The sequence below is a fragment of the Euphorbia lathyris genome, chromosome 2 (genome assembly GCF_963576675.1).
Source record: "Euphorbia lathyris chromosome 2, ddEupLath1.1, whole genome shotgun sequence".
NCBI lineage: Eukaryota > Viridiplantae > Streptophyta > Magnoliopsida > Malpighiales > Euphorbiaceae > Euphorbia > Euphorbia lathyris.
In genome coordinates, this window is record NC_088911.1 from 26,839,908 (window position 1) to 26,911,996 (window position 72,089).

At 36.8% G+C, this 72,089-nt stretch overlaps 2 protein-coding genes across 2 annotated transcripts; one reads left to right on the forward strand and one right to left on the reverse strand.

Annotated features, from left to right (window-relative positions):
• Positions 1 to 22,452: 22,452 nt before the first annotated feature.
• On the reverse strand, positions 22,453 to 23,477 carry LOC136220568 (uncharacterized). Its single transcript, XM_066008384.1, has 3 exons — positions 23,233 to 23,477; positions 22,987 to 23,051; positions 22,453 to 22,904 (listed from the first exon to the last, which is right to left on the reverse strand). Exons 1-3 carry the CDS (start codon positions 23,389 to 23,391, stop codon positions 22,646 to 22,648), a joined length of 483 nt encoding a protein of 160 aa, XP_065864456.1. The 5' UTR covers positions 23,392 to 23,477; the 3' UTR covers positions 22,453 to 22,645.
• Positions 23,478 to 44,688: 21,211 nt separating this feature from the next.
• On the forward strand, positions 44,689 to 46,248 carry LOC136216772 (CENP-B homolog protein 2-like). Its single transcript, XM_066003332.1, has one exon. The coding sequence runs from the start codon at positions 44,689 to 44,691 to the stop codon at positions 46,246 to 46,248; it is 1,560 nt and encodes a 519-aa protein (XP_065859404.1).
• Positions 46,249 to 72,089: the final 25,841 nt, after the last annotated feature.

Here is a 72,089-nt window from a genome sequence, read left to right on the forward strand (position 1 = left end):
TACCAGAAATTTAAATTAAATAATATCCATTGGTTTTCAAACCATCTGACTTGTGCATGTGAATAACGTGAACTTATCATGTGTTTATCTGTTGGTATTCAAACAAAATAATGATAAGATTCTTTATAGGTCTAATACATTAGTAGCTCCCTGAACTTTTTCACAATAGTAGATTGACTTCCTAAACTTTAGGGGTGTCTCACCAGCTCCCTGAACTTGCTTATTTTGTATCACCAGCTCCCTAAACTCGTCTATAAAAATTGATTAGTTCACTGAACTTTATAAGTGTCTCACCAGCTCCCTAACCTTGCTTATTCTGTAACAACTAAATACAAAAACCATAATACTAACTCGGGTTAAGGTACGAAAATACCTCTAACGTTTTGGGTCAGAAGTAACTTTACGCCTAACGTATAAAATAGTGCAATTTTACCCCTAACGTTGGAAACCAAGAGCAATTTTACCCCTAACATTGATAAATTGGGTTAATTTGAGAAATAATTCATCAAACTATCTTCTTGGTCATGAATCTTGTCATCTACACTTTACACATGAGTCATTTTATCAGTAACAAATCATAAACATATGTTGGGATGTGAAAAAAAAATATATACTGTCTTTTGTACGAATTGCACCAAAAAATTCACCAAATTTATAAATTTTCTCTTGGCTACTAACGTTAAGGGTAAAATTGCACAATTTTAGACGTTAGGGGTAAATTACTCGATATTTTTGCACCTTGACCCGAGTTAGTATTATTGTTTTTGTATTTAGTTGTTACATAATAAGTAAGTTTATGGAGCTAGTGAGACACTTGCAAAGTTTGGGGAGCCAATCAATTTTTATGGACAAGTTTAGGGAGCTGGTGATACGAAATAAGCAAGTTCAGAGAACTGGTAAGATGCTTATAAATTTCAGAGAGCCAATCTACTATTGTGGACAAGTTTAGGGAGCTGCTGATGTATTAGGCCTTCTTTTTATTATCTTGTGAAACATATACACCGTGCACATACAATATTTATTATTATTATTATTATTTTTTAACTCAATTAATATTTTAATATTTTCTAATAGCATGAACAATAATCAATTTCATCGGCTATTCTAGCTCTCTACTGGATTGTAACCCTTAGTGGCTTATAATAATCTTTTCAATTCTCATTCTAGACATTCTATTATTTTCACATAAACAAAATTGTTCAACTTCAGCATCAAAAAAAAAAACTTCAGCACCGATTATACAGTAGACGCATATAACGACTTCATCTAGAAAAAAAATCAAGATGCCACCAGTATTGCTTGGACATTCATTTGGAGGGCTAATTATTCAGCACTACCAACAATTATAACTTAATTGCATTTGAATAATTTTATGTGTGTTCAAGTGATTGTAAACCAACATACTGTTTTTTATGTTTCAATTTTATGAAGAAAAAGAAAAACACTCTTCAAAGAGGCATGTTAAGAGATGGATTATATAAATATGTCGGTCTGAAGTCCTCCATCTTGTTCTCTTCGCAACCTTAGGAATCATGACAATGAAAGTCACTTGTGTTTATTTAAAGTTTTTTTTTATTAGAACCTATTTTTTCATCCTTTGCCTATAGAGCTTGAGCGTCTAGGATGAATCATTCTTTGATGTTCATGTTCTTTACCTTTTCACTGCTTTCTTTGATCTGAAAATTTATTGCAGAATTTATACATAATTATGAAGAAACTGTATTATCTTTAATAGATACTCTGAAACTTCTTCCTTCTTGATCATGCTGAAAAACCCTTGTCGCCCTTTGGATATGAACTAAAATTCATTTGAACTATAAACAGGTGACATGTAGCTTGGCAGCTAAAGCTTTTCAAACTGACCTCTCTCTTTGTAAGGAAACGTTCTTCACATCACCAATGGAGGATGATCTAGTGATAACAGCCCATTAATTGATTGGCTTTGTCATGACCCTAAAGTTTGGAGTCTAGTGATTGAGGCAGTTAGTTATTTGATTGCCTTTGGGGAGGGTGATAGCTGAGTCTGAGTCTGTTATATTTGTGTTGACGGTCATTCTGCTCTTTGATTAGTTACTTTGGACATCGGCCTTAGGCTTAGGAGTAACTCTGCTGCCTTTCTCTCTTTGTTATTTCTATCTGGCTCATTTGCATTAAAATGTGGCTTCCCCTTTCTCCTCCATTCATATTTTTGTTATCTGAGTTTTTTTCATCATCTTGTAACCATGCTTGCAAGCGCCTGAGCATTTGATGCTGTTCAAATTGATAAATGTTAATGCATCTATTAAGTTTGCCTATCATTTTATTGACTATGTCTTGCCCTAAAAAATTGTGGTATCCGCATAGAATTTTCCAATTTCAAGGTTTTAAAGCTAGGAGCTTGTTCATAATGAACAAATATCTGATGTATATTACTAGACTGTAATTTAGTATCTAAGGTCATTCTTCTCCTATTATTTTATATCCAATTTTATTGGAGTGCATGCTAAAATGTTGTTTTGGTTTCTTTCAGGTACCAGGAGCAAATGAGAGAGAGTTCGAGGATGCCTTTGTTTGATCTCCATGTTTTGGATGCAACTAATGACTTCATAGTGGTAATATATACACCTGAACTTGTCCCAATTCATAATAACATTCCTTTTTCATGTGTTGATTTTAAATTTCCTTGATATAGAGTTTAAAATCTTATTAAAGTTAAAAATTGTCCAAAATTATTCTAAATGGAATCTTAGGAGGTATAAAGAAAATGATCAATGTCTCATATGTCTCGTTAAAAGGAAACTAGTCTACTAGATATTCTTAGGTTCTTCATTCATATTTTTGTTTTAGCTTCCAGATATGTAGAAAGGTGCTGCCTAGAAAATTTATCCAGGGAAAAACTCATTATAACTTACTAACAATGTTGTTGAATAATGATAATGCAGATGGAAAACCAGGCGTTAATGCTTCTATGGTTGAAGGAGAGACTGAAGCACCATAGAGGCTTCAAAAATTCGCAGCAGAATGTCGAGCACAACCACCATTAGAACTGTTGGATCAAATAAATAAACTTTCAAAGGTAGAGAGGAAGAGTATAATTGCTCGAAGAAAATTCTCTTGTCTTACTACTTGTATTAATTATAAGTTCATTATTTCAACACCCCCCTTAAACTTATAATTTTTTATCCCTTCGTAACACCAAGAACAACTCTTAATCTGCTGAAATCTTCCAACTTCAAAGCTTTAGTAAAAATATCAGCAAATTGATCTTTGGATGGTACATGCTTGAGTTGAATTTCTTTCCTTCCAATGCATTCTCTAATGAACTGATACTTGGTGTCAATGTGTTTGCTTCTATCGTGAAAGATCAGATTTTTAGCCAACGCAATAGCTGACTTATTATCAACAAAAACATCAGTTGCTCCTTCTAGAGCAAACTTCAAACTTTTTAACATCCGTCTCAACCATATTGCATGACAAAACAAGAAACTGCTGCAACATACTCTGCTTCACATGTAGAAAGTGTAACAATTGCTTGTTTCTTAGAACTCCAAGCAAAAACAGCAATTCCCATAAAAAAAACACAAAACCAGTTGTGCTCTTTCTATCATCAACATCTCCTCCCCAATCACTATCACTGAATCCATACAATCTGAAATTGTTTTGGGAAGAGTAAAATAAACCATAATCCAATGTACCTTTAATGTATTGAAGTATTCGTTTTGCTGCCTCCATATGAGTCAAAGTTGGAACCTCCATGTAACGACTAATGAGTCCAACTCCATATAAGATATCTGGCATTGTACATGTCAAAAATCTCAGCCTTCCAACCAACCTTCTAAATAAAGTTGGATTCACTTTTTATTCAGCATCATGCTTTGACAACTTATTTCGACAATCCACAATCCACTGGTGTAGAAGCTGAATTGCATTTATCCATCTTGAATTCTTTTAAAATAGCTTCTACATACGACTTTTGATATAAAAAGACACCTTCATCACTTTGTTTAACTTCAATTCCCAAATAATATGACATCAGCTCAAAATCAGTCAACTTAAAATTGTTTGTCATCAACTTCTTAAATTCTTCAATCATCTTTTGATCACATCCTGTGAAAATTAAATCATCAACATACAAGCATACATACATTATTTTTCCATCCCTACTCTCCTTAATATACAAAGCATGCTCATATGGACATCTTGTGAAGCCATTCTTCTGGAAATAGTCATCAATGCAAGAATACCAAGCCCTTGGAGCTTGCTTAAGGCCATACAAAGCCTTTTTTAACTTCAACACCTTATCTTCTTGCCCTTTCACAGTATAACCCAATGGTTGATTGACATAAACTTCTTCTTCAAGAGTTCCATTTAAGAATGCTGACTTGACATCCATTTGGTGAATTTTCCATCCTTGTTGAGCTGCCAAAGAAATAACTAATCGAATTGTCTCAATTCAAGCCACCGGAGCAAAAACTTCTTCATAATCAATTCCGGCCTTTTGAGAAAAATCTTTTGCAATAAGGCAAGCTTTATACTTCTACACTTTTCCTTTGGCATTTTTCTTTATTTTGAAAATCCACTTCACTGTTACAACTTTTTTTCCCTTTGGCAATGTTGTCAATTCCCAAGTGTCATTCTTCTTTATGGAATTTATTTCTTCATCCATTGCTTGTCTCCATTTCTTTTCCTGAAACAGCTTCTTCAAATTGTATAGGTTCTCTATCAGCAAATAAACATAATAAAGTAGCGTTATCTACTTCTTCAGTTTCTGCATAAATCTCACTCAAGCTTCTCATTCGAGGCTGTCTTTCTGATGAACTTTCTGGGGATGAGTCTGTCACATTTGTCTGAGATGTGGAAGGTGAATTTGGTGGTGTGATAATTACATCTTCATTTTGACCTGCAAAATCATCATCATATACAGGAAGAAAATCATAATAATTTTCTTCTTGTGCAATCTCCCGATTCCAAGAACTTTCTTCTTGAAATTCTGCATCTCTGCTTATCAGAACTTTTCCATTCCGAGGATTATAAAATTTATAACCTTTGGAATTTTTTGCATAGCCAATAAACACCATCTTCTCACTCTTATCATCTAATTTGCTTCTCAATTCGTCAGCAACATGAACATAACCAAGACAACCAATACCTTTACATGAGAAATATTTGGTTTCTTTCCACACCATGCTTCATTAAGAGTCTTTCGCAAAAGCTTCTTTGAAGGACTTCTATTATTTAAATAGACAGCACATGTTACAGCTTCTGCCTAAAATTCTTTTGGCATACCTTTGCACTTCATCACGCTTCGAGTCATGTTAAGAATGGTCCTATTTTTCCGTTCCACTACACCATTTTGTTGAGGAGATCTTGGAGCAGCAAGAAATCGGCGAACACCATTATAATCACAGAACTGATTGAATTTCTCAGATGTGAATTCTCCTCCTCGATCAGTTCACAATGATTGAATCTTCAAGCCGCTTTCATTCTCAACTAGTGCTTTGAATTTTTTAAACACTTCAAATGCTTCAGATTTTGCCTTCAAAAAATAAACCCACGTTTTGCGAGTATAATCATCAATAAATAATAAGAAATACCGGCTTCCTCCATGTGAACTCGGATTAGTTGGACCACAAATATCTGCATGCACCAATTCAAGTGGCTTTGATGTGCTCCTTCGGAAAACTCCTTCTGGATTGCTTCCCATACATACACCCTTCACAAATCTGATTAGGATGATTTATAGAAGGTAATCCATGCATCATTTGTTGCTTGCACATTTGCTCCAATCCACCAAAATTCAAGTGACCCATCCTGAGATGCCAGAACCATGCAGAATCTGATGAAGCTTTTAAACACATAGGACGATCACTGCTGATTTTTAATTTGAACATCTTGTTTGCAGACATAGGAACTTTTGCAATCATTTTTTTCTTTCCATCTTTCATAACCAGCTCATTCTTGTTCATCTCCACCTCATAACCTTTCTCCAAAAGTTGTCAAATACTCAAAATATTGGCTTTCAAAGCTGGAACATAATAAACATGAGAAATAAATTGATGATCTCCATTCTTCAGTTTGATAAGAATGTCACCACTGCCCACAACTGGAACTTTTTTTTTGCCACCGAAAGAAATACTTCATTTCTTAGATTCATCAAGCTTATAAAAAAGCTCTTTATTTCCCGTCATATGATTGCTTGCTCCTGAGTCTAGATACCAAGACTCCTTGCTCATTGCTTCATCTTCGCTACATGTCAATAACAAAGTTGATTCTTCATCGTCCGTCTCGACAAAATTGTCATGTTCATCTTTAAAAGGTTCAGATTTACACTCAGCAGCATAATGCCCAAATTCTTGACAATTGTAACATTTCACACGAGATTTATTACGACCATGCCAATTATTTCCACGGCCTTGAAAATTGTTGCATCTACCACGTCCTCTTGCATTCCATTGCTGATTATTTGTGGCTTCATTATTGTGGAAATTTATGTCACCTCTACCTCTTCCATTATATCCACGATTCCAGCCACGACCATGACATGTACCTCTTGATCTTCCTCTTCCTCTTCCATATCCACCTTCAAATTGCTTCTTTTCTTTTTTATCATTCAAATCTAGTTTCGCCTGCAACACCTGAGCAACGGGTTCTTCTCTATTTTTTAATCTCTCCTCATGGGCTTCTAACGAACCCAAGAGTTGATCTACAGATATAGTCTCCAGATCCTTTCATTATTCAATGGCAGTCACCATGTAATCAAATTTCTGAGTCAAAGAGCGAAGGATTTTTTCTATCACAAGAACATTCTCCATTTTTTCTCCATATCTCTTCAACTTAAGTTTCCCATACTCACTTCTGAAGGTTTGCAAACGCACCTTGACTACTTTATCTTTCCCCTTAAAGGAATTTTCGAGAATCTCCCATGCCTCCTTTGTTGTTGTTGCAGTTGAAATTTTCACGAACATATTCTCATCCAGACACATATGGATTAGAGAGAGAGCTTGTTGGTCCTTCTTCTTTAAATTCCTCAAATTTGCTCTTTGAGGACCTGACAATTCCGCCTCATTCTCTTGAACATATCCCGCTTCTACCATTTCCCACACATCTTGAGAACCCAACAAAGCCTTCATTCTAATTCACCAATTATCATAATTTTCCTTTGATAATTGTGGATATTTGTATGGAATCATTCTGTTCATCATTGTAGAGAATTTTTGCTGGCTCTGATACCAATTTGTTGGATCAAATAAATAAACTTTCAAAGGTACAGATGAATAGTATAATTGCTGGAAGAAAATTCTCTTGCCTTACTACTTGTATTGATAGGTATTTATAGATTACAGACATGACTCTTAGTAAACAACATTAACTCTCTATAAATACGGATATAGATACAAAAATGACTCTTGGACAATACACTGAACCAAATTAAAGACTATTAATTATAAATTCATTATTTCAACAAGAACTTCTACAAAAAAAAAAAAAAAAATCAACAGGCCGGAAAACCCTGCAAGAAATTTTCTATTGCGAATTCAAATGGCATTTTATCATTTGAATTTCATAAATGTGTCAGGAGAGCTACCACCATCTTTGCGACTTGAAGATCATTTGTAGGTTCAATGTTTGCAGTTAATTTCAGGAATAGTTCTGTTAAGCAAAAATACTTCGGTTAATCAGATCAATAGGTTACTTTTTTGGTGTTTGCAGTTAATTTCAGGAATATACAACAGGTTATTAATTAAAAATAATGTGAATTTGTGAATGTTGAACTTATAAATCAAAGATTTTGTATATATATATCTGGTTTTTACTATATATTTGTGAATATACAGCAGATTTTTACAGTATATTTGTGAATAAACAACTGCTTTATTAATTTATACAAATACAGCAGGTTTACCGAATATTTTTTTAATATACTTTGATTTTGTGGAAAAGATATTGGTGTCACGCCAATGACAACAACATTATGGTGGGTTGTTTGTAACAACCCATGCTAATAACCAACATCAATGACTCTGAAAATAAAGGTATTGGACTAACAACAGATTCCAATGACCCTTTTATCATCAAGTAAAACCGAGGCTAAAGTCTCCCATTATTAGCGTCGGTTTCTCCACGGATGCTAAGCATTAGTGTCGCCCATTATTGACGTTGGCTGAGAAATCCTAGTTAATAACAAAAAACGACAGTGGCTAAAGGAATTTTCTGTACTAGTGTAAATTCTAATAACCATCAGAATTGCATAAATTGACATGAGCTTGGCTATTCTTAATGTTGGAGAGAGATATTATTGCAAAAATTCATCTAAGAGCTTCAAATGGTTATAAATTCATTATCACTGTAGTAGACTACTTATCAAAACGGGTAGAAGCAGTGTTTTGCCAATATCGACACTACTCATAATTTCAGACGAGTGATCGCCATACATACCACTAGTCAATAAATAGTAGAATTTATGTCGACATATATTTGTGTCGGTCCTTGCTTTAAGTGACGCAAATGTTGAAAATTAGTTTTTGGGTCCGCCTTTTTTATAGCGCTGCCACAAATACTCTTATCATTTGCATGGCTCCTCAATTGTTAACACACAAACTTTTTTTTGTCTTCTCTCTCGATTGAATCTAGCTTTTCACTCACCGTCACCGTTTGCCCTTCCCCATAACCGAAACTAGAACTGTAACATTGAAGTTGTATGACTACGAGAGAGAGAGAAACAAAGAAACTTCAATATTTGATGTCTAGGGTTTTGTCCCATTGGACTTCTCTCCAAGTATTTTTTTTTTCCCCTTTTCTTTAGTTTGATCTGGGGTTTTTTCCCTTCTAATTTGGAGAATGTGACCTTTCATCAAAACAGCAGCACTGCCTCATCCCGGAGGTTTCTTTGTTGAGCTTTGTAGGAAGTAGCACTGTGTCCATTGGAGCTTTGAGGACTCTTTGAAGAGTTTCTCAAAACATTGAGTAAGGTATTTCTGTTCTAGTTTATGCATACTGAGATATATATGTCTATCTCAAATATTTATTAAAATGGGAACTTGAACTGTCAATTTTATTGGCTTCTTTTTTGTACAAACTGGAAACTATGAACTTGCTAACCATAATTGTAGCTTGCTTTTTACTTATAACTGAAGTCATTCTTACCAATACTAGAAGTGCAGCTTGACATTTAAGCATGATTGACCTTCAGCTCAATAAATTATACATCTCTTCCATAATAGATGTCTTTTAAGATTAAGGTACAAAGAATTAAAAAATGAAATTAATTTTAACTAAAAAATTTGTTAAGCTTGTATTAATTGCATCCACTGCTTAATTTTTAGGGTAATTAATTTATTAGTATTGGATCAAATAAATAAACTTTCAAAGGTAACAGATGAATAGTATAATTGATGGAAGAAAATTCTCTTCTAATTCTCTTGCCTTACTACTTTGTATTGATAGGTATTTATAGATTACAAACATAACTCTTAGTAAACCACATTAACTCTCTATAAATACAGATACAGACACAGGTACAGAAATGACTCTTAGATAATACACTGAATCAAATTAAAGACTATTAATTATAAGTTCATTATTTCAACACACCCCATTAAACTTATAATTTATCCCTTAGTAACACTAAGAACAGCTCTCAATCTGCTGAAATCTTCCAACTTCAAAGCTTTAGTAAAAATATCAGCAACTTGATCTTTGGATGGTACGTGCTTGAGTTGAATTTCTTTCCTTCCAATGCATTCTCTAATAAAGTGATACTTGGTTTCAATGTGTTTGCTTCTATCATGAAAGATCGGATTTTTAGCCAACGCAATAGCTGACTTATTATCAACAAAAATATCAGTTGCTCCATCTAGAGCAAACTTCAAACTTTTTAACATTTGTCTCAACCATATTGCATGACAAACACAAGAAGCTGCTGCAACATACTCTGCTTCACATGTTGAAAGTGTAACAATTGCTTGTTTCTTAGAACTCCAAGCAAAAACAGCAGTTCCCATAAAAAACACAAAACCAGTTGTGCTTTTTCTATCATCAACATCTCCTCCCCAATCACTATCACTGAATCCATACAATCTGAAATTGTTCTGGGAAGAGTAAAATAGACCATAATCCAGTGTACCTTTGATGTATCGAAGTATTCGTTTTGCTGCCTCCATATGAGTTAAAGTTGGAACCTCCATGTAACGACTAATGAGTCCAACTCCATATAAGATATCTGGCCTTGTACATGTCAAAAATCTCAGCCTTCCAACCAACCTTCTAAACAAAGTTGGATTCACCTTTTCTTCATCATTATGCTTTGACAACTTATTTCGACAATTCACTAGCGTAGAAGCTGAATTGCATTTATCCATCTTGAATTCTTTTAAAATAGGTTCTGCATATGACTTCTGAGATAAAAAGACACCTTCATCACTTTGCTTAACTTCAATGCCCAAATAATATGACATCAGCCCCAAATCCGTCATCTCATAATTATTTGTCATCAACTTCTTAAATTCTTCAATCATCTTTTGATCACATCCTGTGAAAATTAAATCATCAACATACAAGCATACATACATTATTTTTCCATCCTCATTCTCCTTGATATACAAAGCATGCTCATATGGACATCTTGTGAAGCCATTCTTCTGGAAATAGTCATCGATGCAAGAATACCAAGCCCTTGGAGCTTGCTTAAGGCCATACAAAGCCTTTTTTAACTTCAACACCTTATCTTCTTGCCCTTTCACAGTATAACCCAATGGTTGATTGACATAAACTTCTTCTTCAAGAGTTCCATTTAAGAATGCTGATTTGACATCCATTTGGTGAATTTTCCATCCTTGTTGAGCTGCCAAAGAAATAACTAATCGAATTGTCTCGATTCGAGCCACCGGAGCAAAAACTTCTTCATAATCAATTCCGGCCTTTTGAGAAAAATCTTTTGCAACAAGGCGAGCTTTATACTTCTCCACTTTTCCTTTGGCATTTTTCTTTATTTTGAAAATCCACTTCACTGCTACAGCTTTTTTTCCCTTTGGCAGTGTTACCAATTCCCAAGTGTCATTCTTCTTTATGGAATTTATTTCTTCATCCATTGCTTGTCTCCATTTCTTTTCCTGAACAGCTTCTTCAAATTGTACAGGTTCTGTATCAGCAAACAAACATAATAAAGTAGCGTTATCTACTTCTTCAGTTTCTGCATAAATCTCACTCAAGCTTCTCATTCGAGGCTGCCTCTCTGATGAACTTTCTGGGGATGAGTCTGTCACATTTGTCTGAGATGTAGAAGGTGAGTTTGGTGGTGTGATAATTACATCTTCATTTTGACCTGCAAAATCATCATCATATACAGGAAGAAAATCATAATTTTCATCTTCTGGAATCTTCCAATTCCAAGAGCGTTCTTCTTGAAATTCTGCATCTCTGCTTATCACAACTTTTCTATTCCGAGGATTATAAAATTGATAACCTTTGGAATTTTTTGCATAGCCAATAAACACCATCTTCTCACTTTTATCATCCAAATTGCTTCTCAATTCGTCAGCAACATGAACATAACCAAGACAACCAAATACTTTTACATGAGAAATATTTGGTTTCTTTCCACACCATGCTTCATTGGGGGTCTTTTGCAAAAGCTTATTTGAAGGACTTCTATTATTTAAATAGACTGCACATGTTACTGCTTCTGCCCAAAATTCTTTTGGCATACCTTTGCACTTCATCATGCTTCGGGTCATGTTAAGAATGGTTCTATTTTTCCGTTCCACGACACCATTTTGTTGAGGAGATCTTGGAACAGTAAGCAATCAACGAACTCCATTATAATCACAAAACTGATTGAATTTCTCAAATGTGAATTCTCCTCCTCGATCAGTTCGCAATGCTTGAATCTTCAAACCGCTTTTATTCTCAACTAGTGCTTTAAATTTTTTAAACACTTCAAATGCTTTAGATTTTGCCTTCAAAAAATAAACCCATGTTTTCCGAGTATAATCATCAATAAATAATAAGAAATACCGGCTTCCTCCATGTGAACTCGGATTAATGGGACCACAAATATCTGCATGCACCAATTCAAGTGGTTTTGATGTGCTTGACAAATACTCCTTTGGAAAACTCCTTCTGAATTGCTTCTCGTACATACACCCTTCACAAATCTGATTGGGATGATTTATGGAAGGTAATCCATACACCATTTGTTGCTTGCACATTTGCTCCAGTCCACCAAAATTCAAGTGACCCATTCTGAGATGCCACAGCCATGCAGAATCTGATGAGGCTTTCAAACATATAGGACGATCACTGTTGATTTTTAATTTGAACATCTTGTTTGCAGACATAGGAACTTTTGCAATCATTTTTTTCTTTCCATCTTTCATAACCAGCCCATTCCTGTTCATCTCCACTTCATAACCTTTCTCCAATAGTTGTCCAATACTCAAAATATTGGATTTCAAAGCTGGAACATAATAAACATGAGAAATAAATTGATGATCTCCATTCTTCAGTTTGATAAGAATGTCACCACTTCCCACAACTGGAACTTTTGTTTTGTCACCGAAAGAAATACTTCCTTTCTTAGATTCATCAAGCTTATAAAAAAGTTCTTTATTTCCCGTCATATGATTGTTTGCTCCCGAGTCTAGATACCAAGACTCCTTGCTCCTTGCTTCATCTTCGCTACATGTCAGTAACAAAGTTCATTCTTCATCTTCCTCCTCGGCAAAATTGGCATGTTCGTCTTTAAAAGGTTCAGATTTACACTCAGCGGCATAATGCCCAAATTCTTGACAATTGTAACATTGCACACGAGATTTATCATGACCATGCCAATTATTTCCACGGCCTTGGAAATTGTTGCCTCTACCACGTCCTCTTGCATTCCATTGCTGATTATTTGTGGGTTCATTATTGTGGAAATTTCTGCCACCTCTACCTCTTCCATTATATCCACGATTCCAGCCACGGCCACGGCCTCTACCTCTTGATCTTCCTCTTCCTCTTCCATATCCACCTTCAAATTGCTTCTTTTCTTCTTTATCATTCAAATCTAGTTTCACCTGCAACGCCTGAGCGACAGGTTCTTCTCTATTTTTTAATCTCTCCTCATGGGCTTGTAACGAACCCAAGAGTTGATCTACAGACATAGTCTCCAGATCTTTTGATTCTTCAATGGCAGTCACCACGTAATCAAATTTCTGAGTCAAAGAACGAAGGATTTTTTCTATCACAAGAACATCCTCCATTTCTTCTCCATATCTCTTCAACTGATTGACAATTACCAAAGTTCTATTAAAGAACTCATCAATTTTCTCTGACTCTTTCATCTTGAGTTTCTCATACTCACTTCTCAAGGTTTGCAAACGCACCTTGACTACTTTATCTTTCCCCTTAAAGGAATTTTCGAGAATCTCCCATGCCTCCTTGGCTGTTGTTGCAGTCGAAATTTTCACGAACATATTCTCATCCAGACACATGTGGATTAGAGAGAGTGCTTGTTGGTCTTTCTTCCTTTTCGCTTTTTGAGCATTCGTCAATTCCTCCTCATTCTCTGGCTTCTCATATCCAGTTTCTACCATTTTCCATACATCTTGGGAACCCAACAAAGCCTTCATTCTAATGCATCAATTATCATAATTTTCCTTTGATAATTGTGGATATTTGTATGGTATCATTCCATTCAACATTGTAGAGAATTTTTGCTGGCTCTGATACCAATTTGTTGGATCAAATAAATAAACTTTCAAAGGTAACAAAGGAAGAGTATAATTGATAGAAGAAAATTCTCTTCTAATTCTCTTGCCTTACTATTTTGTATTGATAGGTATTTATAGATTACAAACATGACTCTTAGTAAACCACATTAACTCTCTATAAATACAGATACAGATACAGATACAGGTACAGAAATGACTCTTGGATAATACACTGAATCAAATTAAAGACTAATAAATTAATTATCCTAATTTTTATAGTAATTTTTAAAGGTCCTGTTTGGTAAATAGCGTTTTTTGATAAAAAGAGCAGTTTTGACCAACTTTAGAGGTTTGATCACTGAAACCGCTATTAATGTGCATAGATTAAATCAAATCATCATGTATTACGGAAAAAGCATCTCTAAAAGACATCTATTGTGGAATGGGAGCAGTAAATAATATTGGATAGATTATGGAGGGTAGGCATCATATGTTAACTGTAACGTAAAAGGTTGTTCAAAAGCATGTCATTCTTTTACTTTTCTCATATAAGAGGTGTTGATTACATGTAAAAGTATGCAAACAATACTGTTTTACTATGAATTAAAGATTTTCAATATATATTCCCCGTCCGTAATTTTAAGAATACATATAATGCATGTTTCGGGAAAACATATGAATATTGATGCGGTAAAACACACATAAAATCTTGTCTGCTATGTAGGGCTACTTTCAACACTGTCGTACACAGCAAGTTCCAACTGAAGTTTTCTGCATTAGTAAACAATAACATTTAATCTGAATTGTATATCTTAATTCTATTGTGTAATCCGCGTTTGAATGTTTAGTTTTCACGGTGAGAGAAGATAATGTTACTGTGCAATAAATTTGTATCATATTCAGATAGGGAGAAGCTAACATGTGAATGATGAATGATATGAATGAATTTGCTAGAGTGGCAGATATATGGTCTGTTGGAGGCAGGCCTTTGGATCTTGCGGCTTGTAAAGAAGGTACGAAGGGGATAGATTTGTAGAGCTCAAGTAGCAAGTGCAGTAATTTTTTTTTTTGAAGATTGTATGACATAACACTAGATCAAAAACCCCTTCAAATGATTGTTTTTAACCATCATTCAAAGTTGTCACAAAACTCATTGTCCCATAAGCAGGGGCGTCTTAAACTTTTTTAGGGCCCCTGTGCTAAATTTTTTTATCAAACCGTTAATATATAATAAAATTTCGTATTAAGAAAATATAAAAGAAAAGAATGAATGGTAAGGTAGTGAATTTTGAATGGTTGAATATCTAAATGTGTAAATAAATCTTATTTTATTATATATATATATTTTAATTTAAGCTAATATCTATATTTCACTAAGCACGTCTTAAATTTTGGGGCACTTATAATTTTGAGGCCCTGTGCGGAAGGGCTCCTTGCACACCCTCATCTACCCCTCTGCCCATAAGGATGCTTTAGATGTCACACCAGAGCAACCAAACTGCTACTTATCATCTGACCACAAATTATATGATAGATCATCTAAGAATAATTGCCATCGAAATTATGTTCTAATTTCACCATATTTAAATATTTTGTCAAAATATTAAGCTAAAATGAAGTTGTTACGTTAATGTTACGATAGTTTTGGTTTTTCTAAATGTCTTGTATTAAATTATGTCAAACTATTGGCGTTCAAATCACAATATATCTAAATATATTCGTCAAGTTAAAGATTACATGATATTATATTTTTAAATAATCTGTCAGCTTAAATGTTACGACCATTTTAGTTTATATGCATATCATTGGAGCATAATTGGTATGACAGTTGGTAACCAGTTGTTTATCGTTAGATGGAAAGTAAAATGACAGTTTTAGGCTGTAACGGCTTTCATTTTATATGAAATCCATAAAATTGTGCAATACACCAAAATGAGCACAAAATGATTTTTCATTACTAATATCGTACCAATTCAACAGAAGATGTTGTGAATATCACAGTCATAACAAAAGATTTTTGTAATTACAAAGCTAACATTTAAACGCCTAATTACATTGAATACGTGAACTTGGTATGCCCATTCTTTGCAGCTCCTTCCATCCTTTTGCTCCCTGCAATACAAAATACACAACTTAAATATATAATTTATATAAACAGTAGCATAAGAGATTTTGAAATGTAATGAATTAATTATAAGGTAAAGATGCTAGATAATTAGATTAAGTAATTGTACACGTACAAGTTCACCATACTCCATGTCATGGAAAACCTTTGGTTAAACTTAAAAATGAGAATTGAGAACATATCATAACCAAGATAAGAACAAGTATGTATTTAACTACTAAATAGGCAATACATAGGAGATGAAAAACATGAACCAAATTAGTCAAATTTGATTGACCTACGCAAATTTGGGTTTACTTGTTTTGACATTGCAAATTCTGCAGTTTTTTACTCTGCTGATTTAAGGAGTTCAACTTAGATTCGATTTCAAGAAAGTGTCAGTTTTTTAATGTGAATTGTGCAAATGGAAGTGTCATAATGTAAAAAAAAATGTCACATATGGGAGCATAGAATTATAGAATGTTTGAATGTGAATTGTGCAAATCAATTTTTACAAAGTTATGTCGTCAAAGAGCACGCAACAACCTCAACTACATAGTCCTGAGATTTTGTTGACACAAGGCAGAGAATGCTTGATGAGGACTAAGACAGAAAGGCCATTTCCTCTTGTAATGCTCCAATAGTATGGCAATCATACCATTGACAGACCCTAAAATTGCTCTATGTATATATCATGACAGGACATACTAACTAAAGCCGAATAAACTCAACCTGCAAAGCTCCACACTGAAATTTCCTATTCAGTGCAAGACGTTAATATCTACCTTAGGCCCATAAAAAAGCTCCATCACCTTCATTAATACTTATAATATAATAAAAAATAAAAGGTAAAAGTACTTTATACATTAAGGAAAACAATCATGGTTTGTCAGATATTAATATGAAGTGGACCTTTAATTATCTATCGTGTACATTTTCTGCTGTACAGAGCTCAACCAAATTAAGCTGCATTTCCTGCAAGAAGACCATAATTAATGTAACATTGAAATAGGCCCCTTGAGTCTGCACCACCCTGCACTGGACAGAAACAGATAGCATATGGAATGTATCCGCACTCAGGAGATGGATGAAGTGATAATTTATTAATTTAAAGCAAGTAATATCTGCTCATTTGTTAGTTTTGATTCAAAAATGGCAAATTGACATCCTGCAATTACGAAGTTCTGAATCTCAAAAGCATGTTTAGTTGTTCTTAAAATGAGCTGATTTCAAGATTAAAGATGTAGGGAGTGTTTCTTCATTATTGATCTTGTTAAGGAACTGGTTCATGAAGGAGAAGGGTGTAATTGTTTGCATTCTCCAAATTAATGTGCTCAGTACAAGAAGCTCCATTTTTTGAATCGTTCTTGCTTCAAACACAAATGTACATTCGCCCACCTGTTCAATTAATCATATTATTAGATTAGAGAGGGCACTAATCAATTACATCCAAATGTTACTTATTATGATGAATTATTCACTTGAAAATATAAGGAAAGTGGAACTTGAGTCTCCTTTATTTTAGCAGCAACAGATAAACATGCTACAACCAATAATTTCACCATCCATTCTTTTCCTTTCTACATATGCATCATCAAAACAAATATTATAATAATAGGAACCGTTGAGTTATTTGAATTTTAAGATTGCTAATTAAATGGTTGAAATAGTCTAATTTTAGTTATGATTTTTTTGCTGATTTTTAAGAGGATATCTTATGAGATATCTTATAAGATATTATAGGCAGATTTTTCTTTTAATTAGTTGTATTTTAGCAGTATAAATAACTGCATACAACTCTGAATAATTTGTAGTTTTTCCCTTCCATATTAAAAATATAGATGATTTTCAAATATGTCTGTGTATTGTAATTATTTGTCTTCTTTCTTTTCTCTTTTATGTATACAAAACCAACAAAATGGTATCAGAGCAAACTCGATTCGAAAGGATTTATGAGTTCAAAAATAAATAAATAAAACCAAAAAAACAAAAAGCCAAATACAAACAAAAACAAGCTAGAGGGATTCAAATTTTTGTTTTTCTTCTTCAATTCAGCTCATGTATTTGATGGAACAAATTAACAAATGTGGACTGTGAAGATGGAAGCATGTCTAGATTCCCATTATTTATGGGAAGCGGTAGATAATATATATAAAGTTCCTGAATTACCAAAAAATCCAACTATCGCTCAACTCAAAGCTCATAAAGAGAAGAAGCCGAGAAAATCGAAGACTACATCGATTTTGCTCACCGCAGTCTCAACTGTTATTTTTAACAGAATAATGACAATAAAAACTGCTAAGGAGATTTGAGATTTTTACCTTGATAGAATTATTGGATGCGCTATAGGCTCAAGAACTAAGACGATGTATGAGGCAAGAAGACTTTATAAAAGGAGCTCTAAAGGCAAAAGTAATGAAAAGAATGAATGTATCAGATGGAAATCATTCAGCTTGGCCTCGCTGTAAGAAGACAAACCATTCACAATACAAGTGCTGGGGGAGACCGAATGTCAAATGCAATCAATGTGGCCAAATGGGTCATACAGAAAGAGTGTGCAAAAGCAAAATTCAAGCCAAGACTGCCATGAAAATCCAACAAGAAGAGGAAGAGTTATTTTAGCTCCATCAATGCCTATGCCTATGCCTATGTCATGCCCCATAACTATGCCTACAAAAATATGTCCATAACCATGCCTAGAAATATGCCTCGTAATCATGCCTATACCCATGCTAATAACAATAAAGTGTCTATGTCTATAGTTTATATCACATCATAAAATCTTTTTTAATAAATTTCAGAACCTATAAATTTAAACAGGAGTGTTAAATTATTTGAATTTTAAGGCCCTAATTAAATGGTTGAAAGAGTCTAGTTTTAGTTATGATTTTTTTTGCTGATTTTTAGAAAGATATCTTATGAGATTTTATAGTCAGATTTTTCTTTCAATTAGTTGTATTTTAGCAATATAAACAACTGTATATAATTCTGAATAATTTGTAGCTTTTTTCTTCTATCATAAAAATACAGATGTTTCTCAAATATCTCTATGTATTATAATTATTTGTCTTCTTTCAGAGAGAAATCTGTCCAAGTAATTTATTGATAAATTAGCACAAAGTGGTACAAAACCAAAATGGGCATGAACCTGTTGAGCCAACAAATTAAACCATTAGCATCATTCACCAAAAGCTAAACCTAAAGCATGAGATTGCTCAAAAGTAAGACAAAATATGCACATGATGCAAAGATTAAATATAAACAAATGACTAACTTCATATTAATATATAGATAAGTACCAGTAAATAGAAAGAAAAGAACAGCAGAGGATTAAAGAATTAAAGGCCGTGAACATCTTTGATGAAAGCTACATCATTAGTTGATTTTTATTTCATTGTCATTGGCACTTCAACAGAAAAAGTAGCGAAGCAAGAAGTCGAACTCAGAGCAAAGCTAAGCAAAGCAAGCTTATAACACTCAAAGAATGATACTCAGAGAATTTATCTTTATAACCCGATTTTTTTCATTGAAAGGGCATATTTACAAAACTCAAAAAATGACACCTACCCTTTTAATGACATAGGCTAACCAATTCCCATTTGTCCCAAGTTAAATCAGGACACTAACTTCTAGCCTCAAATTGATGATGCAGTTCAATCAGCACGATATTCAAAAGTCCCAGAAATTGCAGGAGAAAGTTTCCCAAATCCTCCCAGCATAAGGGGAAATAGTAATCAAGCTAAACCAAGTGCAAAGAAATTGGCATAACTAAAACAAGAGAAGAGACACAATCCTCACCGCTACTAAATAAGCTAAGCTAATGGTGCAACCAACATAAAAGGGAGAAATATCTAAGCTAATGGTGCAACCTAACATAAAGGGGAAAAATATCAATACTTCGACAATGCAGCAAACCCATAAATGGAGGCAACAGATGAGACTCGGTTATCTCCTCGTTCACCGATTGAAGCTGCCTTGCTCTTGTTCTCTGCCTACCTCTTGATACATCAAGAGCTGAAAATTATGAAAAAGTAGTAAGTAAAAATTGAAATAAGAATAGAAGAAGTATACCACGAAACGGAGATTGGAGAGAAAAAGATCCTACTACTCAAGTCGCCTTTATTTGAATCCTATCAAGTGATTTCGATTTCTATAACACCCCATGACAGAAATCGACCGAAACACCCAACATTATTTAACCAGATGGAGTCTTTAGAATGAATAGAGAAAGAAGACGACTTCATCAGATGCCATAGATCAAGATAGATAGAGAAACTGGAGGTACCATAAAAATCTGGAGAAGGGGAGAAAAATAAGATTTTTCACCGTGGCTTTTATACACCATGTATAAAAGTTTGGGCATCATAAAAATCTAGGTACTTGGTTTTTTACACTTAAGTTTTAAGATTACAGAAATTTAATAAACTGTCACCAAAAATGGATAATTATCCCATGACCGGAAAAAGAATCTTTTGTGTTTACCTGAATACGAAAATGGGATAGTAGGGAGACCCTAAACATTCATTTTGATCTCTTTAATAATAAATTTTTCAAAAAATATATATCTCGTTCTACTTTGTATAATCTATTTTTAATGGAAATATACAAATGAGCCCGTCCGTTATAGATACTCATTTTTTTCTAAAGATTTTTTTGTGGGTTTTAATAAATTTTACTCATTGCTCAAATGACTTGTAAACATTTTTTAACGCTTGTAGGTTCATTTATTTTAGTTCGGCCCACGTTTGTTTTAGTTTGTGTCAATTAAAATAGAAAACATTATTCCAACTACAATACTATATTTAGACGACCTTTTAAGAAAATTCTTTTATTTTCACATATGTTAAATATATGGAAGAATAAATATTTTAGTAAACTAAATAATGCCACAACTATCATATAGGCACGAATATAAATTAAAAACAAACTAATTTGAGAAGTTGTCTTATATTTGAATAGGATGATTCAAATTGGATTTTATAATATAGTTTAAATCTTCTCATTTAAAATTCATATTTATTTTTCCTATATATGATATATGAGAAATCAAATTGAATTTTAAATTTATAAATATGATTATGCATATGCTATAGGTATAATCTGCAATTAAAACAAACACTAAATCCTAAAATCTTGCAACAGAATCCATGAGTATCTATCTTACGCTAATATCCAATATAAATAAATAGCAAACACGTAACATCATAATTATACCGGTTTATCAGGCAGGAGGTAGGGTGAGACTACATTCCTCCCTACACGTAATTACAGGAAAAACAAAATTGAAACTATCCGTAGACCATCTTTACCCAAAACTAAATATCACACATAGTCAAATGAATTCGGCATCCAATCACGCCCACAAGTAACAATGGTTCGTGGTGGCCCTAACGTAAAAAAGAAAACACATTCCAACCGAAAATGTCTAAAGCGCGCCTAGACGCTCAAAATCGAGAATTCGCCCTGATTTTCTCCAATTAGTCCCTCTTAACTTTTTTTTTTTTTGCCCCTCTGCCATTTTTAACTGCTTGGACTCTACATAGGCCGCCTAGGTGCCGCTTAAACGACGATGAACATAAGCGTTTATTATTACTATGATTTACTTTATTATAATTCACTTTTGAACATTGTCTTGTGGTTATTCATGAATTGTGTTTATTATTTTCGAATATTCTTTATTTTTTGCATCATCTACTTATTTTCATGGTTTGGTTTAAGAGTTTAAGGACATTATTTAATAACTTTAGGTGAATTATATTACTTGTGAACAATATATTTTATTTGTTTGAGTTGTTTGTATTGTTGTTGAAATGTTGAAATTTACAAAAATTTTAAGATATGTGTTACAAATATACGTGTTTTTAGATAGTATAATATAATTTTAATTGGATTTATATAACAAAATTTTTTTATAAATAAAAAATATATAATACAAATCTGATTAATCCTCGATTAATCCTTAAAGACCTTATCCATCCGATTAGCGTGTAACACATTTTACAACTTTGTAAACTGTTAATTTGTTTAAATTGTAATATTTACTTTATGCTATATGTAATGCTACAAATCATATTAATAATTAAATGTTTAAATTTTCAGATAATGTATTTATGTTAGATATAAAATCTCAATAATAAAATAACATTATTTTCACACGAAAATTATAAAATGAAGTGAATATGTAAACATCCAAATCTTTTACCATCATGTTTGGGGGTAATTAGCACAAAAAAAAGTTTGGACAATATTTGTAAAAGGTGCAAAATTTTAATGTGTCTCAATACAATTATTTAGTTTCATTTTTGTTTTAATAAAGCCATTTTGAACGTTTTCCGATCATTTTCCTATCAGAATTGATAACTTGATATCCAATCACATGTCTCAACATAGTGCAGCATACAATAAAAATTAATGGCAAACTAAACAAAGATAACAACAACAAAGTTTTAGTTCCGAAATAATTCGGAATCGGTTAATATGAACCGTCATACGAAACCGTGAAATTAAATAAGGATATTCAATTAAAATTTTTAAATATAAATTAACCTACGTGGCATATCATTTATCAATTAAAATTTGTAGTTATATTTTTTTAATATGTTAGGTGGTGTTGATGTGACGTTGAGATGTCACGTCAAGAATTTCGTTGTAAAAGGTTCAAAAATAAATAAAAGCAAATTTAAATAATTTTCAACTTTTTTTTTTCAAATTTCACTGCAGTTTTAGAACCATCTGAAAATAGTAAAATTAAATGAAAATAAAAACATCCAAATCTCTAAGTTCATGTTTGTCAGAAATCCAACTAAGAAAGAAACCACCTAATCTCTTCGCTCATCTTTCCCACTGTGTTTTATTTTTTGTCTTCATCTCCTCAATCTTTTTTCTTCGCCGCCCTCCGCTGGCTTCTACGCAGCCCAGCTAGTCCCTTTCCGTCTCCATCACAACCAGAATCGTCATTCTTCGGGCAAGGTTCGACAATCTTCAAATCACGAATCATCGATTCAACTTGTTCATTCTTCTTATCCTTATTGCTCTCGCGGTTATCGGAATTCTCGATTCCCTTTTCTTCATTATCACCCAGCACTTTCTCCTCCTTCTCTACTGCCTCCGCTTCGCTGTTATTCACCGTCCTAAACCAACAAATTAAAGCAAGCTCAAATTCAATTTCAAAACCCTAAGAGTACACAAAGAAGCAGTCAATAAACGATGTACCTATCAATAGACGGAGCAGAGCCATTGGAGTTGTCAATTGTATCGAATCTTGAATTTCTTCCAAACTGAATAAAAGAAAATTGTCAAAACCATCGGAAACAACAAGGAAACTTTAAACGTTACAGAAACCCTAACACGATAAAAAAAAGGGGGAAAACCCTAGAATCAGCGAGAATAATAGAAAATGCAGGTAAGAACAGAAACAAGGTAAAAACCAAAAGTGAATATGCAAGGGAAGAAAAGAACCTGCCGAAGGCAAGCTTGAAAGTCAAAATCAGGATCGGGAGAGAAGGAAATGACATCCCAAGGAGACTGGTTAAGAGGGCAAAGGTGAGGATTGTGATGAACCTCGATTCCTGATGAAAACGAGCTCAGTGAAATCTTTCCGTTTGTTTGGATTCCCATGGCTGAAGTTTGAACTTCAATGGAGAGAAAGAGGGTGTGAACAATTGAATCTGGGAGAGAATGGGGAGAAGGAGTGAGGCTGAGGGTTCTGGAACTGCGCTTATAAGTTAAGCTGTCATTTCCTTTTTATTAAGGATAAGGTGGAAAAATACCGTAGTAAGGAATCATTTTGCCCTAACGTCTAAAATTGTTCAATTTTACTCCTAAGATTGACAGCTAAGAGCAATTTCATCCCTAACGTTAACAAGTTTGGTCAATTTAAGAAATTATTCGTCAAACTGTCTTCTCGGTCATAAATCTTGTTATTTTCGCTTCACATGTGCGTCATTTTATCACTAATTAATAACATATCACAAACATATGATTAGACGTGATATATACTGTCTTTTGTACGAGTTAGGCAAAAAAAAATCAAATATTTCACCAAATTTATAAATATTAATCTCTAATTCTATTATCAAATCACACAAAGTATGAAATATTTTTTCTAGAACCAACTCATATGCAATTGGTGCAAAATAATGAACAAAATATACGTGTTTTATAACAATATCTTAAATTGATAAAGCTTGTGAACATTATGAATAAAATTGCTCTTGGCTACCAGAGTTATAGGTAAAATTGCACTATTTTAGACATTAAGAGTAAAATTACTCATAGTTGTAAATATTAAGGGTATTTTTGCACCTTATGTTAGTAATTTATTTACATCCGTTATTCCGATCATATCTCTATATAAAAGTCGCTATCCTCTCTCCCCCTTTGCGCACTCCTTTATCATATTTACCATATAAGAAAGCTGCAATCCTACACTTTTTTTTTCTTTTTTCTTTTTTCTTTTTGTAAGTTTTTTTATTTTTATCTTCATTACGAGAGATCAAGTTTGTAATCTTAACCATTAATATAAAATTAATGGTTACTGTTTACTTATTAATTTTAATATTTAATTATTTTAGTTAGTGAAAATTTAATTGATCTCATAATTAATGGTTGAAATTTATTAAACTTAATTTCTCTCAAGTTGGAATCCAACTTAAAATTGCAACTCTCATAATAATTGTAGTTAAGATGGTCACATAAATTTTTCGCTACAAAATCATCTCAGTTGAAGTCATGGATTAGTAAATATATATATTTATATAGATATGTTCTTATAAGCATTAAAAAAACTAAATAGTAAAGATCGTGATTATTAGAATAGGACTGAGCTGGCAAGGTCAACCGGTTCGATCAGACCCGAATGATATACCGAACTAGAAAGCCTATGAAATACAAGTTTTATTTAAGTGGTCAAACAGCGACCTGACCACAATAAACTAGTCAAGGCGGATCCTAATACCCCTTCACACATGACTGGCTCTCAATTATACCATTTTCCATAAAACAACAAAATAGTAGCAACGATTCAAGGTCCAAACACATTATTATAAGAAGTGAATAATGATGAATTAGAACAGGTAAAAAATGAAAAATTGTGAGTAGGGGCAGCTATAGCATTTTAGAGGCCTAGACTCCTAAGCGATCATGATCAATCTGATGTTCTTGATGTTAGCAATTCTAATCCCCTTCTTCGAAGTCTCGGACGATAACATTGCTAAGGCAATGTTAGCTCTGGCTGTTATTCAGGAAAAGTTGGCCAACTCTGAAATCATGAATCAGCTTCACGCCCAGGAATTGGAAGCGCATGCTAATCTGGATTTGCAGATGCTTCGGAAAGAAATTTATTTTAAAGAAAAAAGCAGAGTCAAATTGCTGGCGGGAAATCTAAAAAAAAAATAACATCGGGATTCAAGCTCTGCAAATCGGAGGTGAAATGGTTTTTTCTGAAGACCGAATTTCCTCTCATGTTGTGGATTTTTACACAAATTTGTTTAAAGCTGACAATAGCATCCTGAGGGATTTTTCTAAGTTGAGCACTATTATTCCTTCTCTGGTTACTGTCGAGGAAAATACTGTTTTGACTCTTTGTCCCACTGATGATGAAATTCGGTCCACTGTTTTTGCCATGGACAGTGATAGTGCTCCGGGTCTTGATGGCTTTGGGGAAAGCTTTTATAAGGCTTTTTGGGATATTATGGGTAGTGATCATTGTGATGTTGTGAAAAGCTTCTTCTCCTCTGGTTCTATTATTCCTAGCCTAAATTCCATTTTGATGGTGCTTCTTCCTAAAGTAAATGGTGTTGTGGATATCATGAAATTCTGTCCGATCATCATGAGTAATTTTTTCTTCAAACTTATTACTAAAATTCTAGCTGACCGTTTATTGGATATTGCTTGCACAATTGTTTCTAAAAACCAATTTGGTTTTATCAAAGATCGCAGTATCTATAATTGTATTGGTGCTGCGTCGGAAGGAGTTAATCTACTAAAGAAACATTGTTTTTGCGGAAAAAGTGGATATCAGAAAAGCGTTCGATACCATGGATTGGAATTTTATTTTATCTGTCCTGAAAGCTTTTGGGTTTGATTTAAAATTTCGTGACTAGCTTCTGAATATCTTTGCCTCTTCTAGAATTTCTATCTTGATGGGAGGTGCTGCGCACGGTTATTTCGCTTGTTCGAGGGGTGTCAGGCATGGGGGTCCGTTATCACCCATTATTTTCGCCATTGCTAAGGATTATATGAGTCATTATTTAAATCGTTTGGTTGAAACGGGCAAATTAAAGCATGCGGAATATGTTTCTGATGTCTTGTTTCCTAGTCATGTTTTATATGTTGATGACACTTTATTATTCTGTAAAGCTACAGTTCAAAACATGAAAACTCTTAGGGGTTTTTTCACTCTCTATGGGAAAATGTCTAAGCAAATTATCAGCTGGGATAAATCTGAAGCCTTCTTTAGTCCTTCTATTAATGCTGCTAGAATTGCGACTCTTTCTAATATTGTTCATATCCGAGCTAGAAATCTCTCGTTTATGTATTTGGGTGTTCCTCTTTTCTTTGGTGCTCCGCGTAAACAAATGCTTCAACCAATTGCCGATAAAATTCTGGCTACCTTTTCGAGATGGAAGGGTCGTAGTCTCTCTATGGCAGCTCGGGTGACTCTGGTTAATTCGGTGATCAAGTCCTTTATTCACTCCTTTATCATTTATAAGTGGCCCAGAGTCTTCTTAAATTTATGACAAGAGTCATTCGTAATTTCATTTGGACCGGTTGTATCTCTGAGCGGAAATTAATTACTACACCTTGGAATCTTTGTTGTTGTTCTTTAAAATACAGGGGCTTGGTATCTGTGATCTCCATTCTATGAATATGGTGATGTTAGGAAAATTGGCTTGGGATTTTGTTTCGTCCAATGATTTTTTAATTGCTCTTCTTAAGAAACGATTTTTTAATGCTTTAGGTTCTGTGAGTAGCTGTCCTATTTTCTCCTCTATTTGGAGTTTGATAAAAAAAGATGTTTGTAAATCCCTCTTGATTGACAGCTTTTGGAGTATTGGCGATGGGGAGCAGTTGAGTTTTTGGACTGGTCGCTAGTTAGTACCAACGGTGGCTGCTCAGCTGAATCTCTCTTCTAGTTTGGTTCGATCGCTTACTGATAGCGTTGCAGATTTTCTGCTCGACGACCGTTGGCATGAGCTTCTACCTCTTCCTTCGGATGTTTGAGATAATATCCTTGTTGTTCGTCCTTGTAGCGGCTCGGTTGACTTTGCATTTGGACTGTTGTGATCGATGGGGAATTTACGGTCAAGAAATATGCTAAATCTCTTGTATCTTACCAGCCCATTCGCTGGTGCAGCTTTATTTGGCAGCCTTTTATTCCTATTTCGCATGCTATGCTATTTTGGCGAGCCTACATAAGGTATGTTCTTTCTCCTGACATTTTATAACGTAAAGGGTTGAATATTATTTCTCGTTGCTCATTGTGTTTATTGGCCTACGAGGATTTGGATCACCTATTTGTTCATTGCCATTTTTCTAAAGCGTTGTTGATGCGCGTTTTACGTATACGTGCATGTGAAGGCAGGTGTACCTTAGTCGTGTATCAAGTAATAAAGTGAAAGTGGAGTATCGTTCCCACGAGGATGGTGACTATAAGTACTAATCTATTTGCTTACTATCTATTATTTAAACAACCGAAATGTAGAGTTTGTTGGACAACCAAGCTAAGACTTAAGCAAGAAATGAAATGAAAATTACACAAATTACGTGAGAAATTACTTATAATGAAAGAAACTAAGGCTTCTAGCTTCACTTAACCTCTTTGTTTGGTAATAACACTTAACCCCTTTTAAGTTGTTTTATCTTTTTTAAGATGGTGATTTTTCTTATTAACTAATAGATTATCGAGATTGGCTCTAAACTCTCGATTAGTTACTTTCCTTTGGTCCGGCTCAAGTAATTAATCTAGAGAAGCATTAAGTTTTATTAATCTAAACCTTTTTAACCTACTGTACCTTGGTCCGGCTAAAGTGATTACTTAAGATTCAAGAAAAACTGCTCGAGTAATTAGTTCTAAACTTTCGATTAATTACTTTCCCTTGGTCCGGCTCAAGTAATTAATCCAAAGAAGCATTAAGTTTTCTTATTTCGAAACCTTCGATTTATTATTTTCCCTTGGTTTGGCTCAAGTAATAAATCTAAGATTTGTAACAAGATTCATGAAAAACCTTGGAAAACCAATAAGCCACACTAAATGGTCATTAGGTCCAACTTATGAATTTTGATTAATCAATTTAATCACGGTCAATATAAACGATTAATTATATTCAAGTAGAGAGTTGGCCCATCTCCTACAAGCATTAAGAATCATAAGTTAGTTCTTAAAAAGGATAAAGATAACTTAAATAGGTTAAATGTAATTACCACATAATTGAGGTTAAGATCCACTTTTAGCCTTAGTTAAGGGGGTTTTAGCCCATGATTAGATTAAAACACACCTTAGAAAGATAGATAATGGAGTTCATAGTAATAAAGAGATTAAAGTTTAGAAGAAACCGTAATGACGATTGCCGAACGAACTTCTTCGATAACTTGAAACTTACTTTTATTAGATGAACTTTTGCACAAACAACACTTTGAGAATAATAACAACAATTACAACAACAAAAACAACTGATTCTTAAGGAGAAGAATCAACAAAATAACATTATAGATGGAAGAATTAAGCCTAAGCTTGGTGTGTCTTCAAATGGCACCCAATGTCTCCTTTTATAGTAAAATGGTACACATAATTCCAAGACCAGGTCTCCTTATGGCCTCCCACTCCCTAATCTTATGAATTTATCCTTTAAGAGAGGATGGTCGAAGACTTTGACAATTTAGGAGTTGAAATGTGTAAAGGTGGGAAAAGAATCATAGGCTTCAACATGTTCATCACCTTTGGATAATTTTCTAGGCCTGATACACTTCGAATTTGGAGAATTTACTATTAGTCACTTATTCATATTTCTCTTAGCTTTCCAACGCATTTCGAATCGCCTCAATGCGAGTCCGTATGAGGGATATACGTTGAAAATACGAAAACGTGTCAAATTTGTCCTAGTGTGAACAATTGGACGTTTATCTTACAGCACCCATCCGCGACGAAGTGTATGATGATGTCACTAAAACTTCTTTTTTCTGGTCCCTTTACTCCCGAGTTGTCACTTTGAACCCCGACTTGGTTATTTATGTCGAAAACCTTGCGAAAGTGCCTAAAAAGCACACAAAGTGGCTTAGATATATAAAATGAATAAAATATACAAAAACCATTATTAAAATTTATTAAAATGGTATAAAATAACTAGTAATTAAATACTATAAATGCTATAAATTACGATGATAACAATTGTGGACCTCAATAGCTTCCATTTTTCAGACTCGGATAAAATTGGATGACACTCTCAAAGAGTTAATTAGGGATACTATCAAGGCTAAGTTCAGTTTACAGATTCGTGCTTTATGGAATTCGGTGATTGTGAACGTTGTTTGGCTAATCTGGCGCACTAGCAATCTGTCTTTTTTTGAAGGCGAGACTACTAGCATTTTTCTCTATCTTCATCAGCTTTGGGCTCTCATTCAGGAAGCAAATGTCTTTTCCCATGGAATGGTATCTAATTTTTTGAAGGACTACGTTGTTCTGAAGCATCTCTTCCTTGATGCTAGACGTCCGGGCAGTCCTAAGATCATTTTCGTCATTTGGCGGGCTCCTCCCCCTTGTTGGATTAAAGTTAATTCGGATCGATCTGTTTTTGGCAATCCAGTTGTGGATGGAGCTGGTGGTGTTTTTCGTACAGCCCGTGGTTTCCCAAGAGGTTCTTTTTCGTTTTCCGTTCAGACTTCGCTCGCTTACATTGCCGAGCTTCGGGCTACCATTTTTGCAATTAAAATTGCTTGGGATAGCCGACTAGTTGTGATAAATAGTCCTTGTGGTTCGATCCTGTGCTTAGCACTGTATTACTTGCTGCGATAGGATACACTTGTCCTATTAACCGCTATATATTTTACGAGCATCACATATCAAACATTCAAGAAACACAACAAAACCTCTTCTAGGGGTAAATTTCATCAATGGTGTACAACTTTTGTCCCATTTCACAGTTTGGTGTACAACCTTCATTTTGTCTCACTAATATGTACGACCTTATAGGTGACCTCCCACTTTGGTATACAGCAGGTAAAAATGACCGGTCAACGCCTGGTCAATGTGACACGTCATCATTTTCATTCAAATCATTAATTAAAGTGGGACCCATAAATTATAAAAAATTGAATTTTTATCATTTCTCTTTTTTACCCTTATCCTTCCATTTCTTCATCTTCTTCCCTCTATTTCTTTCTCTCTCTCTAAATTTCTTTCTCTCTCTAATCCCTCTCTCTAAATTTCTTTCTCTCTCTAACTTTGGTGGACTGGACGGAAAATGGAATACCTTTCTATGTTTGGGCTCTTGGACATTCTAAAAAAAATTCAAACCACCTTGCTTATACCTGGTAATGAGCTGTGGCCACATCTGAACCCAAATAGAAAGTATTTAAGAAATGAAGATGCAATTAAATAAAATCCATAAGTAAAAAGGAAAGTATTAGTATAATGAATACATTATGAGTACTACAAGGATAATGGATGGAGCCAGAGAATAAAAGCTCTCCTTTTCCATTAATCAACAAAGATCTTCAATTATAAGAAATGTTTTTAATCCCCTACTCATCATCATCCTCAGGTTCAGGCTCAGAAATAGCTGAAGAGAGCAGTAAAGAAAAAAGGGCGGCAACCAAAAGGTAATGATGTTTAGTTATGGTCATAGTTAGAGTTAGTGTTGAGAGAAATGAAGTTAGTAAAAAGAAAGAAGTGGGAAATAATAAAAAGGTATCTCGTGTTATCCTTGAAAATAAGTGATGCGAACATCCTAAATGGGATCGCTGATCACACGCGCTCTGGCGAATCCTCAGACATCAGACCCACGGAGGTTGTATCTAGGAGGGCGGATCCCTAGGACATACGAGCAAGGCGGATCTAGGAGTACACAAGGAGGCGAATCAACATCTTCCCCTGGGCGGATCTCTGTTTACTTCCTTCCGAAGTAATTCACCTAACAACCCTGACAATCTGTACCTGTACCATTGTACTGATTATCGGGGCGTATTACCTATTTTACCCTTTTGCTGTTAGCCTTATTGTAACCCTAGTAGGGGTAGTCCCTGTCCTTTCTCTTATCTTTAGGGGAAGTATTTAAACCCCCATTTTTGTAAGGATGAACTAACTTTTATCAATTAAACATTATTCTCTTTGAGAACCGAGGTTTATACCTTATTATTGGGATTCACTCCTTCTAGTTTAGCTAGAGAAGAAACTCTTTATTGGTTTACGATTAAAACCTTCTTAAAAACCTTTCAATCTGTATCAGTTGGTATCAGAGCCGATCGTTTCCTGACTCGAAACTTCTTTTGGCAATGGTTCAACCTCGACAACCGCAAGATTCCATGGAAACCAGTGACCGGAGATATGAGGAGCTGAAGGAGCACCTCGCGGAGCAGATCCAGGCCAACCATGAGCGGCAGAGGCAAACCGACCAACGGTTTCTGGAGCTGGCTACCTCCTTAGAAAACTTCAAGTTGGAGGTTCGGGCTCTAATCCGACCAAACGCGGGAGGATCAACCCAGAGAAAGGAAGGGGTTCCTGAACAACAGCTTCCATAAATGGATCTTAGGGATCCTGAGGTAAGAAGACCCAACTTTGTCCTTGTGCATAACGCTGATAGTGATAGTGATGACTTTGAGGGTATCGGGAATGATGATACCGTTAGAACTATGAGGGATGTTGGGCCTGTTGACAACAGACGTGTGGATGTTGCTAGAGTATACCCAGGTCTAGGAAACTTTGATAGAGATGATGCCTTTAAGCTAAAAATAGACTTACCGTCTTTTGGAGGCGAACTGGATATAGAGGGATTCTTAGACTGGTTATCGGAAGTGGAACGTTTCTTTGAGTATGCTGGGATTCCTGATGAGAGGAAGGTAAGACTGGTGGCGTATCGCCTGAAGGGTGGCGCATCAGTTTGGTGGGATCAGATGAGGGAAGAAAGAAGAAGAGGGGGTAGAGATCCGATTAGATCTTGGCTACGGATGAAGGCGATGTTGAGGGAACGGTTCTTACCGCCGGATTATGAGCAGTATATTTACAGCTCCTACAGGGGATGCTCTCAAGGGACCCGAAGTGTCCATGAGTATACTTCAGAGTTCTTGAGGCTTTCGACGAGAGCCAACTTGTCTGAAACTGAAAGCCAAAAGACCTCTAGGTATCTAGAAGGGTTGAGATACAACATCCAGGTTCGTATTGGCACACAGATGGTGGTTCGGGTACAAGATGCCAGGAATTTAGCCCCCAAGGCTGAATCTCAACTAACCGGAAGATCCAGGAGATCCGCCACTACTGAGTATATGCCGGGAGGAAGAGATAATATGAGGTCTTATGACAAAGGCAAGCAGGTGGCGAGTGCCAGTGGGGCCAAGGTTAACAGTGTGGGAAGGGGATCTATAGGAGATACTAGGCCATACAAGGAAGCACCTATACCACCTAAGAGCAACAATCCGTATGCGAGGCCAGCGCCTTTCAAATGTTTTCGGTGCAATGAGCCAGGCCATAGATCCAACGAATGTCCTAGGAGGAAGAGCGCCAACATGGTGGAGAGGTATGAAGATGACTATGACGAAGGGGATGAAGTATTTTGTGAACCCTTAAGAGAAGATGATGATGAGGCGGATGAAGAGAGATACGCCATTCATGTGGTACGGCGTTTGTTAGTCTCCAGCCGGATAGAGGGAGATCAGAGGCACAGACTATTCAGGACCCGCTGTCTTGTGAAAGGGGGGCGATGCAATGTGATAATAGATAGTGGGAGCTAAGAGAACATTGTGAGCAGCAGCGCAGTTCAGAAATTCGGGCTGTTGGCGAAGGCGCATCCCGACCCCTATAGGGTGGGATGGATCAAAAACGTGGGTGACTTAGGGTGACCCAGAGATGCAGGGTACCTATTGTGATTGGTGATTATAGTGATGAAGTCTGTTGTGATGTGGTCGATATGGATGCCTGCCACCTATTGTTGGGCCGACCCTGGCAGTTTGATAACGATGCCATCCACGCAGGAAGAGAGAACACTTACAGATTTGTGAAGAATAGGGTGAAGTTCGTACTTACGCCAATGATGAGAGAGCCAAAGGCCGACGAGAAGTCTACCTTGGTAGTCTGTCCTACACACAAATCATTTGTCAGCGAATGTGAAGAGAGCCAGATAGTGTATGTGGTAATGGTTAAGGCGAATCACGAACCCTCCCAAAGGGGCGAAAGGGAGATGCTAACTGAGGTGACCCGCCTACTTGACGAATATCAAGATCTGTTCCTTGAGGAATTGCCAAGTGGGTTACCACCTTTGAGGGACATCCAACATCATATCGATCTTGTGCCCGGGGCTAGTTTACCAAGCCTCCCCCATTATCGAATGAGTCCAAAGGAAAATGACATCATGAGGCAGAAGGTGGAAGAGCTCATTGAGATGGGCTACGTTAAGGAAAGTATGAGTCCATGCGCCGTCCTAGCCCTACTTACACCCAAGAAGGATGGATCTTGGCGGATGTGTGTGGACAGCAGGGCTATTAACAAGATCATTATCAAGTATAAATTCCCTATTCCAAGGTTGGATCATATGCTAGACCAACTTGGCGGATCCCGAATTTTCTCCAAGATTGATCTCAGGAGTGGTTATCATCAGATACGAATTCGATCTGGGGATGAGTGGAAGACGACTTTCAAAACCAGAGATGGATTGTATGAGTGGTTAGTAATGCCATTCGGGATGACTAACGCTCCCAGTACATTTATGAGGCTGATGAATCAGGTGCTCCGCCCGGTAATTGGCAAATTTGTAGTTGTGTATTTTGATGATATTCTGATTCATAGCCAGACCTTGGCGGAGCATGTGGAGCACTTACGGGTAGTGTTTGACCTATTAAGGAAACATCAGTTATACGCCAACACTAAGAAGTGTGACTTCGTCATGGAAAGTCTGGTTTTCCTTGGGTTCGTGGTTAGTGGCGATGGGGTTCAAGTTGATGGAGAGAAGGTAAGAGCCATCCGAGAATGGCCTACTCCGAGGAATGTGGGGGACATCAGGAGTTTTCATGGGCTAGCAACCTTTTATCGGCGATTCATTAAAAACTTCAGTTCTATAGTCGCCCCATTGACGGAATGTTTGAAGAAGGGAAAGGGGTTCGAGTGGGCAGATGCCCAAGAGAAGACCTTCGCCCTAATCAAGGAAAAGTTGAGTACAGCGCCCGTGCTGTCATATCCCAATTTTGATAAACTGTTCGAAGTTAAGTGTGATGCCAGTGGAGTTGGGATTGGTGGAGTCTTGATGCAAGAAAAGAGGCCCATTGCATATTTCAGTGAGAAGCTTTGTGAGGCACGGCAAAAGTGGGCCACGTATGATCAACAGTTTTATGCTGTAGTGAGGGCGTTGAAAGTTTGGGAACATTACTTGGTGGGGAAAGAATTCATCCTCTATACTGACCATCAAGCTCTCAAGTACCTGGGAAGTCAGAAGCAACTTCGAAGCTCCATGCATGCCCGGTGGTCCGCCTTCATAGATAAGTTCCCCTATAAGCTTATCCATAAGGCTGGAAAATAGAACAAGGTGGCGGACGCCTTGAGTCGAAGGGTGTCACTAATAAAGACAGTAAACCTGGAGACCGATTGTTTTGAACACATCAGAGGAGAATACTTGGCGGATCCTGACTTTGGCAGTATCTGGGAGAAGTGTCAACACCAGCATGGGGATGGGGCGTATCACCTGATGGATGAGTATCTCATGAGGGGCAACCAACTTTGCTTACCCTGCACTTCCATCCGCGAGAAGGTTATTCGTGACCTACATGGCGGATCCCTTGGAGGACATTTTGGGCGAGACAAGACATATGAAGCAGTGAGTTCCCGTTATTTCTGGCCTAAGATGAGGAGAGATGTTTCCTACTTAGTAGAACGATGCTATATTTGCCAGACCGCCAAGGGACGCACTACAAATACTGGACTGCAGTTACCTTTGCCTGTGCCAGAGACCATATGGGAGGATTTGTCCATGGACTTTGTCCTAGGGTTGCCCAGAACTTAGAGAGGCATGGATTCCATCTTTGTTGTGGTTGATCGGTTTTCAAAGATGGCCCACTTCATACCTTGTCGTAAAACTAATGATGCCTCAGCGACGGCTAAGCTATTCTTCAAAGAGATTGTCAGGCTACATGGCGTACCTAAGAGCATTGTCTCGGATCGTGATATGAAGTTCCTCAGTCACTTCTGGCGAACGTTGTGGGCTCTGTTTGATACGTCTCTGAAGTTTAGTACCACCGACCACCCTCAAACAGACGGACAAACCGAGGTGGTCAATAGAACTTTGGGAAACTTACTGCGCAGCAAATGTAAAGATAAGCCCAGGATGTGGGATGTGGTTTTAGCCCAAGCTGAGTTCGCCTACAACGGCTTTGTACATTCGGGAACCGGGAGATCCCCATTTGAGGTAGTATACACAAAGACCCCAAATCACGTCCTTGATATAGCCCATCTTCCTAAAGGAAACGTGACTGCCAACCAGCTGGCTAAGGATTATGTACAGATGCACCAAGAGGTAAGAGAGACTCTTGAGGAGAGAAATCAGAAACTAAAGGCTAAGGCGGATGAGCACCGTCGGGACCTACAGTTTGAAGTTGGGGATGAGGTTATGGTATATTTGGGCAAAGAGAGACTCGCCAACGCCACAAGCAGCAAGCTTCGGCCTAGGAAATACGGGCCATATAAGGTCACCAAGAAGATCAATGCCAATGCCTATCATATAGCATTGCCAAATTGGTTTGGTAAAATCTCACCAGCGTTCAACATTTGTGACCTTAGCCCGTGGAAGTCGGATGGCCCTTTGGAGTTCAACACAGACAAATCAGTACCGAATTCTTTTAAAGAAGGAGAGAATGATGCGATCATCCTAACTGGGATCGTTGATCACACGCGCTCTGGCGGATCCTCAGACATCAGACCCACGAAGGTTGTATCTAGGAGGGCGGATCCCCAAGACATACGAGCAGGGCGGATCTAGGAGTACACAAGGAGGCGAATCAACATCTTCCCCTGGGCGGATCTCTGTTTACTTCCTTCTGAAGTAATTTGTTGGTCCCTTATAACGTTACAAGTATAGTTCTAAGGGGGGTTAGGAACTATTTAAAAAATTTTGTTAGGGCAGACTTCTTTTTCGTGAGAAAAAGGTTTTAACAGTGGCGCTGAGTGAATAGCAAGATACTGGCTTAGTCAACTGGTGACTAGGTCAGTTTCTTTACTTGAGTCAGGAGATAGCACTTAGAGTCTATTCCTGAGCTCAGATATTCAATGCGCACAACTCAGCTTGACCTCTTTACTTGGTCAGTTTTTGTTTAAGCAAGCAATAGATATATAAAGGAGTTTAAGGTTAGAAATATGTTACTCAGCAGATTTATCCAGGTTCGGCCTCTAAGCCTACGTCCTGTCCCCGGAACACGTTCCGAGCTTTCGAATTCTCTACTGAGCTCTTTAACGGTAGAGCATCAAACCTTTTACAATCTTAGAAACTGAGTATAACAAGAGTACCTTCCTCTATACCTCTACTCAATCCTAATCTCTCGCTGAGTACTCAGCCTCTCCTTTCTAATTCTAGAAATGATAAGTGTTTGTCCTAAACAACGATTGCTAAGACACCTTAGATGATTGAATAATCACTCTAGACTTTTACACAAAAGATATGAAATTTAGTGTAAGATTGCTTTGCTTTTTCTTACAGAACTTTGAGTAGAATTTTGGTCAGCGTAATGGCTTGATCGAGTTCTGTGTCGAATGAAGCAACTGAAGGGCTCTATTTATAGAGACGTCTGAGGCATCGGTCATTTCGAATTTCGAAATAACCGTTGGAGGGAAACGGCTTCCTGTCGTTGTCACCCAGTCTTGCTCAGAGCTCTCGGCCAATCAGATTTTGAAGGAAATTAAGGCTAAGGTATTGCAGCGGAAATATAAAAATTTTAGCCTATTTCCTTTTAACCATAGGATCCGTTAATCGTTATTTCATATAAAGAGGGATAAGAAGGAATACCTTTCGATGAACAATCTACCGTTGTTAAAGAAGCGCCCACAATTCTTCTCCGAGATTCCAACCACAAAGTATAACACGGTGAGGTTAAGATGAAATCAACCCTTATGAGATGCAACCAAAATAGATTGCCTCTAATTAACCAACACAAGATCAAAGAGAAAAGGAGATGAATGAGATTAATCAATTGACGGAAGCCGTATGAATTCTTTTCCACGAACTAGGGGATGCGAATTCACTCTCTCTCTCTTTTAATGTAGGTTTCAAAAATCACATAAAGGGGAGTTAGGAGGCTTAGTCGAAATTCTCATAAGGAGGGGGTATATATAGTCGCTTGTATCTAAACCCTAGTTAGATAGGAATAGGTTACTTAATAGGAATTCCATTCGGAATAGGATTCCTAATTATTATCTTATAATATATCAAATACATTTAGGATAATAATAAATAACCTAATTGGATAATAATAGGAGTATATTAATCTAATTAAAACTCCTAACTTAATTATCTCTTAATTAATTTAATTCACAAACCTAATCAAATTAGGATTAATGGAATTAAAATAATTCCTTATTTCTATATATAAATTTCGGCCCCCTCCATTTAAATGGGCCTTACTGGGCTCAATTGGGCTTCCATCTATTAATCACATCCATCTCTCTTTTGGTTCCAAGTCTTATGTGTGATCCATTAGGTTCTTACTACTTCTGGCCGTATGCAACTATTAAATTAATTTCTTCAAGAATTATATTTAATCCTTGCATAACAGAATGATGTACTGAGTATGTTATTGGCAAGTCTGTAATCATTCCCCCAGAGTCCGTTAAGAAGACAGGTTGATTCTGTCGTTAACCCTTCCATATTAGTTACAGTATAATTCGATCCTTTATCAACTATATCCTTGAACTGAATCTTATGACTATGGGTGATGTCAAGTCACATATAGCGAGACGTTCGTTTTACTTGTACAGGCCGAGTCAACTCAAATAGATAGGTTAAGTGAAATCTGTATTTCTACTCTTAAGCTATCACCTTGCAAGGATTTAGAGTCGAGTCTTCCACAAGCGATCCTTGGATATATCTCCCATTAATCGGGAGTGATAAATGCTCAATCCAATGTATAACTACCCTGACATTACCTCCTGTGACACCCAACCTTTGCAGTTCACACCCCAGAGTCATCTCTGTTAAGGATCGTGGGACCACAGGATCAAAGTCTCACATTCAGTAATTCAAGATGACCAATTAACATTCCTTTGAGTCTGAGGATTACTTATACCTATTAATACCAATGAGATGAACAGGTGACAATGATGAATCTACCCATCCTGTTATCTCAAATCGGATCCCCAATCCTAATGAACGACGTTTCATCGGATCTATGTAACTGTCCAGATATCTATATATATGAAGCTTATGAGATCAACTTTCTGTCGGACAGAAGACATTGTTACATACAAGTCTCAACAGTGATATATCAATCCTAAACATATCACTTGACTTGGGGTGGTTTTAAGTTTATTAGTTTATTATAAAGTTTTGTCTCACTACATGCTTGTATGAACACTTTATAATCACTTTAAACAAACTTACGGATTTCCTTTTATTAGACTTTATTTAGTGCTTAAAAGGGATGGCCTTTATATAGTTATAAAACATATATCTCATTTAAAACAAATGATATAAAGAACAATTCATTTACATTAAGTTTGTATCATGCAACAATTGACTATAGGACACTAAACCCCAACAGATTTGAGTATCTTCTGTCCTCGGTCAGCTTTTGGTCAGCTCGGCAGAATGTCTCTCCATTTAGGGTAAGGTCAACTAGACAGCATTCTGTGTCTTCTGAACTTTGCCCAAAGTGGAAACACTTTGTCTGGAAGTTGTTCTTGCTCAGCTGTTGTCTTGTACTCTTTGTCGAATCAACTCAGCAGCTTCGTCCCGAAGTTGCTCAACGAAGGTCTTCTAGATCCTTCTTCCGCTGAGCTGCGTTTTGTACATAACGACAGCGTTTTGACATATGCGGGCCGAGTTGCCTTAAACTGTTTGACTTGGGCTTTGACTTCCGTATTGGGCTTTGGGCCTTTTAATCTTTGTGTCTTATAAACAATTTAACTCAACATTGAACAAACACATTAGTAGAATAAATCAAAGCATTTAAACTTAGTGTGTTTAGAATATTTTTTAATTACACTTAAACAATTTTGTCAAATCAAAATTATGTGGAAAGGTGTTTCAACAAACTCCCCCATTTTGATGTTGGCAAAACTATTCAGCGAAGAACTCAGTATTGAGCTCCCCCATAATAGTTGACCTAATATAACTCAGCAAACTCCCCCGTCAGGGTTGAGCTACTGACTTAGTTTTACTCTAAACATTTAAAGGTTTAATCGAGTAAGTCTAAGGTCAGTTTTCAGATATAGGTCAGTTTTCAGATATAGGTCAGCTCATGGAACATATTCTATTTTACTCAGTGTTTAAGTGGAAGTTTTAACATTCAGAAGGCGCTGAGTAATTTGTTGTTCAATGAGTCTTATAAGACAATGTTTTATAAACATACAAGTCAATGTCAAACATATTATCAGCATTGGGTACAATCAATAAGTTTTATAAGCATTAAACATAGTTGATGTAATTGAAGATACATAATAACTTAATACTCATCATCATATATAATAACTCATAACTCAGGTTTTGGAGAAAAAGATGCAAGTATTGATATTAATAGAGGTAGTCAGCGTATACAATAAAAGACAAAAGAAGAACATAGAGACTACACACATAGCATATACTGAGCTAGCTGACGCGGCCTCGCGCGGTTGTGGAGCGAGGCCGATCTTAGGGATAAGTGTACCCCGTCGTTATCAAGTAATAAATTTCTGGTTTAGTCCAGGTTATCGTCCACAGGATTTATTTCTGCAAGTATCGAGTTACTTGGTTTCAGGTGTTATCTAGGCTTAGGGGGTTTTGAGTTGGTTTTTCTAAGTTAATCTACTCCTAGGTTGAATTATACTATTCCTAGCTAAGTTATCTGATTCTAACTAAGTTATTCTACGCCTAATTAAGTTACTCTACCCCTAATTAAGTTAAACTACTCCTAAGTGATCTTTTACCAATGCAATTATCCGAAGGAACATGAAGGGATACAATGATAATTAAAATAGATTGTTTAAGCAATTGAATTAAAACCTAAGTCACTTGTGTCCGAGGCCATTAACCCGACCTATCCTCCTAAAGTCCCTAGTTCGTGATTCCCTTGTAAGGCCGAAACTAGCTCTAAGGCTCAGCAATTTGGGCTTAATCTTCTATAGGGTCGTCAATCCTATAGGCACTAACTAGGTCAGATTCAGCTCGCAATATGTGCCAACTTGATTTTGGGATTATCGAATGAGTTAAACCAATCAGACAAAGTGTAAGACAAAGATTAAAGCATTAAAACAATTGAATGAACAAGAACTATAATATATATCAAAGATGAAAGTATTGTCACGAAGTTACAATGAGCCTAGGATTCATAACATGTATCAGAGGCTAGACAGAATATAAAAGAAGAAAAATCCCTTTCAGGGAACCTATCTACCAATGCAGGCGTCTTCCTAGGACTTAAGGATGGAGCTTGAGCAATCCTCGGTGAACGGAGCTTCGGAGGTGTCTTCAATGGAGGTTTGAAGGATATGGAGGAGGTGGAGAGGATTTCTCAAGATGAAAAGCTAACAAAATTACAAAGATAAAAGATACCAATTTACATTGGAAAAACTCTATTTATAGGCGTGGCTCGGCCCTCTTTTTGACCTATTTTCGTGTCCTTATGCAGGTAGGAAGTCGTGGGGTCCGTCGTGGCATCGTGGGGGCGGAATTGGTCTTTTTGACCAATTCCCGCAGGTCTGCTCACCGAACAGGGCGAGCTGCTCGCCGAGCAGGTGCTGCTTGCGGCGAGCAGCGCCCTGCTCGGCGAGCAGGCATCCTACTCGCCCGAGCAGGCCTCTGGTGGCCTGCTTGGCGAGCAGGCATCCTGCTCGCCCGAGCAGGCCTCTGGTGGCCTGCTCGGCGAGTAGGCCTCCAGGGGCCTGCTCGGCGAGCAGGCATGGCCTACGGAGGCCCGCTCGTCGAGCATTCTTGCCCGGTATGCCCCCGCGTGCTTGTCGACTTCCGTCGATGCCTTTTTCGTCCGAACTTATACCTGCGCATGTACAGAAACTCCAGATAACATTAGTCCAAAGGCTAAATTGACCCGCCAATCACTTATTTTGAGCAAACTCTTCGTTTGGTGCGACTTTTGACGGACCAATTAGCTTCAAAAGATAACGGAATTATACTATGCATGCTATTTTGGCCGTAATTGCCTAAATTGGTCATAAAACGAGCCTAAACAACGAAAAATAAATAAAACGTTTCCAATTCCTAACTAACTCACACAAAAGCATTTAAATGCGAGACATGCTCGCTTATTAACTAAATAATGCTAAAACCCGTCCTAAAACCGTACCCAAAGATAGGGGGTTTTGACCCCTATCAAACCTCCTCGCACTTAAAACTTTACTTGTCCCCAAGTAAACTAAAAAACTAAACCTGCAATCACAAGCAAGCTAGAAAACCTCCCGGTTTGACTAGGTGCTTGACACAATTTCGAGCATCTGTAATTACATGCATTCAGAAATACAAAGTAGAGACACGATATCCAAAAGCCGCATTTCAATTATCATAGGTCATAGTTTTAAGTAAAAGGACACATGTTCAATTAAACGAGCTTGAGGGGATCGCTAAGTAAAACACCTCACCATAGGTAGTTCACTCAATTCACACAATTTTGGTGGCTAAAGTGTTTACTCTCGGCTTATGTTCTTGCTTAGGATTACGTTGATTTTGCACGTTCATCCGAGTTCCTCTACTATGCTATATGACTCCGATGATATCAAAAACAGCCTCGAATTTGGGTTGTAATGTGGTTAGAGGGTTAAAGGTACAACAAGGGTTAATAGTTCTAGCGCTAGAAAAACAAAGTTCAAATGGCTTTAGCAAATATGAAGTGACTGAGCTTTTTATTCATAAATTTTTTTTTGAGACGTTTTGATTTTAAGAACTGGGGAACGAAGTTCTCCCCTTTTTGTTCGTCTCTTTTCTTTTCTTTTCTTTTTCTGTTTTTCTTTTCCTTTTGGACAGTAATGCTCATTCACTTCTTAGCCTTTTGGCTTGCTACTTTGATGCCATAAACAAAGATAAAGCGCTAGAAACGACAAAGACTCGATGTGAGCTTTGCAAAAACTTTGGGTTAAGTAACAAACCAAGTGATGGCTTGCAAAAATTGGGTTAGAACGAAAGAAAAATCTATAAACTACAAAAATATAGGCTCAAAGGGGCTTCCTAGAGTGGATGAAAAAGAGAAAATAAGGTAAAGAAAAGGGTTAATTCTAATGAGGCTGATTCATCGTTTATCATCTCAAATCATTGCATGTAGGTTCAACACAGTATTAGGTGCAAAATCTTTTCCACAAGTCAAAGCATTCACACAAAAATGTCAAGAAAAAGAGCTTTTTGATGTTCGCTCTTAGGCTCAAATTCAACTCACAATTCTTTGGGTTTCAATTTTGTGTTTACTAGTTTTTCCCAAACTCAAGTTCAACATCACATGCCTTCAATTCTTAAGTTATCTACCTAAGTAATGATTTTGACATTTCTTCAAAAGTAGGGTCTAAATGCAAACTTTAGCTCATGCTTTTACAGATACAAGGATTGTGTCCTACACCTAAACTAGTTGTCATGCAATTTTAGATTCGGTTCTCAGTCCTCAATGACAAATAATGAAGTTTAGATTCGAAGGAGGTTCACGGTTTTAGGTCCTAAACATGCAAAACATAAATAAAACCCGAAAAATGCAAAACTAAACTAGACACGACGCAACAAAAATTTTAAAAATTATACAATTTTTGTAAGTTTGTCTACCCCTCCTCCTCACACTAAAAATATGCAATAAGTTCCAACATTGCATCACAAACCATAAAGTACAAGTGCAAAAAGTTAGGGTGGAGAAGACAACTTACTGATTTTATCGTAATCGCCAAAAATTTGATGATTTGCGGTGCCAATTTTCAGCCTTGAAAAGTTTTATTAAAACTTGGGTTGCCTCCCAAGAAGCGCTACGTTATAGTCGGTGAGCTCGACATAGAATTCCCTCATAGGTGTATGCTTCTACTCGCGTTAGGAACTCGAACTCCTTAACAAATAACCCGTACCTACAAAACGGATTAAGAGCCTCAAATAAGTTTAATGAAAGTAGGAGGCCGAATTTAAACATATTATGAAAAAGTTTGGTTTGCTCCCTTTTGGATTCTCTTGGTAGGTCGAAGAGAATGAAAACTTCTGAACAAGGAGTGAATCCAAACTTTTCGAACTTTTGAGGAAAAGGTAGTTGATATACACAAGCTTCGATTTGATCATTTATTTCTATTACATGATTTAGAATTTTAGATTTTGAACCGGGGTTGCTTACCGCTTCCGGTTCTTCACTTACCTTGAGTGATGCATGTGACAGTGGACTTGGTTCTACCTTTTCGTCATTCCTCAAAGAGATGGCTTGAGCTGATTCCCTTTGTGGGATTTCTATGTTTTCCTTTATGCTTGGGAGGGCATCTCGGGAGTGCTCTTGCATCTCATGGTTTATTTGAGCCAATTGGTTGCTCAAGTCCTTGCAAACCTCCTCATTGATTGTAAGTCGGGCTGATATTCCTTTCAAAAGGGACAGCACCTCATCTCGTGAGCTAGAGGGTTGTGGAGGAACTTGGCTTGCTTGTTCGTAAGGGAACATTCCCAATTCGTTTTCCCTGTGCTCATTAACAAACCTATTTGGAGGCCTCAACATGTTAGGGTTCCCGTAGGACAGATTTGAGTGTTGAGGTCTCCTCCAATCACTACCATAAAAGCTGTAAGAATTGGGGTTAGAATTATACCTTTGGTGATTACCCACAAAACTTACACTTTCATTGGTGTTGAGGCTCAGTTTCGCCATCAAGATATCCATTTTCTCATTTAAGTCGGCCATGGAGGGATTGGGAGCCTCATTCTCCAGGGCATGAATGTATTGTCTTGATGGGATAGTAAACTTTTGAGCTTGCCACTCGACTTTTTCTTGCCAATTCATTGATCAGAGAACGCTGAGAAAAAGTGAAGTTCTAGCACAAAAGTTGATAAGTAACAGTATACAGATATGAACAAGTATAGAAAAGTATAAAGAAATTATATACAGTAAAACCTCTATATAGGAATACTCTATATAATAATAACCTCCAATTTGTTATAAAAAATTTCGGTCCCAACTTGGGCCGGTTATAAATAAGAATAACCTCCCAAATGTTAATTGTTATACATAATCCAAGTCCCACCTTTAGAAACTATACCTCTATATAGGAATAATTATGTAAATAATGTATATATGTATTAAGGATTTAAACAAAATTTATTAAAAAATTTAAAAATTATTGAGATTAAATATGAGTTGGCACACAAATTCCAACTTTAACTATAAATTCTTACCATTTTCCCATAAAACTCTTTTCTTTATGTATTGGAAACTAAACTCAAAACTCTTCCAATTCTTTAGGTATTGGAAATAAAACTCGTAGACTTGATATGCTAAACATTAATTTGTTTTATTAATCTATTCTATTGTACATTGTGTATATAAACCAATTTCAAGCGACCCCATTTCATATTCCTTTAATAATCAACCATGCCTCCAAAAGAAAAAAATCGAGTTCATCTCACGGAAGGTATTCGTGGTGAGTTGTGCAAAATGAAAGAATCAAATCCCAATTTGAATCAAAAGCAATTGGTAGAATGGTTGGAAAATACTCATGGTCTGAAAGTATCACAAGCAACAGTATCCAAGACACTCAAACGTTCTAAAGATATACTCCAAGAAGAAGTGGTGTTGAACCCAAGTGCAAAACATCAAAGATTGGTGAAGTATCCAGCTATGGAATCTGCTCTTTATGAGTGGTTTGTATCCCATCAAGAGCATGTCAATATGAGTGGGGAATTATTAAAAGAGAAAGGCAATTATTTTTTAAAAGAGTTATACTCATTTGTATTTTCAAATGGATGGCTAGAGAAGTTCAAGCAACGACATGCAATTCGTTCCTTTCGGCGTTTTGGGGAGAGTGGTTCGGTTGACATGGAGAAAATTGAAGCTGTTTTGCCAAAAATAAAAGAAGAATTGGACAAATGGCCTTTGAAAGACATTTACAACATGGACGAAACTGGGTTATTTTATCGGATGCAAGCTGATAACTCTCTTGCAACAAAACAATTAGAGGGACGAAAGCAGAATAAAGAGCGGATTACAGTTGCTGTTTGTTGCAATGCTGATGGGTCTGGCAAACTTCCGCTTTGGGTCATCGGTAAGTTTTTAAATCCAAGATGCTTCAAGAATATTAATCGTGATAGTCTCAACTGCAAGTATCGAGCAAATTCAAATGCATGGATGACATTTTTAATTTTTAATGAATGGCTTCAGTGGTTTGACAATCGTATGGATAGGAATGTTTTACTTATCTTGGATAATTGTACTACACATGGAAAAAAAGAGAATTTTCCTCTACTTCGTCATACAAGTGTGATGTTCTTGCCACCAAATAGCACTTCCAAAATCCAACCATGTGATGCGGGTATTATTAGAAATTTCAAAGGTTACTACCACCAACGATTTAATCGCCAACTTTTGAAAAGAATAGAAGATCGTGTTTTGGAACCAGCAAAGATAAGTATCCTTGATGGAATTGTAAATGCAGTTGATGTATGGTCAATTGATGTGAAGCCACAAACAATTGCTAATTGTTTTAAGCATTGTAAAATTAAGACTTTTGATGCTGATGAAGGACAAGTTGACAAGGAAATTGAAGAGGAAAATAAAAGAGTGATGGGAAACTTGGGGGCACAGATTAAAGAACTTCACTATTATAATGTAATGGATATTAATGAATTTCTTGACCATCCAAGTGAGCAGCAGGTCACTTATACTTTAAGCGACGAAGAAATTGTTGCCGCAATTAGGCAAAGTGAGCAAGAAGATAATTCTATGGATGATGATAGTGTAGAAATAGAAAAAATTTCATCCCAAGAAGCTTTCAATATGCTTGAAAAATTAGAAGCGTTTTGGATTCAACAAGAAAGTGTTCATGCGAGTGAGTTATTAAGTACCCGCAAGCTTAAAGATGTAATCGCGAACATAAAAAATAAATCAATGTGTCAAACAACGTTGCATAATTACTTTTTGAATAATAAAAATTAGAGAGTTCTTATTATTGTTAAATTTATAAACTTTAAGTGTTGATTTTTTTTTTGGGTACCAAACTCTATATAAGAATAACCTCCCAATTGTTATACAAATTGTCCGGTCCCAAACGTATTCCTATATAGAGGTTTTACTGTATCAACAAGTATAGACGATATAAACAAAGATATTTACAATGAATGCCTAAACTAACAAATCGACCTTTGGTTCGATATTACAGAAGAAATAAATCCCCGGCAACGGCGCCAAAAACTTGACGCGGCCTCGCGCGGTTGTGGAGCGAGGCCGATCTTAGGGATAAGTGTACCCCGTCATTATCAAGTAATAAATTTCTGGTTTAGTCCAGGTTATCGTCCACAAGATTTATTTCTGCAAGTATCGAGTTACTTGGTTTCAGGTGTTATCTAGGCTTAGGGGGTTTTGAGTTGGTTTTTCTAAGTTAATCTACTCCTAGGTTGAATTATACTATTCCTAGCTAAGTTATCTGATTCTAACTAAGTTATTCTATGCCTAATTAAGTTACTCTACCCCTAATTAAGTTAAACTACTCCTAAGTGATCTTTTACCAATGCAATTATCCGAAGGAACATGAAGGGATACGATGATAATGAAAATAGATTGTTTAAGCAATTGAATTAAAACCTAAGTCACTTGTGTCCGAGGCGATTAACCCGACCTATCCTCCTAAAGTCCCTAGTTCGTGATTCCCTTGTAAGGCCGAAACTAGCTCTAAGGCTCAGCAATTTGGGCTTAATCTTCTATAGGGTCGTCAATCCTATAGGCACTGACTAGGTCAGATTCAGCTCGCAATATGTGCCAACTTGATTTTGGGATTATCGAATGAGTTAAACCAATCAGACAAAGCGTAAGACAGAGATTAAAGCATTAAAATAATTGAATGAACAAGAACTATAATATATATCAAAGATGAAAGTATTGTCACGAAGTTACAATGAGCCTAGGATTCATAACATGTATCAGAGGCTAGACAGAATATAAAAGAAGAAAAATCCCTTTCAGGGAACCTGTCTACCAATGCAGGCGTCTTCCTAGGACTTAAGGATGGAGCTTGAGCAATCCTCGGTGAACGGAGCTTCGGAGGTGTCTTCAATGGAGGTTTGAAGGATATGGAGGAGGTGGAGAGGATTTCTCAAGATGAAAAGCTAAGAAAATTACAAAGATAAAAGATACCAATTTACATTGGAAAAACTCTATTTATAGGCGTGGCTCGGCCCTCTTTTTGACCTATTTTCGTGTCCTTATGCAGGTAGGAAGTCGTGGGGTCCGTCGTGGCATCGTGGGGGCAGAATTGGTCTTTTTGACCAATTCCCGCAGGTCTGCTCGCCGAGCAGGGCGAGCTGCTCGCGGCGAGCAGCGCCCTGCTCGGCGAGCAGGCCTCTGGCGGCCTGCTCGGCTAGCAGGCATCCTGCTCGCCCGAGTAGGCCTCTGGTGGCCTGCTCGGCAAGCAGGCATCCTGCTCACCCGAGCAGGCCTCCAGGGGCCTGCTCGGCGAGCAGGCATGGCCTACGGAGGCCCGCTCGTCGAGCATTCTTGCCCGGTATGCCCCCGCGTGCTTGCCGACTGCCGTCGATGCCTTTTTTGTCCGAACTTATACCTGCGCATGTACAGAAACTCCAGATAACATTAGTCCAAAGGCTAAATTGACCCTCCAATCGCTTATTTTGAGCAAACGCTTCGTTTGGTGCGACTTTTGACAGACCAATTAGCTTCAAAAGATAACGGAATTATACTATGCATGCTATTTTGGCCGTAATTGCCTAAATTGGTCATAAAACGAGCCTAAACAACGAAAAATAAATAAAACGTTTCCAATTCCTAACTAACTCACACAAAAGCATTTAAATGCGAGAAATGCTCGCTTATTAACTAAATAATCCTAAAACCCGTCCTAAAACCGTACCCAAAGATAGGGGTTTTTTACCCCTATCACTAGCCTACATCTATTTCTTTTTCTTTTGCTTAGACTGACTAAGCTCATGCTGTGTTCTAGCTTGTTCTTTCTCCCCCGTTTTGTGAGCATCGAGAGGAGGAATCCTAAAGGCGTCGGTTAAGACGGCTCTGGTTAGTTCCATGGACAGCACCTTAAGTCTATTGGCGCTTTCATTGACGCCATCAAAGATAGCAACTCCATCATCTGAGACCTCTGTGGGTATATTGAGTTCAGCAGCGCTGATCATGCTTACTATGAAAGCTTGAGTTTTACCTATCCAGGTAATTGCATCTAACAGACCAGCATCGACTTGATGAAATGTCTTCAGTAAGGCTGAGTCGTAGTATTGATGTTGAATGTTGCTGTGACGTACATGGTTGAAGGTTTGTTTGGTGACAGACAATATCTCATTTTGCTTCATGGCGTCAGTGTCCATCTCTTGTTTGTTCAAGTTCAACAATCGAACAGCCTCTCCAATTTGCTCCACTGAGCATTGAGAATAGGAGACCATTTGCTCGTTGGTCTTGATTTGCTCAGTGTGAAGCTGAGCAAAGAGCATTTTGACTTTATCAGAAGTTGCATATCGCGTGTTCGCAGCTGACAAGGTCTGAACTTGACCTTGAAGAGTGTTGAGGTGTTGAACTATTGTCAGCTGGAGCTCAGCCAGCTTTGTGATGGAATCCTGCTTAGGTTGCTGTGCTTGAATGGAGACTATGACACTCAGCAAATCCTTGAATCCCTTAACTTCATTTAGAAGCTGAGTTACGTGGGAGAGCTGAGTTGTCTCAACAGTAGAAGACCCAGCAGCAGGTGGAGTGGTTTGATGAAGGTCTTTAATTAATGTTTACACCGAGTCGATGATTCTTTTACCAGACTCGGTGGCATGCAAGTAGCTGAGAGAGCCTTCATTAACTTGCCTAGTTTCCTCAGTATGACCGGTTGGAAGAGGAGTCAGAGAAATAACATGGTCAGTGACTGGAAGTGTGTTTTCAATCTGCACTTGAGTCTCGGGTAGAGCTGATTGATCGGCAGAAGTGTTGATTGGAGAAGAAGTAATCCGAATGCTGTCTGTGCTGACTGGAGTAGGAATGTCCTGAGTCAGCACAATGCTTGGAGTAACAGCATTGATGGGAATTTGCTCCATTTGGCTTGTAGAGTTAGCGGAAGCATTCAAGTCGGCGTGTTCCTTTGGTGAAGAAACAGAGGCTTGCTTTTCAAGAGAAGCAGATGGAGTAGAAGATGTTTGTTTTCTGAAAAATTTCAGCTTGAGTGTAAAAGGGTCTTTGGTCGGCTTCTGGATAACGAGGTCAGGGACAGTTGGTTTTTGAACAAGAAGGTCAATGACAGACTTCTGACTTGCCTTAACTAATCTTCTTCTGCGAGGAGGAGTGACAGCTTGGATAGACTCTCCTGAGTGAGAGGGGGAAGTTTCTTCTTGATCAACATTGGGTTGGTCAGGTTCTTGTTCTTCTCCAGCAGCCAACTCAGTATTGGTTGGCTCAGCTTCAACCTCACTAGCTGTCTCCTCGGAGTCAGTATCATCACTGTGTTCTTCTCCTTGTTCATCATCTTCTTCATCATTGCCATCTAACTCTTCCTCAACTTGTGCAATGAACTGATCATCCAGTTGCACATCATCTTCTTGATGTTCAGCTTCAGTTCCTTGACACTATGTGTAGTGAGAATCACCAGGAACAACGATGTCAGTAGGGATAGCATCAATAGGGGTCAGCGTAGAAGACTTCTGTTTCTTTTAAGGTTGCTCATCAGCATCTGTTCTTTCCTCTATTTCAGGCTCATCTTGCCTGCTTCTCTTCTCAGCTGACTTAGGTCTCTCCTGACCTTGTTCAGCAGCTGACTTAGGCTTCTTGGCCTGAGGCTCAACCTTCTTTGAAGGAGTCCCAACAGCTTTCCTCTTTCGGGCAGCTGGAGCCTTTGTCCTTTTGACCTTCTTTGGGACAGTTGACTCCTCATCAGCCTCATCAGTAATTTTCCCTTTCTTAATTGGCTGATTGTACTTTAAAGCCCTCAGCGAAGCAGCGGTTATCTCAGATCCTCTTGCCTTAGTTTCCTCAGATAGATCAATTTGATGATCTAAGAGGATTCTGGTGATGAGCGAGCCCAGCCTGAGAGTTCCAGTGCTCCTTTGGAAGCCAGCAATCAAGAATACTGGCATGTTGATCGGCTTGTATGTCAGCATATGCCATATGAAGCATTGCTCAAAATTCGTTGCTGAGGTGGTGCAGTTGATCTTGGGATAAATGTAGTAGGTCAGCAGATAGTGGGCCATCTTTTGGTGCTGACCCATTGAGGTGCTGGAGATTTCGCCAGAGTGGCCAGCGGGCTTGCAGAAGGTGGTATTGTACCCAGTTCCTTCGTGATCCCCAGACCGCCTCAGTTTTGTTCCCTCATTCTTTAACTTCAGCAAGTTAGCAAGATAGGCAGGGTTTATAAAAATGGTCTTTTCCTTTACCACAGTTACCAGGTAGTCCTGGTTATCATTGGCAACTCGGAGGTTGTGGTAGAACTCCCTTACTAGGTCAGGGTAGGTGTGATCTCTAATGGAGAACAGCTCGGTCCAGCCATTCTTCGATATCCATTCGCAGAATGGTTGCTCAGTTTTTACGAAGGCTTCTGAGACCCATCTAGAGAAGTCTATCTTCCATTCTCTAACGTCTGCGAAAACTTTGGTGTAGGTTCTGACCTTGGTCGGCTTTCCCTTAGATGAGGTGGCTTGGCCAGCTTTGCCTTTGCTCGGCGTAGTGACCTTTGTAGTTTCAGGCGAAGTAGCTTGCCTGGAAGGTTCATCGGAACTGGTCTTGGGGTGACCGGCACCGGAGATGTTAACGGAGACCTTAGTCATAGTTTCAGAAAAAGATTGGGAAGCTTTGAGAGTTTTTAGAGAGAGAGTGCTTTGCCAGAGAATTCGGTAAATGTAAAGAAAATAAAAAATGGGGGTTTACCCATTATTTATAGCGGTGAAGAGTGGATCTTATCGAATCCATGTGTCAGTTTTGCCTTGGGATTGTCAATTGACAAAGATCCTGGCTTTTATGACACATTCGGTGCATACGTCATCCTAGGTGGCTATTCGCGTGCTTTTGCATTTAATGCAACGGATCTAACACTCAGCGTTTAGAATACTAAGCGTTTTATATTCTGAGTGGTCAGTAGTATATAAAAGGATGATTTCTCAGTTTGAGATTACTACTCGGTGTGCACATTTACTTAGTATTGATATATATTTTGCGTTAAGTACTCAGCATAACAATCACTCAGCATGCATTTGCATAAATCATTCAGCGTAGTAATTCACTCAGCATAAATTTACATTTATAACAGGAATTTACTGAAGAGGATTAAACATACCAATGGCTTCTCTCATTATGCTGAACTGCTCACGAGCCAGTGGCTTCGTGAAGATATCCGCAAGCTGCTCATCCGTTGGGACATAGGTCAGCTTTATCTCACCCTTGAGTACATGGTCTCTAATGAAGTGATGTCTTATGCTGACATGCTTCATCCTGCTATGTTGAATTGGGTTATTTGATAGATCAATTGCACTTTTGTTGTCACATTAAACCTCAATTGTCTTTGTTTGAACACCATAGTCTTCAAGCTGTTGCTTAATCCATAGGACTTGAGCAACACAGTGACCAGCAGCAATGTACTCAGCTTCAGTGGTAGACAAGGCTACTGACGCCTGCTTCTTGCTCAACCAGGATACAAGACAGCTTCCTAAGAAATGACATCCTCCAGAGGTGCTTTTCCGTTCTAGCTTGTCTCGACCATAGTCAGCATCAGTGTATCCAACGAGTGTAAAGCCATGAGTGTTGGGATACCATAAACCTGCGTTCACTGAGCTTTGCAAATATCTAAGGATTCTTTTTACAGCTATGTAATATGATTCCTTAGGGTTAGATTGATATCTAGCACAATAGCATACTGAGAACTGAATGTCCGGTCTACTTACTGTTAAGTAAAGTAGAGAGCCTATCATACCTCGATATAATTTGCTGTCTACCGACTTACCATTCTCGTCAGCGGAGAGGACAGTATCAGTGCTCATAGGAGTGGATATTGGCTTGCAATTTTCAAGATCATATTTCTTCAATATCTCCTTGGCATATTTAGCTTGACTGATGAAGATGCCATTTTTCCCTTGTTTGATTTGAAGTCCAAGGAAGAAGTTGAGTTCTCCCATCATCGACATTTCAAACTCAGTCTGCATTTGCTTGCTAAATTCCTTGCACATTGACTCATTAGTAGCACCGAAAATAATATCATCAACGTATATTTGAGCCAGCAGGGTATCTTTACCCTTTCTCTTAATGAATAAGGTTGTATCAGCTTTGCCCCTGACATAGTTTCTAGTCAGCAGGAAACTGGTCAGCCTCTCATACCAAGCACGTGGTTCTTGCTTGAGGCCGTACAGAGCCTTTTTGAGTTTATAAACGTGGTTTGGGAATTTAGGATCCTCAAACCCTGGAGCTTGATTAACATAAACTTCCTCGTTCATAACTCCATTAAGGAATGCACTCTTAACATCCATTTGAAACAGTTTAAAGTTCATATAGCTTGCATAAGCGCATAAAATCCTAATAGCCTCTAGCCTTGCCACTGGGGCAAAGGTCTCACCGTAGTCAATACCTTCTTGCTGACTGTAGCCCTAAGCTACAAGCCTTGCTTTGTTCCTGACTACGTTTCCTTGCTCATCCTGCTTGTTGCGAAAGACCCATCTTGTTCCAATGGTCTTCTGACTCCTTGGATGTGGCACTAGCTCCCATACATCGTTTCTTCTGAATTGGTCAAGTTCCTCTTGCATTGCGCTCATCCAGAATTCATCTTCCTCAGCATCAGCGAAGTTCTTAGATTCCTGAACTGAGACGAAAGCTACGTTGCTGAGGTATCTCCTGAGTTGATTTCTTATCATCAGGGTATTCTCAGCGGCATCAAGGATTGCACTCTCTGAGTGCCCTCTTGGAATCCTTATCTCCTTGGGTAGATTGATGTCTTGTGCTGTCTGTGTTTCAACAATCTCTGCAGGTGTAGACTGGTCAGTGAAAATAATGTTTGGTTCACTTTTACCTTTGGTCAGCCCTTGTGGGAATGACTCAGCGGCTGTATCTTGATCAGCGGGTGCTGAGTGTGGATCATCCTCGGTCAGCAGCAGATATCTTCCCACAGGGTTAGTTTCGTCGAACTCAACATGTACTGACTCTTCTAAAACTTGAGTTCGTTTGTTGAGTAGCCTAAAAAGATAGCTTCATCAGCTTTTGAGTCAAATTTAGCTAGGCTATCTTTGGTGTTTAAAATAAAACATTTACAGCCAAAGGCACGAAAGTATCCAACGTTGGGCTTTCGTCCTTTCCAAAGCTCGTAGGGGGTTTTCTTTAGTATAGGTCTAACAAGAGCCCTATTAAGAATATAGCACGTTGTGTTAACAGCTTCTCCCCAAAAGTACTTTGGAAGCCTATGCTCACTCAGCATTGTCCTGGCTATTTCAACCAAGGTTGTGTTCTTCCTTTCAACAACCCCATTTTGTTGAGGCGTCCTAGGAGCAGAAAAATTATGGTCAATGCCGCTGGCTTCACAGAATTCAACAAACTGTTGGTTTTTGAATTCTCCACCATTATCACTTCGGATGTGAGCCAATTTTAGGACTTTGTCATTTTCAAGTTTTCTAACCAAATTTGAAAATGTCTCAAAGGTCTCATCCTTGCTACTCAGCAAGATGACCCAAGTGTACCGAGAGAAGTCATCTACAATGACCAAGGAAAATCTTCTTCCACCCAGACTCAGCGATTGGACTGGACCGAAGAGATCCAAGTGTAGTAACTCTAACGGACGCTTAGTTGAGACAACATTTTTACTATGAAAAGATTGTTTGGTTTGTTTTCCAGCTTGGCAAGCATGGCATAATTGATCTTTTTCAAATCTAAGTTCAGGCAGTCCCTCAACCAATTGCTTTCTTGCTAATTTGGCCAGGAGGTCCATGCTTACATGACCAAGTCTCATGTGCCATAGCCAGGAATTTTCTTCCTTTGAAACTAAGCATACAGTTTTTGAAAACTTTTTCTCTAAGTCTAGCATAAAGACATTATCAATCCGAGGGGCAGTTAAAATTAACTCATTTGTTTTTCCCTCGTATATTTTACATCCAGTAGCATCAAATATAACTTTTCTCCCATTGTCACATAGCTGAGCTACGCTGAGTAAGTTATATTTGAGTCCGCTGACTAGGGAGACTGACTCAATAGTAGGATTACCTCCGATGGTTCCTGACCCTACTATCTTACCCTTTTTGTTGTCTCCAAAACTTACGCTTCCTCCTCGTTTACGCTCAAACATGATGAACTGAGTTTCATCACCAGCCATGTGCCTCGAGCATGCGCTGTCAATATACCACATCTTTGACTTCTCAGCACACCTCAGGCTTACCTGCATTGTAACTAGTTACTTTTAGGTACCCAATTCTTTTTGGGTCCTTGCTTGTTAGGTTCAACAGGTAAAGCATCATATTTTATTTTATGGCGACATACTTGGACAGTATGGCCATTCTTTCCACAGAAGTCACAGCTGACTTTCCGTTTAGGATTTCTCACTGACTGGTCAGCACCCTAGTGCTGAGCGTGCCAGCACACCTTTGTGGTGTGTCCTTTCTTCCCACAGAAGTCACACTGGACATTCCGCTGGGGATTCCATCTCTGCTGACCAGTACTTCGGTACTGAGCATTCAGAGGAATATTTCTTTTGTTTTGAACCTTTAGTTGGTTCTGGATATTTGTGACGTCCTTTCTTAGTTTCTTTGAATCTGATTGGACTTCAGAGACAGACTTATGTATGATCTCCATGTTATCATGCAAAGTTGAGTTGTCCTGAAGAAGGAATCTGAGGTCACTTAGCTTGACCTCTTCAACCTCGTCACAGCGCCTGCTGAGTGCTCTAATTTTCTTATTACACTTTTTGACAAGTGTATAGAGGTCACTCAGGGCATTACCCATTTCGTTTCTGAGCTGGGGAAGTGATATTACCTCATTTGATTGCTCCTCATCGTCAGATGCAATGGAAGGGTCAGCATGCTCAGAAATGCACGGCTCAGTAAGTTCGTCAGCCATAAAACAGATCTTTGCTGACTTAGTGGCATCAGCTTCTGATGATGAAGACTCATCACTGTCGCTCCATGTTGCCACCATTGCCTTTTTATCGTTCTTCTTTTCTTTCCTTAGCGTGGGGTAGCTTGACTTAATATGGCCAGTTTGATGACATTCAAAGCATGTAATGGGCTTTGAGTTGTCCTTCTTGTATTTGCTATCGCTGGACTCAGCTTTATACTTATCAAACTTAGAATATTTGTCATTCTTTTTTAACAGCCTTTTCATCTTCCTGGTGAACATAGCCATCTACTCATCATCTGTTGAGCTCCCATCAGTGGAGTCAGCTTTCATGACAAGAGATTTTTGGTTCTTGTCTTCAGACTTTTCCTTCACCTCGAAATTCTTCATCGAGATCTCATGGGTCAGCAGTGAGCCGATGAGTTCATCATATTTATAGGTGGTTAAGTCTTGAGCTTCCTCAACAGCTGTCTTCTTTGCTTGCCAGTTTTTAGGAACACTCCTAAGAATCTTCTTAACTTGTTCTTCCTCGGTGAAGATCTTACCAAGTCTCTTGAGCTCGTTGATGATGTTTGTAAACCTTGCATTCATGTCGGATATACTTTTATCATCGTTCATTTCGAACAGCTCGTATAATCTCATCTGCTGGTTCACCTTGGACTCCTTCACTTTATTGGTTCCATCGTAGGTGACTTCCAGCTTCTTCCAGATCTCTTGTGCTGACTCACAACCTGATATCTTATTATATTCTGCAGCATCAAGCGCACAGTGAAGCATATTTATAGCCGAAGCGTGATTTTGTAGCTTCTTGAGATCATCCTCTGTCCATTTGGCCTCAGCTTTAACAACTGTTTGGCCAGCCACAACTTCGACAGGTACAAATGGACCTTGGACTATGGATAGCCAGGCACTCATATTTGTAGCCTGAATGAAATTTTTCATCCTATTCTTCCAGAAGGTAAACGTTGTTGTCGTGTGACCAAGAGGTCACGGGTTCGAGTCTTAGGAGCGGCCTCTTGCCAAATAAATTGGTAGGGGAAGGCTTGCCCCCAGTACACCCTTATGGTGGGACCCTTCCCCGGACCCTCGCTCAGCGGGGACGCGTAGTGCGACCGGGCCGCCCTTTTATTCTTCCAGAAGGTATAGTTAGACCCGAAGAATAGGGGAGGCCGAGTAATGGACAGCCCCTTAGGTAGGATCTGAGTTGTTTGGTTTCCTGGGAGAAACCGAGTGTTGTTTTCGCCCATGGTGGGGATCAGCTCAAGGTGGTTAAACCTTTTACAGTGAGCTTTTAAGCTCTGATACCACTTGTTGGTCCCTTATAACGTTACAAGTATAGTTCCAAGGGGGGGTTAGGAACTATTTAAAAAATTTTGTTAGGGCATACTTCTTTTTCGTGAGAAAAAGGTTTTAACAGCGGCGCTTAGTGAATAGCAAGATACTGGCTTAGTCAACTGGTGACTAGGTCAGTTTCTTTACTTGAGTCAGGAGATAGCACTTAGAGTCTATTCCTGAGCTCAGATATTCAATGCGCACAACTCAGCTTCACCTCTTTACTTGGTCAGTTTTTGTTTAAGCAAGCAATAGATATATAAAGGAGTTTAAGGTTAGAAATATGTTACTCAGCAGATTTATCCAGGTTCGGCCTCTAAGCCTACGTCCTGTCCCCGGAACACGTTCCGAGCTTTCGAATTCTCTACTGAGCTCTTTAACGGTAGAGCATCAAACCTTTTACAATCTTAGAAACTGAGTATAACAAGAGTACCTTCCTCTACACCTCTACTCAATCCTAATCTCTCGCTGAGTACTATAACCGAGTACTCAGCCTCTCCTTTCTAATCTCTATAAATGATAAGTGTTTGTCCTAAACAACGATTGCTAAGACACCTTAGATGATTGAATAATCACTCTAGACTTTTACACAAAAGATATGAAATTTAGTGTAAGATTGCTTTGCTTTTTCTTGCAGAACTTTGAGTAGAATTTTGGTCAGCGTAATGGCTTGATCAAGTTCTGTGTCGAATGAAGCAACTGAAGGGCTCTATTTATAGAGACGTCTGAGGCATCGGTCATTTCTAATTTCGAAATAACCGTTGGAGGGAAACGGCTTCCTGTCGTTGTCACCCAGTCTTGCTCAGAGCTCTCGGCCAATCAGATTTGAGTATCTTCTGTCCTCGGTCAGCTTTTGGTCAGCTCGGCAGAATGTCTCTCCATTTATGGTAAGGTCAACTAGACAACATTCTGTGTCTTCTGAACTTTACCCAAAGTGGAAACACTTTGTCTGGAAGTTGTTCTTGCTCAGCTGCTATCTTGTACTCTTTGTCGAATCAACTCAGCAGCTTCGTCCCGAAGTTGCTTAATGAAAGTCTTCTAGATCCTTCTTCCGCTGAGCTGCGTTTTGTACATAACGATAGCGTTTTGACATATGCGGGCCGAGTTGCCTTAAACTGTTTGACTTGGGCTTTGACTTCCGTATTGGGCTTTGGGCCTTTTAATCTTTGTGTCTTATAAACAATTTAACTCAACATTGAACAAACACATTAGTAGAATAAATCAAAGCATTTAAACTTAGTGTGTTTAGAATATTTTTTAATTACACTTAAACAATTTTGTCAAATCAAAATTATGTGGAAAGGTGTTTCAACATAATTCACCTAACAACCCTGACAATCCGTACCTGTACCATTGTACTGATTGTCGGGGCGTATTACCTATTTTACCCTTTTGCTGTTAGCCTTATTGTAACCCTAGTAGGGGTAGTCCCTATCCTTTCTCTTATCTTTAGGGGAAGTATTTAAACCCCCATTTTTGTAAGGATGAACTAACTTTTATCAATTAAACATTATTCTCTTTGAGAACCGAGGTTTATACCTTATTATTGGGATTCACTCCTTCTAGTTTAGCTAGAGAAGAAACTCTTTGTTGGTTTACGATTAAAACCTTCTTAAAATCGCTTTCAATCTGTATCAATAAGGAGGATTAGCCAACTGATGTTTTCATTAGTAATGAATCATATAGCAGAAGACAGCAGTAAATATGAGGTTTACGAGTGAAATCGGCCTTTTTTGCAATCTGTTGAGTTTAATCCTAACAGAGTAATCTTCTGAACTATAAAAAAACACATTTGTTTACCGTTTGTTTCAATTATTAGAAGAACCATCTCTTGTTGTAATGCTGGAAATAGAGAAGGTTAGAGAGAGGAATTTTAAGAGATAGAGGTTAGAGAGAGAAAGAAATTTAAAGAGATAGAAAGAAATTTGAAAAGAGAGAATTGAATAGAGGGAAGAAGATGAAGAGATTGAGAGATGAGGGGTAAAAAAGAGAAATGATAAAAATTAATTTTTTTTTATAATTTGTGGGTCTCACTTTGACTAATGATTTGAATGAAAATGATGACGTGTCACGTTGACCAGGCATTGACCGGTCATTTTTACCTGTTGTATACCAAAGTGGGAGGTCACCTATAAGGTCGTACATATTAGTGAGACAAAATGAAGGTTGTACACCAAACTGTGAAATGGGACAAATGTTGTACACCATTGATGAAATTTACCCCCTCTTCTAGATTTTTAGTCATATTTATCTCCACCCCTATCAGCATTTGAAAAATAATGTAATTGTGAAATCGAGCCACTTTTGTGAAAAATAATACCATGAGATCATGAACCATTTAAGTAACGTAGAATACGTCTAAAATCAATCTAATAGGAGGTACGAAGAGCATTCATATACTAAGAAACCTTATTAATTGCAAAGGATATAACCAGACTAGTGAAGGTTAATACTGTAGACTATCGATGATCCTAGTACCATACAGGCCCAAATGGAAAATAATGTCACTATCTTTAGATTATAATTTTTCATTCAGATCAGTAGCACTTGAGACAGCATTAGTGTTTTCCATATGAAATTTATCCAAAATAGATTTGCAATATTTAGTTTGATGCCAAAACATACATGATCAGTCAATCTGGAAGTGGATCTTGACGATTGTAGATTCTGGAAGAGAAAGAGAAGGAGAATGAGTGAGATTGGGAGGAACTATAACTCAACAGAGATCTTAAGTTGTCACTTATTTCTTATAATCTTGCCCTTTTAAAATGGTCAGGGGCTGTTATTGATATACCCTCAGCTATACTAGCTATTTACCTCCGTTTATCAAATCACACCTTTACAAAATTGTCACTATACTCTCTTTCTCTCCCATTAAAAATCAAAATCAAGATCGGTAGAGAAGGAAATGACATCCAATGGGAATGGTTAAGTAAGAAGGGGTGACGATTGTGATGAACTTCAATTCCTGATGAAAACAAGAGTGGTGAAATCTTTATGTTCTTTCAGATTTTCATGGTTTAAGTTTGAACTTAAATTGAGAGAAAGTGGGTGTTATACACGATCTATAAGGGAAAGAGAAGAAGAAAGAATGAGGCTTGGAGGGGACTGTCACTCCCTAGAGATTTTAAGTTGTCACTTCCTTTTTAAAATGGTAGGCTGTTACTAAATTACCTTTATACACTTTGAGAATATAGTGTTGTTTACAACTTTTTGTGCCAACTAGGCATAAATAATACCAAAAAATAACACCATACTAGAGCTTTTGATATTTCAATAGTTTGTAAAATAAAAACTTGGATTAAATAAGTAATTTTACAACTGTAGTGGAGCAAATAAGTAATTAAAAGGGATTTGGGGCCACTTTCAAAAGCACAATCTTCTGCCTTTGATGGAGCTAGATACGCCTGATTTTACACGTGTCTTACACGCACCAGATGCAGCCCGTCTGGCGCCTGCATGGGGGACAATTTCATATATGCTCTTTATTTATTTCTTTTGTCTTTCTCTCATAAATTTTGTTACCAAACTTAGTAACAAACTAAAATTGTTAACATGGTGTATAATGGTTACAACTAATTCTTCAAAATAACAAAGAAAAATGACACACTAGTGTGATCTTAGTGTACTAATTTTTCCAATCACATCATTACAAAATTGAAGTTATCCTGTCTCTCTCCCATTGCACGCTTTTTGTCCTACTTAGCATACAAAAGAGCTTCAATTCTTCACTTCTTTTTGTATTTTTCTAATCACCTAATCATGCGCATATTATTAACTTGGGACAACCTATTAATATTTCCTAGATATTTAGTTTGTTATCGCAAGTATATCAAGGAGAGCTTAGGAGAGATCAAGTGTTTAATCTTAGCTCTTAATTAAAAAATTAATGGTTGATATTTAAGTATTAAAATCTAATATATTATTATTTATTTATTTAATAATTAATTGATCTCATAAATAATAATAGAAATGTATTAAACATAACTTCTCTTAAGTTGGAATTCGCCTTAAGATTGCATCTCTCATAGTTGTTATAGTTATGATTGCCACATAAATTTTTCGCTACAAAATCTTCTCAGTTGAAGTCATGAATTAGTAAAGGTATATATTAATATAGATATGTTCTTAAAAGAATTAGAAAAATTAAATAGTAAAGATCATGGTTATTGATGCGCCCTGAGCTGACGCTCAATGGCTCACCAAGGGATAAGTGTACCTTGTCGTTATCAAGTAATAATCTGGACATGTCCATGTATCGAATCCACGTGATTTATACCGTACCAAACTATTAGGCTTCTAATGTTATCTAGGCGGTGGAAAGATAGATTGAGGGTTGTATTTAAGCTAGTCTATTCATATGTGATCTTAAGTCAGGCAATTTAATCAAGCAGTGAATGGAATGGTGCGATAATACAAATTTCAACCTAATTTAACAATTAATCAATAACCTAATCCGAGTTGCTTAACCGTAAGGTGATTAAACCTACTTATCCTTCTAAGATCCCTTATTCATATAATTCCTATGTTGTATGCCGAACTAGCTCTAAGGTTCAGCAATTTGGGTCTTACCAACTATGAAGTTGTCAATTTCATAGGTTCTTCGATTACAGAGAATAAAATTCGACTCACAATATGAACCTAGCTAATATTTGGATTTTGAATGATCTAACCCAATTAGGCAAAGCATAAACATACAGAATGAGAAATCAATTGAGAAATCAAATATTAAGAAATTATATGAAAGATGGAAGAATTGTCACGGATAAAATCAACCCGGAATTCATAGGAAAGATCTAGAGCTAACAGATACACTTAAAGAGAGTATAAATCCCTTTTAGGAACCTGTCAACTAAGCAATCGTCTTTCTGGAACTAAAGGATGGAACCTTGGAATCTTTGAAGATGGAGATGGAGCTTGGAGCTTCAATGGCTGATGGAAGAATTTCAAATGGATTCTCAATGTAGGGGAAGACTAAATTACACAGACAAAAGATGAAAAAATAATTGAAAAGGGAACATTATATATAGGCTAAAAATAGGATTCCTAGCTACAAGTTAACGTTACATTCAAACTTGGAATAATATAATAGTGGATCCCCGTATATATGAATAAACATAAACTAATATATAAAAACATAAATATCCCTAACTATATATTATAAGTAAAACAACATACAAATATACATAAATAATACACTATAATTGTATACATACCATATACATATATATAAATGTTGAACGCCTTTTTTGTGTGAATTGGATTGTGCCGAGCGTGCTAGAAAGTTTGTGGAAAACTTAAAAAATTGGAAATCTAACTTCTAGATCAAAAGATTGTGTAAAAGACTTAAAGGACATAAAAGAGTCTAAAGTCCGTCAATTATATCTACGGATATCGAGATTAATTGAAGGAAACGATGCCAAAATTGAAATTGAGAATAAAAAGGAATGTTTGAATAATTGGAATTGAGATTCTGAAATTGAAAGAATTACAGATATAGGAATTGAATTGGAAGAACTTGAAATTTAAAATTGCAAGAAAGTTTGTAGAACTAAAGCAATTGAAAATCGAAAGAGATTGACAAGATTGTTGTAGAGATTTTGCTAAGACTTTTGAGTCATTGTTGAGTTTTGTTGATTGTTTTGATTGTTGATTGAGTTGGATGCTTCTCCCTGCTGCCAAAACTTGTATTTATACTGTAAATATAAGTAGGTAACTGTCCATCAAGTAAGTTCCACGTTTTAGTGAGAAAGTTCCAATAAGTTCCGTAACTGCTCTCATCCACTAACTGTTTTTTGCTGCTGAATTATACTTTTCTGTTGTAAAAAATATGTTGGAAACTGCCCATCAAGAAAGTTCCACGTTTTAGTGAGAAAGTTCTGTAACTGCTCAGCAATAAAGTTCCATAAATGCCTTCCCCCACTAACCCATGTTTCAGCTCCACTACCTCCCAACTTCCCAACTTCCACGAATTTATACAGCTCCATCATGTATTTAATGGGTTAATTACCCAATTCAGCCAAAATAATTGGTAAATTATCAAATCGGTCCAATACTTCTAATTTCTCACACATTTTGACAAAAAAGATATAATTGGTAAAATAATATCAAATCCAAGCCAAATTAAATTGCCTAATACCTAATTGCCCCCAAACTCCATCAATTATTTTAATTTGGGCCCAATTAAGCAGATTAATTACGAAATTGGCCTAAATTAAAATATGGGTGAAACAATAATATACTAAAAGACCAAATAATAAAATAATAACCTCAAATGTCCAAAAAGATCCTTGATTTTATTTTAAAAATCCCAAAAATGAAAATGTACACTAATTCGATGTTTTAATCCCGAACTACCCAAATCGGGTCACGGTTCATATAAAAGGATTATAAAAACAAAGTTTTTTTTAAAAAAAAATCGAGCCAAATACTTTGATAAAAATCTGAAAAGTTTAAAAACAATAAAAACAAATTTAAATGGGTCTAGTTCCTTAGATTAATACCTGCTAGAGGTATTGTTTGATCCAAATCAGTCGAGTTCGGCGTGTTTCGGTCGTTTTTAAGTGTGTTTCGGGTGTTGAAAAAATCTGATAGAGGTTCGGGGTCACAAAAATTCGGTCCCTCTCTCGTTCTAGGTTCTGTGCCTATTTATATGTGCGGAGCCCAAGGCCCTTACGTCCAGCTCGAGCAAACCATAGAGTTGTGTTTGCAAAAAAAAATATCACAGGTACCACATCGCAAATCGACCAAACCACATGGTACTTTTTTATATTTAACCCTTTCATCTATTCATTATTCATTAGATGCTCTATACCGGTTCCTGGTTCTTCAAAGGGTTATTTTGGTTGCACTAGAGGAGTCCGTCAAGGTGACCCTCTATCTCCTATTTTATTTGGTATTGTCGAAGATTTTTTTACTAGATGGATTGGGAAGCTGGAATCGGAAGGGTCATTATTCGCAATGGTCTATTCCAGTGGCAATAACTGTTGAAACACATTTCCACACTGATTTTGATTTGACAAATCTATTTAAATTAGAATTAAATTCCTAAGATAAATTCCTAACACATTAAATTTAAATGCTTTGGTTTATTATCACTAATGTGTTTGTTAAGTGCTTTTGGAGTAATTAAATTATAAGTGCAAAAAGATATTAAAGACAAGTCCAAGTCCAATAAGCCAAGTCAAGGCCCAAACAAAGCCAAGTCAAACGGATCAAAGGCTTTTGATCCACTCAGCCCAGTAGGAAGAAGGGTCCAAAAGAAAGGCCAACTCCTTCATCATGAAGCGGCTAAGTTAGAAGGGCAAAAAGGAAAGCAGACAAGGCGAAAGTTGACTTGCTAACTTGTAGACAAAGGCTATCCAATTGAGGAAAGTTTCAGACGTAATAGAGGAGCTGTCGTTGTGCTATCTAGGAGTCTTTGCCTAAAATGGAAAGACAATTTGATGCTTATTGAGTAAAGCAACTGAAGCACTGATCAACGACAGAGAAGACTTCGTTCCTATTGGCCGTGACACTGAGTGCTGAGGATGAAAGGGACAGCTGAGTCGTTTCCCTCCAACGGTTATTTCGAAATTTGAAATGACTGATGCCTTCAAGTGTCACTATAAAAGGCCTATCATTTGCTTCATTGGAACTTGATCTCCAACAAGCCAAAACTCTGAGCAAATTCATACTTGAAGTTCCCTCTAAAAGCAAAACAAAGACATTTACACAAACTCTTATTTTTCTGTGTAAACAAATAGATTATATCTTTCAAGTGTTCTTTGTTATAGAACAAAACTTTATCAATCACTAAATTATTATGAGACTCTGAGTTGCTTGGTATTTAGCACTCAGAGTTAGATAGTGCTGAGTATAGGTTTAAAGAGGAAGGTACTATGTAACTGCTTGCTGACTAGTGTAAGGGATTTGTGCTCTACCCAAAGGAGCTCAGTAGTGGATTAAAGCTCAGAAAAGGAATTCTGGGGACTAGATGTAGGCAGGAGGCCGAACCAGGATAAACTGTTGAGTAACACTTTCTATCCCTTATCTCTTTTATCTGCTTGCTTTTATTTTGGCCAAGTAAACGTTTAACTTAAGTCTACTGAGTTGTGTGATCTGGTGTTGAGTTCATGAATACACTTTAGAAACAACTTTAGTTGCTGACCAACTAAATCTGCCTCTAACCACACTCAATATCATTGTGCTATTAATCTGTGTGAAAAATTATAACTCACAACGATAACAAGTCAGCCTCAATAAGTAAAATTTTAAATAGTTCCTTTAACTCCCCCCCCCCCCTTAGGAACTTATTCTCATATCACAAGGGACCAATAATAACTTCCCGTCTCATTTGCTATATGCGGATGATATACTTTTATTTACAAAGGCGACTAAGCATAATGTGCGGACTATGCATGATCTATTCTGGGTATACAAGGATGTCTCGGGTCAATGGGGTAGCTGGGAGAAATCTGCAATTTACTTTGGTAGCTCAGTTTCTAGTTTTAAGGCCTTGTCTCTTGTGAATATAATTGGGATTCGTCCAGCCGCTCTACCAATCACTTATTTAGGAGTCCCGCTTTTTAAAGGTCCATCGAGGGTGAGACACCTAAGCGGCATGGCAGACCGATTCTTGGCTGTATTTCATCGATGGAAAGGCAAATTAATATCATTCGTGGGAAGATTAACTCTAATGAAATCTATCTTAACAAGGGCTTTTGTTCATTCCTTTATAATTTATAAATGGCATGTTGTGATATTGAAGCGTTTGAATATTGGGGTTCATAACTTCTTATAGATGGGATGCCGGGATACTTGGAAAGTTTTCACAGTTCCCTTGGGGATTTATTGTCGCAGCTTGGAGTGCGATGGTTTGGGGATAAAACACTTCAGCCTTTTTAGTGAATCAATGCATGGTAAATTTTGCTGGGATCTGATCCAGGGATTGTCATTTGTCATCGGTTTCTCCGGTCTCGTTTTTTGTCTCGGGTTGGGATCACAAAGGATTTAATCGGTCATTCGGCAATCTGGTCCTCATGTAAAGTTACTTTTGGAACTCTCTCTTCACAAATAACATGGTGGATTGGCAGGTCCTCCCACCTGAATTTCTGGATCGATTATTAGATCAAGCCCTCGATGGAGGAACAGCTTACTTTACCAATTAGTGAGGAACATGCATTATTCAGTAGCATCAAAGAATACCTTTTCGGGGACTCATGCCTGAATCTTCCGACTATATTAGATAGTGTACAACATCTGGTATCATCAGTAGTACATGGTCTAGATGATAATGATTTGTGCATATATGAACTGGACCCTGAAGGTCGCTTCACGGTTAAACAATATTACAAGTCTCTTTGTCCTACAATTGAAAATGTTACATTGAGTTGTTTCATTTGGCGAGTATTCATTCCTATATCCAGATCTGCTTCTAACAGGAAGATTATACATGGTTGCGTTGCAACCTTAGATCGATTACAGCAACGTGGGTTTCATTTGGCTTCGCATTGTGCAATCTGCCAGGTTGCGATTGAATCTCGAGACCATCTGTTCACCAACTGCTCTTTTATGACGGCCCTTTGGGCTGAAGTCCAGCGTCTTTTTGGTATTACCATTGACAGATCATGTACGTTTGCCCAATTTCATTCACATTTGTTGCAATTTAGTTTTGGAACATTTATTGTTGGTCTATAGAAGTTGGTTGTTTGTTCTTGCCTTTGGTTACTTTGGTCATCTCGGAATGAGGCGGTTTTTAATGACATGTCCACTTCAATCCAAACTACGCTACTAAGGCTCTGCTCCTATATTAAGGAATCGAGCTTTAATATACCGGGATCATGCAGATATAGTTCTTCTGACATACTGATTCTCCGGACTCCAGCGATTCCTCAACGTCCGCCTCCTACACTAAATATAGTTTGCGTTTGATGGGTTCCCCCACACTTGGAGTGGACTAAAGTCAACACAGCCGACTCTGCACTCGGTGCCCCTTAGATTACTAGAACGGGAGGTATCTTCCAGAATTCACGGGGTTTTGTGAAACAAAGTTTTGATTTCTCGATTCCTCACTCATATGCTCACTTAGCGGAATTACGACTAGTCATTTTTGTGGTGAACATTGCCTGGGAGCGTAGTTGGACAAAGCTTTGGGTTAAGGCGGGCTCAGTCTATGTTGTGCATTTGATAAATGCTCGCTCTCATGAGGTCCACTGGGTAGTCCGACAGGAGTGGCTACGATGTTTAGCTCAATGCGCTTCGATGGAGGTAGTTACGAGGCATATATATCGCGAAGGTAACCGTGCTGCTGATGCGCTAGCTAATTTTCGAACTAGATGTAGTAATATAATGTGATGGAGTTCATCTCCTGCTTTTTGTTCTGCTTTTATTTCTGATGATATTTGTAATTTAGTTCATTTTCATTTTAGATAACTCTTCCTTTAGGCTATATTTTTTTATTCATTCGAGACGTGCCTCCATCTGGATTCGGGGGTGCCGACTTAGTTGGGATGTCTGTCCTTGGTGCGAGGCATTTCTCTATTTTTATTCAAAAAAACCACCTCATATACGCGTCGAGTGTTCTAAATTGAAGAAAATTGATCCAAGATGCTATCTTGAGTCACTTAATAAATCCTTTTGAAACTAAGTCAATATGAGGAATCATTTTATAACACATTTAAAATTATCTTTTTACTAAAATTCTTTTATTGTCACATATATGTTATATATGTGAATTTAAAAATGAATTTTAAACATGGCATATGTTATAAGCACAATTCCAAATTAAAGAATCAATTAATTCGAGATGTTACATATATATGTCATATATACGAATTAAAAAAATGAATTTTAGTGAAATAAATAATAGCGCGCGTATGTTATACGTACGATTCCAAATTAAAAAAGAAAATCAATTAATCTTAGATGTCATTTTGAATTTAAATATGATGAAAACTAAAATAGAAAACGTTATTCGAACTACTTATAATATATTTAGACAACCTTTTATTAAAATTCTTTTATTTTTACATATGTTAATACATGAAGAAGAATTATTAATATCGCATACACGTATGAACATAAATTAAAAACAAACTAATTTGAGACATTATCTTATATCTATTATCAATTAAAATTTTAACTACAAATTAATCCACGTAACATATCGATTGTCAATTGAAATGTGTAATTACATTTTTTTTAATATGTCAGGTGTCGTTGACGTGATGTTAAGAGGTCGTGTCAATAATTTCAACAAAAGATAATTGAAAAACGATTTGAGCAAATAAGTGTATTGAGACAAATTGATTTTTTTTTTTTTTTTTTGACATTTTAACTATATTGCACAACCTTTATACAACATTTACATATGAAAATTGTAAAACTAAATGAATATGGAAACATCCAAATCTCTACCCTCATGTTTGTCAGAAATCCAACTAAAAAAGCATCCACCAAAACTTGATTTGAGTTCAAGATCTTCATCTGTACTCTTGCCCATTGTGTTTTAGATATCCCTATTTTTACAGAATCATTTTCTTCTGATTAATAGCAGCAACAATTGATCGTTCCCTTCATCTCCATCTTTTTTTCTTGCCGCTCAAAGAGGGTATTTCTTCGCTGCCCTCCGCTGGCTTCTACGCAGCCCAGTTACTCCCTTTTTGTCTCCATCGCAACCAGAATCGTTAATCTTCGGGCAGGATTCGACAAACCTCGATTCAGGAATACTCGATTCAACTTGTTCATTCTTATTGCTCTGGTGATTATCGAATCTCTTGATTCTCTTTTCTTCATCATCGCCCAGCACTTTCTTCCCCTTCTCCGCTGTTATTCTCTCTACTGCCTCCGCTTCTCTGTTATTCACCATCCTAGAGCAACAAATTAAAGCAAGCTCAAATTCAATTTCAAAACCCTAAAGTACAACAAAGAAGCAATAGATTAATAAATAAAAGAAGTACCTATTAGTAGAATGAGCAGAGTCACTGGAGTTGGAATTTGTATTGAATCTTGAATCTCTTCCAAACTGAATAAAAGAAAATTGTCAAAACCATCAGAAAAGAACAAGAAACTTAAACGTTACAGAAACCCTAACACGGTAGAAAAAAGGGGGAAAACCCTAGAATATGCAAGGGAAGAACAGAAACAAGGTAAAGACCAAAAGTGAACATGGAAGGGAAGAAAATAACCTGTTGAAGACAAGATTGAAAATCAAAATCAAGATCGGGAGAGAAGGAAATGACATCCCAAGGGGACTGGTTAAATAGGCATAGGTGAGGATTCTGATGACCCTCAATTCCTGATGAAATCTTTCTGTTCTTTCGGATTCTCATGGCTGAAGTTTGAATTTAAATTGAGAGAAAGTGGGTGTTAACAATTGCAGAATCGGGAAGACAAAGAGAAGGGGAAGGGACTTTAACTCTGGACAGATTTTCAGCTGTCACTCCCTTATTAAAATGGTAAGAGGTTGAGCATGTTACAGAATGACCTTATATCTTAGTATACTAATTATTCCATTTACACCACTGCAAAATTGTTGTTATTCTCTCTCTCACACATTGGAAACTCCCTTGTCAGCGGTGTTAACGAGCCGAACCGATATCGAACTAGATAAGTTTGGTATTGGCCTGATAATATCCAGAGGTGGCAACAGAGATGTGATTATTCGAAAATTGCGGGTAACTGAACCGACAAGAACGGAGAATAACGGTAAAAAGTAGGGATAGGAATTGGGACGGAGGACATTTTTCCCTGTAACCTAAATGGGAATGGGGATGGGAATTGCTATATATCCGTCCAGTGGGATTCTCTCCCCATTACGGTATAAATCCCCATGGGCATCCCCGAAAAATCCGAGTGAGATCTCTGAATAAACTTTTTAATTTCAAAATAAAAAAAAAGATAGATATATATATTTTTAAATAATAAAAATATTATTATTATTATTATATTTAAATATTAATAAGAAACTTATGTTTCAAATATTCAATCTATAATAATAAAAACAACATCTGTTTATGCTGGTATATATATATTTTTTATTGTAAAAAAAATTACAATTGTCACCTAAAGAAAAGTCATTGTATGTGTGTCACTCTAATGCAACAATATCTTATACACTATAGGACAGAAACACCAACTTCCATTTTTGCTTTAATATCTTATGTTGACTTTCACTCCTCTTAACCAAGTTTTTAATCTTATGGACTGGTTTGGTTGGAATAGAGAGTGAATAGAATAGCTATATTTTAAACATTTCTATTTCAATATTTGGTTCACTTTTTTATGCGGAATAACTATTCCGTGAAATGTGTATTCCATAAATTAAGGAATAGGGATTCCTTGATTTAACTAGGAATAGGCTATTCCTAATCAATGTCATTATTTATTTTCAAAATTACCCTCTAGACAATTTTTTAAATCCTAAATTTTTTACAAATTCATAATTTATAACCTAAAAAATGTGAAAAAATGGGGGAAACGTTATAAATGCAAAAAATATAAAAACACAAAAAATGTGAATAACACAAACGTTAAAAAAATAAAAAATGCGAAAAACATGAACAAACGCGAAAAACACAAAAAAAAGATGCAAAAACGTGGATAACACGGAAAATACAAAAACGTGAAATAACACGACAACACAAAAACGTGAAAACGCGATCAACATGAAAATGAAAAAACTAAAATACGAAAATGTGAGAAAATGTGAAAAAACGTGAATAACAAGAAAACGTGAGCAAACGCGAAAAACACGAAACACACGAAAAAAAGCAAAAAATATGAATAACACAAAAAAATACAAAAACATGAAAAACATGACAACACAAAAATGTGACAAATGTGAAAAATGCAAAAAAAAATGTGAGAAAACGCAAAAAAAACACACGAAAACATGAAAAAATCAGAAAAGCATGAAAAACAAAAAATACAAAACGTCAAAAAACACGAAAAAATAAAAAACATGAAAACATGAAAATGCAAAAAAAAACGAAAAGGTGAGAAAACGCAAAAAAAAACGAAAACATGAACAAACCCAAAAATACACAAAACCATGAAAAAACGCAAAAACGAGAATAACACAAAAATACAAAAATCTTAAAAAACAACAATACAAATGTGACAAAACGTGATAAACGCAAAAAAAAAATATGAAAATGCAAAAAAATCAAAATACATGAAAAAACGACAAAATACAAAATAATACAAAAACTTGAAAAAACATGAAAAACGTAAAAAAAAAAGAAAAACATGAAAACACGATAAACATGAAAATGCAAACAACGCAAAAAAACATGATAACGTGAGAAAACACAAAACACGAAAAGGGAAAAAACCGAAAAACAAAACGCAAAAAAAAAACACGAAAACATGAATAACACGAAAACATGACAAAACGCGAAATATACAAAAATATGAACAAACATTATAAACGTATTTGTTCACATTTTTCGTTTTTTTACATTTAGAATGTTTTTCACATTTTTTAACGTTTTTCCATGTTTTCGCTTTTTTCACATTTTTGTGTTTTTCCTCTTTTTCATATTTTCCTGTTTTTAACATTTGTTTTACTTTTCCTGATTTTCGTATTTTTTCACTTTTTTCATATTTTTCTGTTTTTAACTTACTTATCGTGATTTTTGGATTTTTCCACTTTTTTTGTTTTCATGTTTTCGTGTTTTTCCCATATTTACATGTTTTCGTGTTTTTAACAATTTTCATATTTTTTTTTGCGATTTTTCACGTTTTCGTGTTTTCCATATTTTTTCAAGTTTTCGTGTTTTTAACGTTTTTTCCGTGTTTCATGTTTCCCATTTTTCTGTTTTTTATATATTTTTAAAAATAATATATATTAAATATTTGAATAATTTATAGTAATAATTAAAATTTTAAAAGAAATAAAAAATTACTTTTGATGGCAATGTTGTCTTTTGGATAAAAAAAATTATATATTCGATTTTATCTTATTTCACCAGCCAAATATAGGAATAGTCATTTCTAAGGGATATCTATTCTATTCTTCCCTATTCCATTCCTTTGGAATAGCTATAAATATATTATATTTATGTTTATATTGTGAATATGAACATCTAAATTTACTGTTTTATAACCGTTTTACTGGTTATAAAACAGTAACCAGTTAAAATTAGTGTGGTTTCAATGTATATAAATTAAATTTATTTTTTTTAATTAATGTTATTATTTTATTGGGCATGCGTTAATGAGGATTCCCCAAAATCGTCCCCGTAAACATTGGGGACGAAGTGGAAAATGCATTTTCATCCCCGTCTCACACCGTTGCAAACTCTATTAATATCTCGAGTCGAGCCCTCTGGATCCGAGCTTTGATCGAGTTGAGCTTGATCGAGCTTTGATCGAACTTTGTACCGAGCTTTTACGAGCTTTAACCAGATTCTTCATACATATGAATAGAATAAGTACCATAAAAGATAAAAAAAATG

Coding starts and splice junctions, on each gene's coding strand:
- LOC136216772 (XM_066003332.1), top strand. CDS start 44,689: ATGCCTCCAAAAGAAAAAAATCGAGTTCATCTCACGGAAGGTATTCGT.
- LOC136220568 (XM_066008384.1), bottom strand. CDS start 23,391: ATGGGAATCCAAACAAACGGAAAGATTTCACTGAGCTCGTTTTCATCA. Junction 23,052..23,232: donor TTCAAGCTTGCCTTCGGCAG/GTTCTTTTCTTC, acceptor TCTTTTATTCAG/TTTGGAAGAAATTCAAGATT. Junction 22,905..22,986: donor TCTGCTCCGTCTATTGATAG/GTACATCGTTTA, acceptor TTGTTGGTTTAG/GACGGTGAATAACAGCGAAG.